Below are 60,948 nucleotides of genomic sequence, written 5' to 3'. Positions count from 1 at the left end.
GTGTGTGTGTGTGTGTGTTTGTTGTGTGTCACCTATTTCTTGGTATGGGGGTGTCATGCACTAATCATGTGATGTATATTACTGAGAAAATAATCTTGTGAATCTATACTCATCTAGTATACTTTAGTGGTGCATCTTATGATCAAGCACAATAAACTAGCTAGACATGGATTTCCTTTTATTTTTTCTCACAATCATGAGTAATAATGACTAGAAATAAACTAATTATTTTGCCTTGCAACTTGTTAAACACTGGAGTCACTTTATAAATATGCCTTTTAGTAATGGGAGTAGAGGCAATAATAAAAAATGAAAATGATTAAAAGTCTAATTAGTTCTCCCCTCCTTTGTTCTCATCACTTTTTTTGGAATGTACTTCATTTTCTAACAACTCAACCATGTTCTTGATAAAATAAATGGTAATGTATTAAAGTAAAGTGACATATACTTTATTATGTAGTGTTGAAACCACATTCTTTGAATAAAAGTAGTGGTGATAAACCTGAAAGTATATAACCACATGGTGATAAACCACGTGATTTGAATAAAAGTATAACCATATGGTGATAAACTAGAATACTATTTTGAGGAAACCAACACAACATTTATATTTTATTGCTATAAAGGTGCTTTTCACTATATAATCACCTCAAATAAGCAAAGTGACATATTGTTATGGCAATCCTAAGAGTAAGCTTTAGAAGTACCATTTCTAGTAGGAAGAGGTGAAGGTATCGAAAAAATTGCAAATAGAGGATGATTTGGGGCATCAATTTTGTAAGCAAACTACAACCATCCCATGAGGGAGGGAAAAGCTATACTATACTATGTACCTTATAACAATTGTCAGGAAACCAATCAAATATATTCATGACATTGACATTTTATTACTCTAAAGTGTTTTTCACTATATACACACCTTAAATGAGTGAAGGGATGTATTGTTTTGGAAATCCTATGAGTAATCTTTACTAGCACCATGTCAAATAGGCAAGGAAAGAGGAATCAGAAAATTTGCAAAAAAAGAAGAAGACGACTTTTGGGGTTATTTGGTTCCCAAACTATAATCATCCACGAGGGAGGGAAAATTTATAGTATAATTTTTGTTTTTGACATGGTAGTCACTCCATTTTTTCATTATTCACAACAATGAGAAAATATTATTTAGTATGGACATTGGGACTATGATTAATTGGTTGGACTGTTAAATAAAGGTGTGGAGGCTAAAGAGAGGCTTGTCAAAAAATAAGCATAGGCAAAGCTAATGGTGTAGTAGTGAGTTGTTTCAAAACATTATCATTATAAATAGCAAGTAATGTGACAAAACTATTTCTCACTAAACATTTCATCAACATGGCCATAAAACATCATGTATATGCCCTTTTTCCAACCAGACAACTTAAATTAAGGAGTTGTTTGAAAAACAGATAAACCATTAGCATGATCCACATTTTAGACTAATTGGTAGTCTAACCAAAAACAACTAAAACTTGAGAATAATTGTATCATGCCACATTATCAGGCATAAATTTTAAAGAAACTATTTATTGAAGGAGAAATGCTTTCCTAGGTGAGCAAAGGTATTTGTTGATGATCGCATTATACATGTCGTTAACCATGTTCTCCTTGAAAACATGCATAAACAAGAGTGTTTCAAGGGTTACAAAGCAAATGGAGAGCTCTAAACATTTATTGGAGAGTGGCTTCAAGAACAAATTGTCATTTGTAATTCTTGTTTTTACATATGGATATCTTAATATATGTCTTCATGTAGAAAAAAAGACATATGGATATCTTAATATATGTCTTCATGTAGAAAAAAAGGCACACACTATATGTTTATACATATGTATTTCATGATATACGTCTTCATGTAGAAAAAAAGGCACACACTATATGTTTATACATATGTATTTCATGATATACGTCTTCATGTAAAAAGCCATTGGAATGGAGGTGTGGTTGATGTATAACAAGGATAAGCAATCCATATGTACAAGCAATTCTTGCTTAAACATATGGATATAATGATAAAGGTCTTTATATACAAAAATTTACACACACAAGACGAGTAGTTTTATTGCTCAAGGAGGCATTCCTATGTGAGCACAAATTCTTTGAGTACTGTACTTATTAGGAAGTTTTCATTTGGTTCCATCCTACTCATGATCATCTTAATCGCATGTGGTGAGGAAATTGGTGGAACATTGGCTCGTACTACCAAGCTTTACTTGGTTGATTTCTAAGCACTAGGGTATATGGATTTCGTAGTTAAAAAATGATGGTGGATTTCCTTCCTTCTTTTTAGATTTCTAAGCACTAGGGTAGATGGATCTCATTATTTTTAAAAAAGATTTCTAACCACTAGGGTAGATGGATCTCATTCTTTTTTAAAAGATTTCTAAGCACTATGGTAGACGAATCTCGTTCTTTTAGGTAAAAAATGAAGTAGATGAGATTTGAGCTCATGGCGATAGTTATGGGAGTTAGTATATTTTCCTTTTCCTAAAACAACTTGCAAATTCTCCTTATTACAAATGGGTGTCTTGACTTGCAACTCACTTTCACAAGCTTGTTTTCTTCATGATCCAAAACAAGGAACATTTCACTATCTCGTCTTCAAGTCCACCATTACTAGTTACAACTAGGTATCACTCAACCCCCCAAGCAACCCTCATTGTCTCGCAAAAAGGGTAGTGTTCTCTCGTAAGTTATCATTTTAGGTCTCCTTTATCGTCCCCCACCACTAGGGCCTTTCTCATGGGCTCTCAAAGCCTCCAGTTGCTTAGCCCACCTTCATGGCAACTAGAAGCCTAACCTTGGCTTGCTTAGCTGCCTTCATGGTGGCTACTAGAAGCCTAACCTCATAGTAGTGTGGTCTCAAAGCTCTTGCCTGCTTAGCCCACCTTTATAGCTTTCTGTTGTAGTAATCTCGACCACACCTTTGAATTAAAATATTGTTCTCAACCCAAAAAAACACAAGCTCTTTCCAATGGGGGGCTCAAAGCTCTTGCCTACGTAGCCCACCTTTATGGCTTTCTTTTGTAGTAATCTCGACCACCCCTTTGAATGAAAATATGATTCTCAGCCAAGAAAAACACAAGCTCTTTCCAATGGGGGGCTCAAAACCCACTACACATTTTATGTAAAGAGAAAGAAGCCACACTCTTTACAGATCTATTCCAAAACTGTTGTGCCCTTCTCTTAGGAGGATGAATGGGTGCAAGCCCTTCTCTTAGGATGATGAATGGGTGCAAGCCCTTCTCTTAGGAGGATGAATGGGTGCAAGCCCTAGTTTGAGGGGGCCATCAAGCCTGTTTTGAGCTCTTACAAGAGGCAATCTAGTGAATGAACATAAATGTTATAAGTGCAAGACTGCTATGAAGAAAAATGAAATCAAGGCCAAGTTTGAGGGCCATAAAGGCTGAGCTCTAGCAAGAGGCAGTTCAAGCATGAATAAACACAAAGCTTGTAAGTGTAAGACTACCATGAAGAAAAATGAGATGAAGGACAAGTTTGAGGGCCATCGAGCCTCTTTTGAGTTCTTGTAAGAGGTAATCCACTGTTCAAGCACATGAATGAACAGAAAGCCTATAAGTGTAAGACTACCATAAAGAAATGCAATTAATAATCATGATAGTGGCCACCTTGAATCAATGAATAGTTACAAGTGTCTATGCAAGGCTAAGCTATATTGAAATTTAAAACATTAACTTTTCTTAATAAACATTGACTTTAATCATGATTGTCACTTCAAAAGAAGACAAAAAGACATAATTAAATCTATGAAATATACGACATTCAATTTATGTGGAATAATGATAGCCTTCTGAAATGCTATAAAATGAATAATAATATATCCTTCACAATTGGATATGTGGAAAGTATATATCCTGGCCTTCTTAAAGGCAACAAAAGGAATAACAATGTATCCTTTTCATAGTTGGATATGAAGAAGGTTGATCATTGCTTTGACTCTACCATAAAAAACTCACTCCTCAAATAGTCCTGCTAAAAGGCAAGGACCAAAAAAGACCCTCCTTCCCCTTTTTTATCGGAAAAAATTAGCACTTGTTTGGAAAAACAAGGGGAGAGTTCATAACTCTCTCTCTTTTGCTTTCAAGTAGGTATCACTTAGTCTCCCAAGTAGCTGTCAGGAACTTGCCACACAAAAGAGAATCAAAGTACCAAAATTGTACATAATAATAATCACGAATAAATATTCAACTCCAAACCAATAAACAGATTCAGACATATTAAACATATACATGGAAATAAACGTGGAAGATAAACCATAGACTTGAAAACTATACGCAAAATAAAACATCACCATCAATCAACAAGGATTGGGTTAAATCTCCCCCTCAAGCGTGTTGGCTTCTTGCATGACATGCATATTTAATCATGTATTCCTCAAAATAGCCCTTGAGACAATTGTGAAGCTTTTTGCCAAAAATAGGGCTCTTTTTACAAAAATAATCAATCCTTCTAGAGGATGTTCACACACATCTAGTGTGTACCAAAAACAATAGTGAATCTCTAGTTCACACGCACTACACCCGTGCACATCGGGATGCATAAATATACGAGTACAAATAAATGGCACTCGTTTGGTGACCCTTTCACACTCATGCTTGTGTGCGACACCTTGTTCAGTGATCCTCGCACAAGTACAATGCCTCATTCGCATCCTTGTACTCATCACCTATACCACTCAACAAGTCAACATGTTAGGTGAGGCAATCAAACACCAATATCAACAACACTAGCATGCGTACACATGGCATCACCCAATCACAGCATACATAGTATAGACCCGCAAAGCATATGCCAATCACACTTATAATGTAGTATTTAATATGACATCACTCATGATACTAATTGCAAGCATGGCACAATGGTCGGATGGGCATCCCCAATAGACCATAGAGGGCCAATAAGGTAACATCCCTCTTACTTGGGTTAGCAACATGTTAACTTGTTGAGTATAGGTGATGAGTACGAGGATGTCGAATGAGGCGTTGTACTTGTACGAGGCTCACTGAACGAGGTGTCGCACAGGCATGAGTGTGCAAGGGTCACCGAACAAGGTGTTACATGCGCGAGGGTCACCGAACGAGGTGTCGCACGAATTTTGTCATGTGCATGGGCGTTTACATCGCCTCGACATTTATGAGTTATACTTCATCATTGTTGCTTGGCCGTGTGCCATTTATTTGTACTCGTATATTTATGCACCCCCATGTGCATGGGTGTAGTGCGTGTGAACTAGAGGTTCACTATTATTTTTGGTACACACTAGATGTGTGTGAACATCCTCTAGAAGGATTGATTATTTTTGTAAAAAGAGCCCTATTTTTGGCAAAAGCTTCACGACTGGCTCAAGGGCTATTTTGAGGAATACATGATTAAATACTAATGTCGTGCAAGGAGCCAGCACGCTTGAGGGGGAGATTCAACCTAACCCTTGTTGATTGATGGTGATGTTTGATTTATTTTGCGCACAGTTTTCAAGTCTATGGTTTATTTCCATGTATATATTTAATATGTCTGAATCTGTTATTTGTTTGGAGTTGAATATTTAATTGTGATTATTCTGTGCAATTTTGGTACTTTGATTCTCTTTTGTGTGGCAAGTTCCTGACAGTGGTATCAAAGCCAACCACACTCAAAGAGAAGGCAATCAAACACCAATATCAACAACACTAGCATGCGTACACATGGCATCACCCAATCACAGCATACATAGCATAGACCCACAAAGCATATGCCAATCACACTTACAATGTAGTATTTAATATGACATCACTTACGATACTAATTGCAAGCATGGCACAATGGTCGGATGAGCGTCCCCAATAGACCGTAGAGGGCCAATAATGTAACAATAGCCCTCATTGTTTTGCGTTGCAAGGACTTCGGTGATATGTGTATAAAGGCAAAAACGGCCTTCTTGAAAGCAAAGGAGAGAGAGCTCTCTCATAATAAGTAGGTATCACTCAGTCTCCCAAGTAGCCTTCACTGTCTTGCATGGGTTGCAAGGACTTAGCTGATATGTGTGTAAAGGCTAAAACGGCCTTCTTAAAAACAAAGGGGCGAGCTCTCTCTCGTAAGCTATTGTTAAGGATCTTCTTTGCTGTCAATAGTCTTTCTTGTGGGCTTGCAAAGCCTCAACTTGCTTAGCCCACATTCATGGTTGCAAAGCCTTGGCTTGCTTATCCTGCTATGAGAGCTGCCCCTCTACATGGTAGTGTTGTGTTGCAGGTGGTGGTGGTGGTGGTGATGATTAGGAATGTGTGTGCTTTTAGGGGGAAAATATAAGTGCGTGACCATATAAAATTAAATAAACCAAAGTTTAGAACAATCAAGACTAGGGTTTTGGGCTTAACCGACACGTGGAGGTCGGCGCAAAATAAGTTTGAGGTCAGAACTGTTTGCTTGCTTTGTCGCTTCTTTTCGTCTACTGCAACCTCAAACCTAGCGGTAGCCCTAACCCTAACAGTTTAGCAGATTCTCAACCCTCACCCCAATCCTATCCCAAATTCTGCGTGTACGGATGTCTGGCACGATCGGTTCCGAGGTCGCCTATGGCGCGCCGTCTGACGATGGAGGACGGGTAAACTATGGCCCTGAAGGTGAGGGTACCGGAGGAAGAGGCTATGGCTCTTCCTACGGCGGTCGAGGTAAGCTATCTTGAACGCTAAAAGCTAGTGTATTTTCTCCACGATCTGTTGGTTTTGAAACTGCTCTGCCATGGCCGTTTAACAGGAGGCTATGGCGGCGGAGGAAACTCTGGAGGTCGTGATAGAAGGCCTGGAGGAGGAGGAGGAGGAGGAGGAGGAGGAGGTCGTGGCGGAGGCCAGCGAGATGGAGACTGGGTCTGCCCCAACACAAGGTCAGTCTTGGCTGAGTTCAATAGATCAGAGTAGCTCTTGAAGTCTTGGGATATGAGTTGATCATCTGTATCTTTCTTCTGATGCAACTTTGTCAAGTTTTAGTGTGCGTTGAGCCTTAGGGTTTGCCAGGTGAAGTTGTTGATGTGTTCCTTTTTTCTTTTTTAGTTGTGGAAATGTTAACTTCGCACGGAGAGTTGAATGCAACAAGTGTGGAACTGGAAAGCCTAGCAGTGGGACACAGCCAGTTGGCCAGAATAGTGGATACGGTGGTGGAGGGAACTGGGGTAATAGAAGCAGTGGTTATGGAGGGGGGGATAGCTATGGTGCTCAAAGCGGTAGTGGCGGATACAGGCAGGGGAACAGTTATGGAAACCAAGGCGTACCTGGTGGTTATGGATCGGCCGATGATTATGGAAATCAAGCTGCAGCTGTTGCTGGTGGTGGTGCAGGTGGTGGATATGGTTATGGTAGTGGTGGCAGCCAAGTTCCAGGTAACACTCCACAAGCTGGAAATGTTTACGGAGGTCAGGCAGCACCTCCCAGAGGAGATTATGGTAGCCATACCCGTGGGGACAGCAGGGGAAGTAGAGATTATGGTGGGGATGGCAGGCGAAGCAGAGGAGGGGATTATGGTGGTGGTCGCACCCAAGGGGACATCAGAGGACAAGGAGGTTATGATAGCCATGGGTCTGAAAAAAGGTCAGGCTACTCGGACTCTCGAGGGGACTATGGCGGAGATGATGTGCGGTCCGGAAGCCAATATGGTGGCGCTTCAGAGGCAGTTAAAGTCAAGCAATGTGATGCTAATTGTGGGGAAACATGTGATAATGCAAGAATATACATTTCAGGGCTTCCATTAGATGTCACGATAGAGGAATTAAAAGATCTGTTCGGTGGCATTGGTCAGGTAAGAAATCCCTTTTTTAATGCTTGTTTGGGATTCACTTTCGTCGTAGTTGTTCTAAGTTTGATTCAGCTAATTTGCTGCTACTTTTTCAGCATGCATTTTGTTTGTTGTCGGCCTATTCTGAATGAATTTGAGTGATGTGTATGTCACTGTTTCACAATGCATACCATCTTTTAGTATGGCAAGGCTAGCATGAAATGAGTGTACATGCTTAGTAGAAGATTGTGTATCTTTTGTGGTAGTAGTTTATGGTATGTGATGCCAAATCATCGGGTTCATGCTAGTAATATGGGTGCTTTTTTAGTGCTCTCAAGGTACAAGAGGGTTTATGAGTTAAATGGTCCTCATTAGGAATGTGAGTGATGTGTATGTCACCGTTTCACAATGCATACTGTCTTTTAGTATGGCAAGGCTAGCATGAAGCGAGTGTACATGATATTTAGAAGATTGTGCATCTTTTGCAGTAATAGTTTATGGTATGTGATGGTACCTACTTGTTTGGTTGGATGCCAAATCATCGGGTGCATGCTAGTAATATGGGTGCTTTTGCAGTGCTCTCAAGGTACAAGAGGGTTTACAATTTAAATGGTCCTCATTAAGAGATATAAAGATGTCCAACAGTGGCTAGAATGATAGCAAGCTTTGTGTTGTCATTTTCAACCAAGTTACTGGAATGCATAAAGTGAGCAAAAAGAGAGTTGCATCCTTCCTTTATGTTTTGAGACGAATCATGATGTTGTCTGCCCTTAAGTGGAGAGGAGTCTCTTAGGTTGCTAGAGATTGTCAGATTTCTCTTCTCATGAAATGCTAGGGGTTTATGTGCAAGCAAAAGCTTTCATAATGCCAATGTATATCATGGGGTAATGAGTGTGAATGGACAATGCGAAAAGTTATGAACTGTCAATGTTGATTACAATGAAGTTCCTACTTGCTAGCGGTACATAATTCAGATATAGTAGCAGCACGTTAAGTTGGTCTCTTTTCCAGCAAGGCACATGGGAGGCGTTGCATCCTGAGAAGCTTCAAATTGCTTTCATTACAAGATGCAAGGTGCTGATTGGATAGTGGAATTTTTGTGATGTGCTCTTCAGACTTCAACCAAGTGGATATATGTAGCATGTGGTGTTCAGAAAAGAACAGTGAATACACTTCAGTAGTATGCTTTGATCTGGCGGTGAGATGTTTTCTATTCCCCTTAGTGGAGAGGAGCCTTTCACAAAGTGCTGCGGGTTTTCATGCAGGCTTGGATTTTGGTACAGTTGGGAGCCCTTATAGTAGTTTATAATCGATAACAAGATTTCTCATATTGTTTGGTCTGACCAGGGTATGAGTAAGGCAATGGCACTGAGACATGAAATAAATGGATGCCTTTGCCATCTTTGAAGCATTAATGAATTTAGATTTTCAGAGTGTTTGTAAACTATCATATTTCCATGGAGCACCACAATGAGTTAAAATGAGTCTGCAAGGAAGATTTGGCTATTTTGGTCAACGTTCTTATGCGAGAAAATCATGCCTGGCATTGCATGATATAAAGTGATTTATGTACTTTTTATGAATTGACAAAGCCACAGGCAAGTTGAGAAGATCAAGGGAGTTTAAATAAAGGACATTCTTGTGCCCACATGCCTTTATGCCATTGTTATGGGAAACGGGGAAACAAAAACAGAAATGGGAATGGAAACCGATTTTTTAAAGAAGGTTGAAACAGAAACAGAAATGCCATGTCAGCATTTGAGACTATAGATGTAACTATTTAGCCCTCCTAGCTCTTTTCACATGATGGAACCCTTGCCTGGACATCAGACAGAGAGAAGAAGGCATGGGAACAGGGACCATGAAGTTTGCACATGGAAAAGCGCTAGTCTTGGTCAAAAAGTAGAGAATAACAAAAAGTCAAATTGGGTTGACAATGAGCCAAGGTAAGAGGAGATTCAGCCGGACCAAAAAGCTAAAAGCCACTTTTTCAAAAAGCAACTCTAGGGCCAAAAGGCAAGCCCTTGAAGCCAGAAAAGCAAAGCATAAAAGAACTTTGAAAAGCTGGACTTTTTCGAGTAATATTTTATTGTATAAAGTGAGAAAGAGAAAAGCAAAGAGAAAAAGGTAAAAGCAAAAGCAAAAGCAAAAGCAAAAGCATGGATAAGCTTTTGGCAAAAAGCAGGGTCTTCTTCATGTATAAAAAAGCTTGAACTCTTCTTGTAGCACGATGAGTAAGATCATTGAAGGCTCGAACTACCCGTGTACCTTGTATAGGAAGTTGGAACTCAAGGTTATTTGGATTTGGATTTAGACTTGGATATTGGACTTGGATTCATTGGACTTGAATTCATTGGATTTGGATATTAGATCTGGTACTAGCCCAGTGAGAGATTCTTGTGGGTCATTCATGTGGTGTGCCTGACATCAGAGATCTCGTGCATTGATATAGACTTCGACTCGGATATTCTACATCGGCATAGTTGTTTGCTTTGTATTCATTGTTATATTGATCCTGGCTTGCGAGCGTGTGGATTGTTCTTGAATAAATTCCTAAAATGGAGCACGGCTTGTTCTCCGCTTAGTGTGGTGTACTGTGCAAAGTCCCCTTCTGTCTCTCTCTTATCTTATATCTCTATATCTTTATCTCTTGGATACATGGTTGAATTTGTCACGGCACGCCCCGTTGGGCTTACAATAGAGGGGGAAAAAGAGATCATGAACAAGAGAGATGGGACTTTAATTATCATCTTTACTAAGCCTTCATAGTATAGTGAAGGCTTAGGTGGAGTTAGTCTTTTTAAGAAAGGGTCATACCATCCAAAAGAAACCCAAAAGAACTATATATAGGAATTCTTTTGGGGAAACAGGAGCTTCGAAACGTCTTAGAGTTTTGAAAATGCGTTTTGGTGTTTTCCATTGTGTTTCGGCATTTTGGTCCCAGATATGGCGTTTTGGGGCGTTTCCCACTTCTATAATTTATGTATTCTAGTGGGATCTCGGTGAGAAAAACTTTAAGGGGTTGAATGATTGAATGCTACATGATAAAGGTCTTTTTGAGTAAGCTGCATCATTTCCAGCTTTCGTTCGTAAATACGATCTAGTGATTGTGGGCAATCAAAGATGTGGTTAACTTGAGTATTGACGCATGCAAAATGAAGTGGTTGAGGTCATGGGATTATACTTAATGGCTCAATTTCTTTAAGGTACATTCTATTTAATGTTGATTAAAGCTCCAACTGAAACTTGGAGGACTTGCTAGATGCTTGCAAGTTCTTTTTCGCATTAAAAGAGGGGTCTTTGAAGAAGTGTCCACATCCATCAAAACTTGCACTATAGTTAGATGACCAGGTTGGAATGGTAGCTCTTTCAATGTAGCTTCTTGAGAGGATCCTCTTTAACATGATTTGTTTTGATAGGATTTTAGGAGATCAAATAAACATGCGTTAACAAGGTTCGTTAGACTCCACAGGAGATTAAAAACAAAAGAGTTCACACTCCTTGTTCCACAAGGGGGTGGCTCCCTTTTGAATATTTATAAGTAATGGCACTAGACAAGCCATTAGGACGTTCCCCACAAGTATGTTTCTTGACCAATTGGAGTGAACACCATTGCTACTAGAGAATCGTGCGATGGAGACAAGTCTTTGAAGATGCCGAGCCAAGTCCCACATCTAGAGTGTCGAAGCTTGAAGAGCTTACTTGAAGATATTAGGGAGGATGAAAGTGCTGCATGGTATGCGTGTGCACAGAGAGAGAGAGAGAGAGAGAGAGAGAGAGAGAGAGAGAGAGAGAGAGAGAGAGAGAGAGAGATGAAATGATATATTAATGTCTTCAGAAGGCCAAAATGACCTATGAGACCAAAAAGGTCACAACAATTGGTGGATCTGATACAATGTCTGTGTAAGAAAAGCTAAAAACAACTAAACAACTAACTGAAACTGAAACAACTATGAGGAAAAGTACGGTACTAGGAGCTCCTAATGGATAACATCTGGGAGGAAAACTCTAGCAAACAAAGGTAAGCATCACACACATCACTATTGAGAGAGAGAGAGAGAGAGAGAGAGAGAGAGAGAGAGAGAGAGAGAGACTATTGCACGACTCAATGATGGTTGATTAGATATGTCAAAGTTCACGAAGTACCATATGTACATGGCAGACAGCACAAACAACACACTTTCTCGTGACTTACGTAATGGAGGTTTATTTGATTTTTTCTAGCTCTACCTCATGGCAACCTCAGCTGGATTACCTTCATTGATGGTCTTTATCATCATGTGCATTTTGGAGCACCAAGGGGATCAACGAGCTATGGTAATACCTTGGTTTGAGGTCACCAGAGAAGTAGAAGCACGTAGAAAAATAGCATACTTTGATACTGAGATGGCAAAACTTAAGGAGGAGATACTTGCAGGAGCAACTAGCTACCTTGCAGCGAGTAGTTTAAACATGTGTTCTCGCGTGATACCGAGTTCACGCCAAAGCTTTATGCAGGTGACGAGGGAGCAACTCAGGAGTTTGAGGATTCGTGGCTAAATGGAGGGACTATCCACTTAGACTTTTATCATTCCCAGGTATAGAGAAAGTACAAATTGTACAACGGTTCCTCACAAGGCTGAGGGAAGGCCTTGATTTGGTGGAGGAATATTGTGTAAGCTGATATGAAAGGGTTGAATTTCTTCAATGGGACGATGAGGTCGATGTGATGTCCAGACTTGCAAATGACCAGATTTGCACATTTGAGCATGCGATGTAGAATCTGATACTTATTCAGTTCAGGGTTATAGTAGATGTTGGATGATCTTTCACTTGACGGACAATATAGTTGTTGCATGTCTTCTCGCATGACATTCTGAGCGTGGCCTTGTCTCAGTGTGACGAGAGATGCTATGGCCTTGGTATGTGGAGAGGTTCTTTGATAGGACCTGTTCATCAAGGGAGTTTGGATCTCTTGGTTGGGGCATGTACATTGGGCTGAGAAAGGTGGTTAGTGTGATTGAGAACTTCGCTTTGCTGGGATTTATTCCCTTACGACAAGTAATATGATTATGTTTTGGGTAGTTTTTGGGATTGTTGGTTTAGCGTTAAACAGGTGCACCTAAGGTAGTTGATGGAGAGCCATGTTGTGCATTTGGTAATAGAGAGAGAATACTCAAGAGAGATGTGTTGTACAATTCAATCATATTGATTGATGTGATAGTTGAAAGCTTCACCAAGTATAATGCTTTTATAGCCTTGGTGGCTTATCTACACGACATCATTGCTTATGTCAAAGCAGGTAGAATTAGAATGTCTAGATATTTATTCTTACCACACTCTAAGAGTGGGTTCACACGCACTGACTTACACACATAAGTGAGTGTTCACACAAACATACAAGAACAATAAGCCGTTTAGGAGCTGTTCTATCTTGTACCTAGCACTAATCCTTGGGGTTAGAAATGGATCCGAGCCGTGGGATTTATTAGATGTATTGGCTAAGGTTTAGATTTAATAAATCCAAGGTTATTGGCTGTAACCATCCTATGTGTCTAGTCTTATTCATGTGTGTGTATGTGTGTGTGAACACCTACTGAGGTGTGAACACCCCCCTTATATGTGGATAAGGTAAGTGTGCGACGTGTGTGTGTGTGTGTGTGTGTGTGTGTGAGACGTGTCCTATGTATGTCAAAAGATAAGGCTAGCCGCTATTGTAAAGCCTATAAAAAGCATTCCCAACCCTTGCCACTGGCTAAAACCTCAGGGTGAAACTTGCCCTAATGTGTGCGTCGGAATAATCAAAAGAGACACCCTCTTTAAAATCCATAAAGGCTTGTGTATGCTTTTTCCAAAAAGGTGTAGCTTTTTTATTTTTCTAGATATGTGTGTCCTCTAAAAAAACACCCCCCTATCCTTTTTTAAAACACGTGAAGTGCCTTTAAAAAAACGTAAAAATAAAATTAAAAATAGGGATTTTATGTAAAATAATAATAATCTTGTCCTTTCTTTATCACATTTGTTAAAAATATCCAGCACATGTATGCTTTTAAAAAACCCAAAGAGTCATAAGTGCCTAAAAAAACGTCTGATAAATAAAGAGTGCCGATGCTTTTTTTTTTCATGCACATGCTTTTTCTTCCCCTCTTCTTCTCTATATAGCCGCCCTGAACTCAATGTCACCCCTTGCTATACGGTTGACACATGGCTGACCGCACAATACGGCCTGTTTTGGCTGCACATGCAGGTTGGCTGTGCTTGGTTCTGTAGCTCTTGGATCGTGTGGTTGGTTCATGTGTGTATCTTGCCTAGGTAAGAGATGTAAAGCCTTATGTAATTATTTGGCCCTCCTATCTTTTTCACATGATGGAACCCGTGCTCGCACACTGGATAGGTAGATAAAAGCATGTTTTGGTCAAAAAGCAAGAAAAAGTAAAAAGTCAAACTAAGTTGACCGCAAGCCAATGGCTCCACTTATTAAGACCCTTATACTCGACACATCCTCTTACTCTTAGCCTTCTTTGTCCACTAGTAAAACGTGTTAGGAGTCATCTCCTGTCCAGTTTTATACACCAGGGCCTTTGTTGTGGGTGTGCCCGCCCTTATGAGGTGTTTTCCCATTTTTCCCCACTCTCCGCATTTTTCCCCTATTTTTTCCCATTTTTCTGAGGCTTGGGAGGGCTGCCAGAGGGTGCCAAGAGCAGTACAGTGCTGGCCGACTAGGTGTTTATCAGTCGTGGGCACTCTTGTTGCTGGCCGACTGTTTTTCATCAGTCGTGGGCACCAGTTTGCTGGCCGATTGCATTTATGCAGTCGTGGGACCTCTTTCTTCAGTTGTGGGCACTTTAGTGCTGGCCGACCTCCCTTCCAGGGAGGTATATATAGGTCCTCAGCCCCCATACCTCATTTGTATCATTTCTCGGGATCTTCTTGTGTATATCAGAGCAGAGTTACACGCCTACATCTCTCTCTCTCTCTCTCTCTCGTGCTGTTTTTCTGCCTGCGTTTTTGCTTTTGCTCGTGTTCCCAGATTTGGTCATCATCTCCGCTGCGTATTCTGACATGGTATCAGAGCCCTAGGCTCTAGATAGGTCTTGGGATTTGTGTGAGCAAGAGGGGGACTGTTTTGTGGCTGATTGGTGGACTGTTTTGGGTTGATCGGAAAGAGGAGAAGCAAGAGGAAGGTGGGCTGATTTGCTGGACAGCCACTTGCAGGTTTTAGTTCTTCTTTGTTCCCACCCATCCACCCTTTTCAGGTGACCGTCAGTTGGACGGGAGCAACTACGGCATATGGAAGGTGATGATGGAATCCGTTTTGGAGTCCTACGATCTCGCCGATTTCGTCGTCGTTGGTATTCCACGGCCGGAAGTAGAGGAAGGGGAGTTATCGTTGATCCGGAAGGACCGGGAGGCTCAGACACAAATGTGGGATCGTGTCAACGCCAGGGTCCGTTCGTTTATTTTCCTCAACTGCACACCGCAGGTAATCAATCATGTAAAGCATATGACGCTGGCCAGAGATATATGGCAGCATTTGGCCTCACTTTACAACAGGGTATCGCCCATGAAGAGGATTTCCTTGGAAGTACAGATGCGGGTTATGAGCCCTGCAAAGTCGTCGACGATGCGGGAGCATATTAACAAGCTGCAGGCTCTTTAGCAGGAGATTCTTCAGGCTGGGAAGGAGATATCGTCAGAGGACATGGCCATCACGTTGCTGTCACATTTGCCCTCTTCGTACTCAGCATTTTACTCGTCGTTGATTACCAGTGGGTGGCAGGCTCAGCACCATCACATGGGAGGAGCTTGTGCCCATGGTCCTGGACCAGGAGGAACGATTCACGAACCCTCCTTAGGGTGGAGGTTCGGAGGCCTTTACTAGCCAACGGTCGAAAGGCCGTAACTCGGGCAAAGGGAAGGCTTCATCGGAAAAGTCTTCTGAGAAGTAGTCCGACGCTGACCGCGAGAAACTGAAGGCAGAGAGGACCTGTAATGATTGTGGCGAGAAAGGCCACTACTGGAGGCAGTGTCCCAAGCGGAAGACCGAGAAGGGTGAAGACTCCTCAGCAGCAATCATGAAGACTCTGGCTTTTGTGCACCTGGAGGTGATGGACACCGATGCTTCATTTTCTTCAGGCAGGGAGGAGATTGGAGGACTCTCCGCAACGGATACTCGGGAGTGGATTCTCGATAGTGGTGCTTCCAGGCACATGACTCCTTCCCGTTCCGGTTTACAGGATCTCTGCAGGCTTTCTGGTCATATTCTTACTGGGGATACGTCCACTATCCCAGTTCACAGTGAGGGCAGGATGGAGATAGTTCCTGATGGTAGAGGGGGGAAGCATTCCTCCCAGGTGTTGTATGTTCCGGCACTTGGTTTTCATCTGTTGTCAGTGCATCAGGTTTGCAAGATTGGCGTACGGGTGGAGTTTGATGAGCATTTTGTTGCTCTCCGGGACAAAGCAACAGGCCAAGTGGTTTGGGAAGGCGGAGTGGAGAATGGAGTTTACAGGCTTCCAGCACTCTCTCTCCCAGGTCCTCAGGATTGTGATGAGTGGCAATCTGGTAATGGCTACTCAAGTGTGGATACGCTGCAGGTGCGGGCTTTCCGAGACCAGATGGTGGATAGCTTGCCAGTAGATGGCAGCAGTTGGCAGGAACTTTCCAGTACTGATGTTGGTAGTTCTTGTGTTCGTGAGTCAGAGGAAGCTGAACAGGTCACTTATGCTCTGATGTCTCGTAGTGTTCGGGACATAGAACTTCCAGTAGTTGAGGATGTTCTTTCCACGGGGACCTTTCGAAAAGCCATGCAGGTGACAGGTGCTTACTTGCAGAAGTAGGTGGTTTCTCCAGGCTTTGTGGTTCCGGATTCAGAGGGGGTGGTTGATAGGTTTCATCAGGTTTCCAGGACTTGTTTGTGCACCGTAACAGGTGTTGATCCTTGTGAGCAGTGTGATGTCTCTGTGGCTCAGAAGCTGTATGGTTCATTGATCTGGTTGATGGACACCGGATTGGACGGGAGCCTCCTGATGAGGCAGTTGAGCTCTTGGTTGCAGATGTCTCTTTGGGAGGCAGGATTGCGTTTCTTGTGGTTTCTACGGCATGCGAAGGATCATGGACTCTTGTACACAGGAGGGGGATTGTTGGATGGAGTCCGACTCCACGGTTGGAGTGACTCGGTTTGGGGAGGAGATTCGGACACGCGGGGATCTACTTATGGCCCAGGAGCAGTTTTACGGAGCAGCGGGAGGTTGCATAGCAGGCTTGGGCTTCCACTGGAGGAACCCATGGTCATCCAGAGGCACTTTGTTCGTGAACACATTGTTGCTGATGACATCTTGTTGGAGTTCTGTTCGACGGAGGACAGTACGGTGGACCTCTTCACGAAGTCGCTCTCAGGATTTGCTCAGGCGGCACCCCAGCTCCCTGTGGTTGGTTACACAGCCAGGAGCTGAGAGGGGGTGTTAGAAGTCATCTCCTGTCCAGTTTTATACACCAGGGCCTTTGTTGTGGGTGTGCCCGCCCTTATGAGGTGTTTTCCCATTTTTCCCCACTCTCCGCATTTTCCCCCTATTTTTTCCCATTTTTTTGAGGCTTGGGAGGGCTGCCAGAGGGTGCCAAGAGCAGTACAGTGCTGGCCGACTAGGTGTTTATCAGTCGTGGGCACTCTTGCTGCTGGCCGACTGTTTTTCATCAGTCGTGGGCACCAGTTTGCTGGCCGACTGCATTTATGCAGTCGTGGGACCTCTTTCTTCAGTCGTGGGCACTTTAGTGCTGGCCGACTGCCCTTCCAGGGAGGTATATATAGGTCCTCAGCCCCCATACCTCATTTGTATCATTTCTCGGGATCTTCTTGTGTATATCAGAGCAGAGTTACACGCCTACATCTCTCTCTCTCTTGTGCTGTTTTTCTGCCTGCGTTTTTGCTTTTGCTCGTGTTCCCAGATTTGGTCATCGTCTCCCTTGCGTATTCTGACAAAACGGGCCACTAATGATGTGATTGGTATCATGTACGTAACAAGATTATATAGAGTCCAAAAGATCTAGGCGATGAACTTACTCCTCTCCTTCTTTTGGAGTGTTCTCGACTTAATACTAGCATGTTTGTCTTTGATACGAATGTAAGACTCCTATCTAGTAGACACTTACGACGATGACATGAAAACATGAATACTGGCATCTAGCTCATTGCCCAACCAGTCATTCAGGCTGATCCTCAAGCAAGGAGGGTTGTAGAATCCGAGACATCGCTCCATGTGTCTTGGCATTCGATACCATGACTCCGGTGTACGCACAGAGTAGTCTCACGGGCCTTGAGTTCATGCCGAAGGAGCTCTCTCTGAAATTGACTAAAAAATGACTTATATAGGCCTTCTATAAACCAAGAGCTATATTTAGTCCATACCTCATAAATACTACTAATCTTCCATAAGGTGCTTAACCCACAATCTTGTTGGCAAGTTGGGTGAGGTGTGCCTAGTGTAAGAGTAAGCTCACAGCTAGTGGGGAGGAGAGAGAGAGAGAGAGAGAGAGAGAGAGAGAGACGATGACCAACAAGATTATTAGCACAAGGGCAAAGGGATTGAGGGAATATAAGAGTAATGGAAAGCATGAATTTGCTATAGAGATAGGTTCTTTTTATAGGAGAGACCTCCTTTACAAAGATGAAGCTTATGTTGCCACCACATAGGCCATATACCAAGTGTCCCTAATAGGTCACTTTACCACACCGCTATTGAAGGCCACCACATATGCCATATGCCAAGTGTCTCTAATAGGTGTCACTTTACCACCACATGCCATATGCTAAATTTGATGCATGTCCAGTATCTCTAATAGGTATCACTTTACCACACATCACTATTGAAGATTGTTTCTACACAAGAGACTTATACACACTAGTGATTGTTCCCACACATTGAAACCGCTTTATTTAAAGCACTAAATACAGTGCTAGTTTACACACCCACCTAGCACTTGGTTATTCCCAAATTAATCAGTATTAATATTTAACATTCCCTCCCCCTCCCATAGTGATAATGTGGCTAGAAGCCCAATCATCTTGGACTAGGATTACTTTTTCTTCTAGCTGTTGCTTCTTGCCATCGGAGATAGAGGTAGTAGAGTTTGCAAAATCTTCATCAGTCTTTAGCTTGGCAAGTCTCTTTTGATGCTCTTTGATGTAGCGCCCTGGCTTGTGGTAGTAATGACACTTTCCTTTCTTCTTCTTTCACCATGTGACGAGTCCACTTTGCCTTTGTCCCTAGAGAAGTAGGCTTGGTCTCCTCTGCTTGCTTTACCCCTAGATCTGCTTTTTCTTGTCTGTTCCTCATGGAGAAGTAATCCAACCAGCTCCTTAAGGGATATAGGATTGCCTCCTCCTCTCATAGAGAGAACTCTGATAGGACTTAGGGAGGGAGTTAAGGTGACCATTTTTTTTCAACTACCTCATCTATATTCAACAGCTGTTCTTGTAGGTTTGTAACCTTGGTAAGGTGATTTGCGATGGAATCACCTTCGTACGTGGTCAAGTTGTCGAGCTCATGTATCAAGTACATGACTGGTGCTTCATTACGGGATTGGAACATGGTCTCGAGGACTACCTAGGTAGCCCTTGTAGAGCTGTAGGATTGGACATGAGAAACAATGGATCGCTTGACTGAGAGAGCAATCATGGCCATTGCTTGAGTATCACGGACATCCCATTGTCTTTGATCTTTAGTGGGTTCAGGTGGTGATGCTAAAATGCTTGACACACTTGTGCCATAGTTTGAGTCCCCCTTGATGGTGCTGAGGAGGTGGTAGGATTTGGTGGTGTAGGACGAGGCTCTTTGCCATGACAATTTTTCATAGCCTCTTGGCTATTAGCAGACTCTTCATCATGAAGCTCCATAGTGATTAGTTGGGACCACCAAGTTGATCTTGAGTCGTCATGAACCCACAAAACTCGGAAAGATCAGTGGTAGTTGCTCTTTACGACTTCCTCACAGTATGGGATTTCCCAAAGCTGGATAGGGTGCAAGAAACAAAAAAAGCCCCCTTGAATGTGAGCTCTTGGGAAAGTAAGAGAGAGAGAGAGAGAGAGAGAGAGAGAGAGAGAGAGAGAGAGAGAGAGAGATAGACGAGAGTGTGCACACAAGGCACCAAGCTAGTCTTGAGTTGTCATGAACACACAAAACCCGGAAAGATCAGTGGTAGTTGCTCTTTGCGACTTCCTCACAGTATGGGATTTCCCAAAGCTGGATAGGGTGCAAGAAACAAAAAAAGCCCCCTTGAATGTGAGCTCTTGGGAAAGTAAGAGAGAGAGAGAGATAGACGGGAGTGTGCACACAAGCCACTTGAGCTTGAGTTGTCATGAACCCACAAAACCCGGAACGATCAGTGGTAGTTGCTCTTTGTGACTTCCTCACAGTATGGGATTTCCCAAAGCTGGATAGAGTGCAAGAAACAAAAAAAGCCCCCTTGAATGTGAGCTCTTGGGAAAGTAAGAGAGAGAGAGAGAGAGAGAGAGAGAGAGAGAGAGAGAGGAGGAGTGTGCACACAAAGCACTGGGATATGAGAGGGTGTGGGGTGCGATCGCCGAAGTATACTAGTAAAAAGGTGTATACTTGAATAAGTTAACATGAGTGCCTAGATGGTAATTGTGTCTAGATGGTAGGCACAATTACAGGAGTGCCTATGGATGCTTGAAGCTTCCACTTCACAAATCTTCCCCTCGGGAGACTGCCTCAAAGAGTTGATTTGTATGGCTCTGATACCAAATGTTGGCAAGATGGGTGAGGTGTGCCTAGTGCAAGAGCGAAAGCTCACAGCTAGTGGGGAGAAAAGAGAGAGAGATGACGACCAACAAGATTATTAGCACAAGGGCAAAGGGATTGAGGGAATACAAGAGTAATGGAAAGCATGAATTCATCATAGAGATGGATTCTTTTTAAAGGAGAGACCGACCTCCTTTACAAAGATGAAATATGCCATATGTCAAATATGATGCCAGGTGTTCCTAATAGGTGTCACTTTGCCACACATCACTACTTTATATAATATCCTTCTAAGAGGTTGTTCCCACACAATAGACTTCTAAACACGCACATTGGACCCGCTTTATTTAAAGCCTAAATACAATGCTGGTTTACACAACCACCTAGCATTTGTTTGTGAGAATATGTGAATGTATAGAGGAAAGAAATAGAGACCACACAAGAGAGTAAACAGCCAAGAGAGATCCAACACTTGAGCTGGAGATTGAAATATTGAATGTATTGAATTAAATATGAAGGTACAATGGCCATGCTTATATACATCTCATGTAGAGTAGTTGGCTAGTAGCACTGGATGACAAATGTCCACGACAGATAAAAATGCCTAAAATAGCCTAAGAAATATGGAAAAAATCCCTAAAAATATTAGACAAACGTCTAGATAAAAAGGGGATAAAATGGAGTAAAAGAGAGCGGGAGATGACATATCCAACACATCCTCTCAGCTCCAGCACGGGGTCTGATGCCCATACGTGTAAGGTGTCGATCAATAGTATCTCCGTATAATTGAAAATTTCCATGAAGAACTGTTCAGATAGAAATTTTGGTCTAATGGACCATTATTGTGATAAGGATTTGAATGTTGCAATCTGAGTGAAAAAAAGCGTTGATTTCCTCAGATGATTAGATCAACGGCTGTGCCTGATTTCGGCTAGGAAAAGCATTGATTTATTCAAATTAAGTCAGTGATAGTTTTCCTTCTATCTGGTTTAATCAAGTGAAGGATAGTTTAATCTCTTGAGCCTGTTAGAAAATTCGTTAAGAAAATAAAAAAGGTGGAATCGTCCCCGTTTTTCGAGCAAGGGAAATTTTTCCGGTTTCGGTTTTGGAATGACCACCAGATTAGTCTTGTGTCCGAATATTTAAGGGCGAGGCCCCGAGTGGGAAACCTTGCCCCATGCAATAAGAAGCTACTTTCGCTTCTAGCAGTCGGGAATCCGGTGCGGGGAGGGGATAGAGGGGTCTCACAATAGGCATCGAGAGGGCATGATTAGGTAGCCATTGAGAATCTTTGATGGGGTATCCTTTATACTTGACCATATATTGATGATAATAATTACCTTTCCTTGTTGTCTAAATGAAAAAATAAAAAATGTTAACACTACAAAAATATATTTAACAAAAATATGTCAAATTATTAGAAATTAATTTGATGCTAGAGTGATATGTGAATAGTAATTTGGAGCAAAAAGTTATCATTTTCTATTGGTTATGAGTGAAAAATAAGAGTGTGATTCTACAATCCTCTAAAGATATGTATTTTCATCACGATGACAAATATCTAGGTTTCATGAAGAGAAGCAATGTTGTCTTGAGAAGGACAATACTCTAGTGTAATGATGTCGTCAGCGGCCAGCTCATGAGCAAAGTGTGAGTGGACCTCAATATGTTTGGTCTTGCCATGGAAGGATGAAGTTCGAACTTCGAGCCAATGCCAAGGCACTCTGGGTGTCCATAAGAATATGGATCGGAGAATTCGAGAGTACATCAAGATTGCTGAACATCTGGAACAACAATAACAACTCACAGTAGGGTATCCAAATAAGCATGGTACTCAATCTCAGTAGAAGATAAACAAACTGTATTCTGCTTCTTGGATCTCTAGGAAATAAGACTGAAACCAAGAGCGAAGGAATAATCAGAAGTGGATTGTCAAGTATTCTGATCACCTGCCCAATCAGCGTTGTATCCATCAAGCTTAGTACCTTCTCTGAAAGAGAGACCATAGTCCAAGGTGCCGGATAAGTATCCAAGAACCCTCGGAGCGGCATGCCAATGAGAATGTTGAGGAGCGAAAGAAAACTAACTAAGAACACTGACACTGTAAGAAATTATGAGCCTGGTGTAAGTCAAATAAATAAGAGAATCAACAAACCTTTGGTATTGTGTACTGTCCTCCCACGGGAGAGCTTGGAGTTATGATCCATACGGACAAGAAATTGGACGGCACTTGGTCATCCCAAATATCTCGAGGAGGTGTTGCAAATATCTATATTGGCTAAGAAGCGCTCCATCAGAAGATTGATAGACCTCCATCCCAAGAAAGTAGCGGAGAAGTCCTAAATCAATCATCTCAAAGATGAGAGCTGAATTTGATCAGAGTTGTTCAATCTTGACAAGACGTGAGCCAGTGATCAATAAATCATCAATATATAAGACAATCAAGCAGAGCAAAGACATAGAGATTGCTGTCTCCAACGCATCTCTGTAGGAGAACGGTTGATGATGTAAACATCAATGCTCATAACATATCCTGGACAGTCCTGTTCTTGCATTCAACCACATCATTCTACTAGGAGTGTGAGGTGTGGAAAATCGACGGCTTATACTTTTTTGTGAGCAAAAATTATGGAAGGCTTTGAAGATGAATTCTCCTTCATTGTCGGAACGGACTTGTCGAACCTTCTATGTGGTCGTTGTCTCGATCAAAGTCACCCATTCTTGGAAGCGAGAGAAATCTTGAGATTTTTCTCTCAAGAGATAAACCCAAACTTTGCATGAGCAATAATCAGTGTAATAAGGATAAAGAGACCTTTGTATGAATGGTGCCGTGAATGTGGGTGGGGTGTGTGTGCGAGCATATATTGATACCAAGTTCTACACCCACTATTGGGCACTGATGACGTTAGTGGGGATGTTGTAGTATCTAGTCCATACTATGCATGATGGAGTTGATGGTTTATTGTCTTGTGGATGACTACCATGAGGTTCTAAATTGCACTTTCTTATAAGGTGAATTTGGGCATGTTCTTGGATTCATCTAGGTATATATACTTGTGTCAAATCCCCAAAGGATCTCCTCGTGGAACGCTCCTGGTACATGACTCAAAACCTGCAACAAACAAACAAACAAGAAGGGGGTGCAGGCATGACTCATCTCCCAACCATGAGAGTCGTGGGCAAGCCCACAAGACTTGGCTGTCCCCACCGAGCCACGAGATGAGCTAACTAGATGGACGTACTGACCAATCACTTCCTCGTGACGTCCCATACCGCCACGAAGCTACCCACGTGTGCCTCGAGACTGCTGCCGGCCTCGGCTGCATGAAGCAGGTGCACGTCTGCACCAGATCCAGGCTCCTGACCATAGAGCTCTCACAAATCACGCGAGACTCTATATGACTAATGACTAACCTTGGCCAACCTTTTATAGGCTCTTGGACGGTCATCGAGCGTCCACACTTGGGTGCCCGCCCGTCCATACTTGGATGCCCGCCCGTTAGTCTATCCCTAACTGAGCTCTGCCTAGCTCCACATTTATTACCTGGGATTTGCAAAGGATGCAACAACCCAGCCTGTCTCAAGCGTTCAGCTTTATTTGCTTGACAAACTTGACACTTGAGAACATAATATTCTATATATCCTTTCATCTTTGGCCAATAAAAAGTGTGTTTCACTAACGATAGTGTCTTGTGTACCCCTAGGTGTCCAGCAGAAAGGGCGTCGTGACACTCCTTAAGAATCTTGGACCTAATGTCCGGGATCTGTGGTACACAAATTTTGTCATTACAGAATAGTAAACCATTCCGAATCATCCACTGGCCTCCTGCAGCCTGAATGGTACGCTGCTCAGTCATTGAGTCTTGGTCAATCAATGAGCTCCCGTCTTGGATCTTCTGCCAAAATGGACCAAAATAACTATTAGTCCTGCAAAGCTCTCTCAATGCCTGAAATAAGCCGGTAGAAATCTCGGTGAACGACAAAGTATTCACCTCTAATTTGACTAAGCGCATCTGCAACACTATTCATGGACCCTTTTCGAACACGAATCTCAAAATCAAGATCTTGCATTAACTCAGCCCAACGAGCTTTCCTTCCTCTCAAATCATCCGCATCACACACATACTTGATTGACTGATGATCAGTCAATACCACAAACTTGGAGCCATATAAATAATGTCTCCAAACCTTGAGAGCGTGAATCACAGGATAAAGCTCCTTCTCAAGGGTTGGCCAACGAGATTGAGTGTCGTCTAGCTTTTTATTTTCAAAAGCAACAGGTCTACCATCTTGAAATAGAGCAGTCCCGATGGCATAGTCACTGGCATCAGTTTCAAGAACATAAGGCCGACTAGGATCGGGTAATGCTAAGATAGGTGCTTCCTTGACTTTATCTTTCAAAAGTCTAAAGGCCATATCCCGATCGTTATTCCAAGTGATAGGCTGATTTGACTTACGTCCACGACCTTTCAACAAGTCGGTCATCGGTAGTGTGAGCTGAGAGTACTCCCGCAGAGATTTCCGAAGAAAAACAACAAAACCGAGAAAAGAGCGAAGTTGTTTCACTGTTCGTGGTATAGGCCAATCCAGAACCTTCTGAACTCGGTCATAGTCAATGCTCAATCCATCTCTAGTGATCTTATGTCCCAAGTAAATGATGTGTGTCATAAAAAACTCACATTTACTTAATTTAGCATATAATCGATTCTGTCTTAAAATAGATAAGACAATTGTGAGGTGTCTAACGCGATCCTCAAGAGTACGACTATATATCAAAATATCATCCAGGAACACAACCACAAATGTTTCCAAATGTTTACGAAAAAGATCGTTCATCATTTGCTGGAAAGTGACTGGAACATTGATTAACCCAAAAGGTAATACGAGAAATTCGTAATGGCCATACCTAGTTCGAAAGGCCGTTCTTTCGACATGCCTTTCATGAATACGTATCTAGTGATAGCTAGTATGTAAATCTATCTTCGTGAAATATTTCGCTCCTGCTAACCGGTCAATCAGGTCATCTGATCTAGGGAGAGGATAACGGTTCATAATTGTCAGCTTGTTCAATCTCTTGTAATCTATACACATTCGCCAGGTGTTGTCCTTCTTTCTCCTAAGCAACACAGGTGCATCCCAAGGTGATTTACTTGGACGGATCTGGCCCATCCTCAAATAATCTTCGAGTTGTTTAGCCAACTCATCTTCCTCTGCTTGGCTCATCTTGTAAGGTGGAATACTGACAGGATGAGCACCAGGGATCAGGTCAATACGATGATCTACTGCTCTTTCAGGTGGTAAGCCCGATGGCAATTTCTTAGGGAATAGATCTTGAAACGAATCAAGTATCTTTTGTAATTCTTTGCTTTCAAATACACTTAATTCATTGACATCCATAGAAGGTATGAGAAATGAAGAAAGTGGAATCAATACACAATGGAAAGCGTTATATAAAGAAGAATCCATTATATTTCCAAAATCAACTGTATTTACAAGAGGTCCCTGAGAGAGATGTATACAATCACCTAAGATACTATATTGGGTGTTCCTATGTTGAAAAGAAAAAATATAACTAGACCAATCTATCTGGACTTGAAGAGTCTTAAACCACTCAATCCCTAATAACAAGTCTACATGTTCAAGATGCATATTATAGCATTCCAGAGTATCTTTGTAGCATGGTTGTCACGGTACGAAAATACGATATCGTACGATACGATACGGTATGGGAATTTTTGGTACAATATGAAATTTTCGGATACCGTACGATAAAATACGGTTTTTATTTTTTACACTTACAACCTATGGGCTTCAAGCTTGAATGTGAGGGAAGGTTGGGAGGGGAGGAGTCTACAGTGCTTAAGGAACCAGAACATGGATATTTGTCTCTCCCGGTTGGATCTCCCGATTGTCTCCAAAAAAGAACCTGGATGGGTAATGAAATACCAAAGGTCTCCCAGCGTAGCGTTTATGACTAAGTGACCGTCCTTGCACAAATACGAGGAGTGCATCTAGGGTGATAAGTTTTGGGACTTCTCTCTAGATCAAAATGGCCATGTCCAAATCTTCTCCCTCGTACATAACTTGAGAATCTAATTGTCTAGCCTACCTATACCAGGGATCCCCAAGTGATGTAGCAAGATTCTCTCATCCTACCAATCAAGTGTACACTACCAGTCTACCTCGCCAGATTTTTTAGGTCTCTCAACAACCCCATATGGAATACTGAGTAGACACGAAAGTTGCGAAGTATTGCGGGAATTTGGGATCTTCGTAAAGCAGGGTTTCTATATTTTTTTAAGCATTTGGATTTTTTTTTCAAGGAAAAAAAACATTTGGGGAAAAAAAACCTCGTACCGTACGATACCGTACGGTATCGTACCGTACGAACCGTACGGTACGAACACATTCGTACCGGTACGAGAAACAACTATGCTTTGTAGTCGTGAATCCGGATTGGTAGCATCTCCACCTTTCGATCCCATACTTGCCGACCCGCAAGTAGGCGTACCTCATAGGTATGATCGCTGGGTGTCGTATCAAGACTGAATTTTTGCACAAGTTTGTAGTTAGCAAAGTTGTGTGAGCTGTCAGGGTCTAGAAGAATGTGGATTCTATGGCCATTCACTTCTTCATAAACTCGGAGAAGATCATGTGGATTCTATGGCCATTCACTTCTTCATAAACTCGGAGAAGATCATGCAAGCCAAAAACTTTAGAGTTGAACAAACAATCAGAACATGTACTAGGGCGAGAAAGTACAGTAACTGACGTACCTGTCAAAGACAACTGGTTAGCTGCCTTTGGCTCGGGTCTCGCGTTGGTCTTTGCACCCTTTTGCTTCGGGCACTCGTTACGCATGTGTCCTTTTTCTTCGCAGATGAAACGTCTCTCCTTCTTGAGCTTCAAAGCTTTAAGGAGACGTTTCTTCTTCGCTAGTGTCGAACTTGAATTCTTTGAAGGTTGGTCTAAAGACTTTCCTTCAGTCATGTTAGCCATTGATGCGGAGAACTTCCTTTTGTGCTTGTTCCCTCCGCTTGGTAACGGGTTTAGACTTGGAAGAGACCATTGTATCATCATAGATACGAGCGGAATGAATAGCCTCGTCTAAAGTTTTGCATTTGTTATTTTTAACCTGTGAACGGTATGAGTCGGGCAAACCGGCTACAAAGAATCCCAAAAGAGTTGTGGAATCCATCTTTGTAGCTTTCATCGACAAGTCCCCAAATTTCTAGAGGTAGACCTCATAAGCGAGGTGCTGCGAGGTCATGGTCAAAGTTGTTTACCGGGCAACAACATCATAATCATCCTCTTTCTTGAGGAATTCTTTCTTGAAGGCATCTTCGAATTGTGTCCAAGTGGTTGGCTTAGGGTTGAGTTCCTTCCATCAAAGCAAAGCTTTGCCTAAGAGGAAACTTGCTGCTAGCTGGATCTTTTTCCCATCGTCATATGGATGGAACTGAAAATGGACTTGCCACTTATGTAGCCAAGTGTCCACTATCTCCTTGGTACGTTGCTTTTGCTCGCCTCCGAACTGTTCCGGAGTAATGTTGGGGCCTAAAGCAGAGGCCAAGGTATCCATACCGAAAAGAGTAGATAGGGTAGTGGTCAAAAGAGAGACGGAGTTCTGCAAAGCCTGTATCTGCGCGGCGATTTGTGCTTGACGTTCCGAAGAAGAAGCTTCAAGAGCAACTTTAAACTCTTGGAAATCTGATCGGCATCGGTATCTTCTGTAGCCGGCAGGCCTTCACGTTCGATAAGGGGCTCCAACTCGGATTCTTGGGTCGACATCTCGAAGAGGGCAAGGGGAGAGAAAATTCGATCTCGCACAAGAAAAGTGCTAGAGAACTTGAGAGCTTGAAAACTTGAGAGATGTGTGGCAAGAAGCCCACTTAAGGGCAATATATAGGCTTTCCCAAAAGCAATCTTGAGCTTTTGCTTTTGTGTTATATATATATTTATATCGATTCTTTGCGCCTTTGCCAAGCAAAACACTTAAGAATCATCGGTCTTCATAGCCCAGGGGAAACGAGCGAAGGCACCTGAGATCTACCATGAAACCTCGGCAAGGGGGAGGCACCGATAATTCGCCTCCCCCTTGCCGGGGTTTCATGGTAGATCTCAGGTGCCTTCGGTCGTTTTCCCTGGGCTATGAAGACCGATGATTCGCCTCCTTGAGCCGCCTCCTTGCGGGGGTTTCATGGTAGATCTCAGGTGCCTTCGGTCGTTTTCCCTGGGCTATGTATATATATATATATATATATATATGTGTGTATATATATATATGTATGTACATATATGTACATATATATGTATGTACATATATGTACATATATATGTGTACATATATATGTATATGTATATATATATATATATACATATATACATATACATATATATGTACATATATATATACATATATACATATACATATATATGTATATACATATACATATATATGTATATACATATATATGTACATATACATATATATATATTATGTTTTCTAAAAAAACACTCAAGCATTAACTGGGTCTTTAAACCCTTTACTAAGGTTTAATCCCAAAAAACGAAAGGAAAGCGTATGTTTTGTTTTTTTTTTCCCAAAAAAAAACAAAAGCTAAAATTGGACGCTGGTATGCTTTCGCGTTTTTTCCTTTGCCCACCTGAATTTAGCGCCATGCCGTCGCCTGCGTGGGCTTGAAGTCACTGCCGATTGCTGCATGTGCCTTCGGCTGCTTGCGCCTGCCTGCGCCTAGGCTTGGCCGCCTACCTGCTTGCGCTACTGCCCACGTCGACTGCACATGTGCGCTTGCGTCCGCCTGGCTGGCGTTGTCGCCTGCGCACTGGTGATGCCCGCCTTTATGGCCTGCGCCCACTGCTCGTGTGCAAGACCCGGCCAGTAGCACCTGACCCTGTGTATACAACAGTCGGCTACCCTCTCTCTCTTTCTCTTACAACAATAGCCGACTGGCTTTTTTTCTTTTTTTTCTCTCTCTCTCAACAGTTCATATGACTGCAAAAACGCATCTAGCCTTCTTCTTGCTAAACAAATCAACCCTACCCGACCACCTTCTCCATTCCATCATCACGGGTTTCTTTGATTAAAAAGCAACATACTAATCTGAAAAATAGTAGTATGCATAGACAAAAACAGCAAGCTTCTTGAACTCATACCTTTCTTCGACCTCATCTTCTCTACCTACCGACTTGCTCATTCACGAGGTATGCTCTGATACCACTGTCAAATCCCCAAAGGATCTCCTCGTGGAACGCTCCTGGTTCATGACTTAAAACCTACAACAAACAAACAAACAAGAAGGGGGTCAGGCATGACTCACCTCCCAACCACGACAGTCGTGGGCAAGCCCACAAGATTTGGCTATCCCCACCGAGCCACGAGCTGAGCTAACTAGATGGACGTACCGACCAATCCCTTCCTCGTGACGTCCCATACCGCCACGAAGCTACCCTCGCGGGCCTCGAGACTGCTGCTGGCCTCGGCTGCATGAAGCATGTGCACGTCCGCACTAGATCCAGGCTCCTGATCATAGAGCTCTCACAAATCACGCAAGACTCTATATGACTAATGACCATAGTAACATAAAAACCGGTTTTGCCCTCTCGAAACGGCATGAAACGTTTTTGGCACGAAATGTTTCATAACAAAACAAACCTGCCTATTGAAACGGCGTTTCACCCAAATGTAACGTGAGGTCAAAAAAACGGGTGAAAGTTTTTTTTTTGCAAATGCGATTTTTGCGTCGTTTTCGTCCTTGTTTACTGTCCATTTGCCACTTCATGCATCCGACACTTCTTCTCGGCCGCAACCTGTTGCTCCGCCTCTTCTCCTCGTCCGCTCCTCCTTTTCACTCCTTCACTTCTTCTCCTCCACGCCTTCTCTTCCTCTTCCCTTTTCCTCTTTCTCTCTTCTCCTCAACGGTCCACCCCTCCACTTCCCCCCTCCTCTTTGCTCCTCGTCTTTGTCTCCTTTTCTTGTCTTCCAACTTTCTCTTCCTTTCTTCTCACCTCCCTCTTCCCTTCCAACTTGTTTTCTCGCCCAAATTTTGAAAATACCCAAAAACCTACTCCCAAAATCATGAATTTCATACCCACTAGTCCCAAAAAAAGGCATCTTCATCTTTCTGTTGGCTATGTTATAAATTTGATGTGTATGTAAGAAGTGTTATTTCGAAACCTTTGCGTTTCGTCCAAAACAGACGAAACGAAACCTTCGAAACGACGAAATGGACGAAACGTTTCATGTTACTATGCTAATGACTAACGTTGGCCTCCCTTTTATAGGCTCTTGGTCGGTCATCGAGCGTCCACACTTGGGCGCTCGCCCGTCCGTCCGTCCGTACTTGGATGCCCGCCTGTTAGTCTATCCCTAACTCAGCTCGCCAATCAGCCTGCCTAGCTCCAAGCTTCCTTAAACCTCGAAGCTAGTCTTGTGTGTGTGTAGCACACGGTAGATACGCACTGTGCACATGACAACTTGGCTCCTCCTTAGGTAGTAGTCTGCATGGGACCACATAGGTCCATATCCAGAATATGAGAAGCACGATAAGTACCCTCGTGAGGAAAGGCATCTCGGTGTTGCTTGCCACAAAGACAAGCCACACAAGTGGAGTGGGAGGGTTTCAGTGGTGGAAGACCCCCCCGTGTAAAAGTCACGCAACAGCAGCACACACACCACCCTATGGCATTGAGCAAGGTTGGTGCCCATCTCCTAGCCATTGCTTCCTCCCAAAAACTTGTTCGGAGGAGATATCTATGACAAGGTGCCACCACACTCTATATATTGCTCTTCGACTTCCCATGCTCTTGCATATGGTATAATCCACTACAACTTCTAGTCATGCGATAACCCGAGAGTAGCTAAGAGAATTGCCACCTCCAACACCCTCCTTCAATTTGAACACCTTGATCAAACAGAAGTTAAGACCACCCAGGACCACACAAGCCGAGCTCTGATACCATGTCAGAGTCACATAGTAGCAACACGCACACCACCCCACGGCACCGAGCAACGTCGGTGGCTGGGCTCCGATCTCCGATCTCCCAACCATTGCTCCCCCCCAAAAACCCGGTCGGAGGAGATGTCTATGACAAGGTGCCACCACACCCTATATATGGCTCTTTGACTTCCCATGCTCTTGCATATGGGATAATCCACCACAACTTTTAGTCATGCGATGACTCAAGAGTAGCTACTAGAATTGCCACCTCCAACAACTCGACCATCTGCCGAGAAGATAGCAACTGCAGAGGAGTATAGTTCAAATGCTTGTAGCGAGCAAGCCACAAATCCGTATCCACACAAGCTACCAAGGCATGATAGCTATGAAGAAGTTGGAGCAGACTAGATTGGGACTCATTCAAAGAGCCTCCAAAGTCCTTTAGCTCGATAAAGACCACCTTCTTGGATACTTGTGGCACAATCTACAAGATGCTTGTGTTGATGATCTCAAGGACGAAACTGTCGAAGTAGACACTATATCCTTTCTCCGCAATCCGAAAAATGGAGAGGAGATTTTCGCAAAGCTTGGGAACATGAAGCACATCCCAAATGGTAGAAGGCTAGCCTGGGGAAGAGTTAAGTCGCACATTACCAACCGAAGAGGCCTCCAAGTTGGAAGCATCACCAATGGACACCGTCCAAGAGCTAGGACGAATGTCATGAAGAATGGTCTCGTTAGAAGTCATGTGAGTAGTACACCCACGATCAACCACCCAATCCGTAAGACGTGAGGTGGAAGGAATAGGAGAGTTAGAGGGAAGCTCCTTAATATCGATAAAGACAGTCTCCTTGATGGACGAGGAGTTTTGAGTTTGGTTGGTGGATGAAGAGGCTTGATTGGGGGATTTCTAAGCAGAGCCACCTTCTCTTCTTCTTGTGACAATAAGGTTGTGTGTGACCTTTGAGACCACAATAATGACAAGTAAGGTCCTTGTGAGAGGGATTGTTGGTAAATTTGTGGTCACTTTGTTGTTCGTGGAAACCTTGGACTACCATTTGCTTTTACCCTTAGCTTGAAGAAGGGTCTCAGAAGTACCCGCGCTGGTCTTCTTTCTCATGGGCCTATCCTTAAGCATGCTAACAATGGTATGTAGATCAGGAGAAGAAGGAAGAAGTGATATAGTATCACAAAAAACAGTGAAAGTCTCAGGCAATTTGGCGAGCAAAGAAACTTGAAACTATAAAGATTTTGGGATCAGAAAAAACATAAATGATATAGAGTCATGATCCAAACTCCGGACTTTATATTATTGTAACTTGTTTACATTATACATGTATGTTCAATGATGTACCATGTAACATGTTACATAAGTAAGGACTAGGGAGTGTGGAGTAAGCAAATGCCAAAACCATACGACATACGTGTATGAGTTTGGAACTATGAAATAAGTATGGTTCAAACCTTGGAGAAATTCCATACGTGGGATTTCATACTTGATTCTTAAATTAAAGGGTAGACATGCCATTTTCAAAGAAGTGAACCATGAGAGACTTAAAATATGTGAAAACCATGATAGATGGTCTATCATGGTTTTCACAAATTGACCATGTTTCATCCGTCATGACTTTCACACATTGACAATTAATCTCTATGTCTAGAAAAGATGCAAAACATTCTCTTTTTTGGCTCGAGTATGAAAAGTTTTTCCATACGTGACCATACGCATACGGGTATGGAAGTATGGAATATTTTCCATACGAGAGTGAAAAAAACGACTATGATTAGGAGAGGTGAGAGAGGGTTGGGGGAAAAAACGACAAAATACAAATTAGGAAAGGAGAGGAAGGGCTGGGGAAAAAAAAGTGACAATACTAATTAGGAGAGGAGAGGGAGGGCTGGGGAAAACAAAACGACATAATACAAATTAGGAGAGGAGAGGAAGGGCTGGGGGGGGGGGGGAGCAAAAAAACGCTGATTGTGCAATGAAGTAGAACTCCAAAACGTACCCGCTAAAGGAGCAGAGGTGGAAAAAAAACGCAGGCTGAAAACTCCTCTTGTTGATCTGCAAGAAGAACAAGAGAGGGTGGGGGAAAAAAAACGACAAAAAACAAATTAGGAGAGGAGAGGAGGGCTGGGAAAAAAAACGCAGCAGAAAAACGCTGATTTGTGTGATGAAGTAGATCTACAAAACGTAGCCGCTAAGGGAGCAGAGGTGAAAAATAAATGCAGGTTGAAAACTCTTCTTGCTGATATGTGGAAGCACAAGAGAGGGCTGGGGGAAAAACACGACATAATACAAATTCGGAGAGGAGAGGGAGGGCTGGGAAAAAAAATGACAATATACAAATTAGGACAGGAGAGGGAGGGCTGGGAAAGAAAAAATGCAGAAGAAAAACGTTGATTTGTGCGACAAAGTAGATCTCCAAAGCGTAGCCGCCAAGGGAGTAGAGGTGAAGAAAAAAAACGCAGGCTGAAAACTCTTCTTGCTAATCTCTGGAAGCACTAGAGAAGGCTGGGGTAAAATAAACGACAGAATACAAATTAGGAGAGGAGAGGGTGGGTTGGGGAAAAAAACAGAGCAGAATAACGTTGATTTATGTGATGAAGTAGATCTCCAAAACGTAGCCGCCAAGCGAGCAGAGGTGAAAAAAAATGCAGGCTGAAAACCCTTCTTGCTGATCTGTGGAAGCACAAGAGCTCAAAAACCATGTGAGAATATGTGAATGTGAAGTGGAATTAGATAAATATCTGGATAAAAGGGTATAAAATGGAGTAAAAGAGAGTTGTAGATGACATGTCTGACATTGTTTATTCCCATATTAATCACTATCAATATTTAACTTGAAGTTAGAGACTTGTTAACCGTGCTAGGGATTAGGGGCGTAAAAACTTGAAGACCAAGCCAAAGAGGTTGGGGATCGAGCTGGTGTATACGAAGCAAAGTAAAATATCTTACCTAATAGACGATTGATGTTGAGATCTATGTCCAGGTGGCACTCACAGCTGTGATGCACGTGACATCCCTTTTTGTGAAACTTGGAGCACCGAGGTACTCCATACACCTTTGCTCCAATTCGTTACGGTCGAATATGGTCTGTTTGAGGCTTTTTTGGCAGGTCCAGAGGTCTTGGTCAAATACCAAAAGTTCGTACAGCTTTGGGGTACAATATGGAACCTGTTTTATGGTTATTTTGGACCTGAAAATGAATGGCCGACTTGCCATGTAAAGAAGGTTAAAGGTCATTGTAGGACGGATATCTCAGAGATTTTCTTAGGCATCTCTCAGGTGTTGGCAAAAACCCTCGTATAGAGACAGCCCGAGGCAGCTCTAGGCACGAATGCAAGCATTAGAGAGACGAAGATGTGGATTCAGCAACTCTTTTGTATGCACGGTAGGTCCGCATACAGGAACCGGATATAAGTCTAGATCCAAGAACCATTGTATGTATTCATGTTTTGGAATATAGTAGATTAGGGTTACATCTCTTGTTCTGTGTGTCTGATATACACTGGGATTAGTGTTAATCTCTCTTGTTTATTGTTAATGAATAGTGTTAAGCTCTGCGTGTATGTGTCATTTGACTTCTTATGAACCTGTCTTTTTTAACCATGCCACGGGATGTAACAAATGGCCAAAGTTTTTAAAATTTAGTAAAATCTGAGCAATGCAATGTTCAGTCAACTGAGAAAGGATTGTTCAGTGCCTTATCCAACCGGATGTGCGATGGTCTTTGGGCGCCCCATAGTGTCGGCACCCCTATAAAAGGTTTGCATGAGAGAGACCAGGGATTGCGTTTTTTGGGTCAGATGGTTTGTTTGGACATAGAACTGTCGTTTGCCCTTCACTTCTGGAGAAACTGGGAAGAGCTGGCTTGTGATAAAGACACTACCAATTGTACTAGAATTACAAGGATAAGAAGTGGACATTGTTGGATTTCAAGACCAGTCTTAGGCAATCCCCAAAAACAGGCGCTTGGTGCCTTTCTGAGGGCATTAACTGTGCTAGCAGATGAGGCCTAGAGGTCTATGATTATTAAATTGGACGTTGATTATACACGTCCTGGTAACTCTTGGCAATTGATGGCATGTGTACCAGGGTCCAAGTTCAGCGTGCGCCCCATTGCTTAGTTTGTCCACAGGCCTGGTAGTGAGAGTTATGACTTTAGCTGACTCTTGCTATATGCCAAGTACTAATGTATGTAGAAAGTAGAGTATAGTTAAATCTTGATCTGGGACATACACAGGTAATATAAATTTTTCCTCTTTACATTTTTAAAAGCAAAGGATGCATGGGAGGTGCAGAATTTCGTAGGATTTTTGTTTTTGTTAAACTAATGGAAGGCTTTTTATGGATGATCTCTGCTGATGACCTCACAGATTTCTGCATCCTGCTTGATCTTTGTATCCTGCTTCTGGATAAGGCAAGTGTAGGTGATTCAGGTTGGTAGAAACCCCAAACCCTTAATTTCTAAATGGGTAAAGTTTGCAAATGCTTTGGGGACTTCTTGAGGGCTAAGTGTCCACATAAGGTATTTGTGAAGCTTTTTCTTACCACATTTTTGATTGCATGCCTACCTGGTTCAGTCATATGTGTTGCACTTGCAGGAGTTTGGCATGTTATCTTTGATTGCCTGTGTGCGTTCGCCCAATGCTGATGCTACGGTTTGTTCTCAGAAGTGTGGAATGTTCATCCCAATGTAGGTGAGTGCTAAAAGGTAGGTGTGCAGTCAGATTCCCCCCTGTATACATTGCATTCTACCAAGAAGACACATGGAGGAGATAGATCCTGTGATTTTTTAAATCAGCATTTGCTGTGAATGCTTAGTTCTTACCTTGTTACCTTTCAATAGACTTCGAAGTTACATGAAAAGTGCACTGGATGAAGGACAAGGTTCACGGTGTTGATTTCTGGTTTTGGTTGCTTCATGTGAAAGCTGGTCTGAATGCTTAAAGTCATTGATTTGTGTATCCAATTTCTACCCTGTTAGTTTTTTGTCATAAAGAGTACACAAGGAATTTGTCTTCAGTTAGCAAAGGTAAACGTTTTCATATGGACTGTGGCCAATTTACTTGTGCAATGGTTTGAGGAAGTGTCTTGATACTGGATGCCTATTGGTGCTCATCTGAAGCGAGTCAATCGCAGGTTGCAAGGATCAAGCAGAAACGTGGGTACAAAGATCAGTGGCCATGGAACATCAAGCTCTATGTGGATGATGCAGGGCAAAACAAAGGAGATGCAGTTCTGTCATATGAAGACCCCTCTGCAGCACATTCTGCTGGAGGATTTTTTAATGGTACACATCTTCTCTTTTATCGGGGAGGTTGATGGACAAGCCTAGAATAGCTGCTTTGTTTTGAGCCCCCCCCTTCACTCTGTGGCATTGTTTGGGCAGATCATGTATTGAGGGGCCACCAGATCAAGGTTACTATGGCAGAAAAATCTGCACCAAGGCCAAGTGGTGGAGGTGGATATGGTCAGGGGTAAGACATGCTCGCTCTGCCTGCACGTGTTTGTCTGGGGGATTGGTTGTGGTTGTGGTTATGCGCACGCAACGCTGCCATTGCCGGTAACTGATGTGACAGGCACACAATGTTCTGATCTCATAGGACTGTTTGGCAAAGAGATCAAAGATGAGGCAACCGTTGTTTTGGTTGCCTTTTTATCGCTCTTTAGATTGCAGAGTAACGGTGGAGTGTTTTTCTTGTGTACAGACATGGAGGGGATCGTGGAGGTGGTCATGGTGGTCCAGATCGACGCTTTGGGGGTGGACATCGCTCTCGACCTTATTGAACTTCTTAGGCACTTCAGTTTAATAATTTTTTTGGAGCTACTGGAGTGTAGGTTTTCTGGAGGACATCTGTGAATGGCAGAGTTGTATGGATAACAATGCTTAGGTCGTGACCAGCGGGTATTCACATCTATGGGGAATTGTAGACTTTGTTTTTTAAACCAGAAAACCTGCCTCTGTTTTCTCTTAGTGTGTTACTCTGCCTATATGGTTTGAGTAGTTAGTCAGGTACTCGAATGGATTGTAGTAGTAAATATTCTATCTTAAGGTTTTACCTGTGTAAGAGGGTTCTGGAGCCTTTGAAACAATCTCGAGGGCTGCAGGTCTCACTGTTGATTTCTAACACAAATCATATGAGTTAAGGTTGGGATGGGCAGCATGGTATCTGCCAGCCAGATAGCTGGATTGTTGGTCTTGTTTTAAAGTATCAGTGTTTTTCTTTCCATGCAGTGTACCAGTGTGTTCTTTCCATGCAGTATCAACATACCCAAGTTATGTTGTTTTTTTCAAGGGGAATGTTCGACACTCAACATTAATATTAAATCAACCGATGAAAACACAAAACACAGAAACAAATCAAACAGAGCGAACTATAATCAACAGTAGATAGTTTCTCAATTAATTCCAGTAGTTTGCAACATATATAATATATGCCATATCACCACTCCCACAAAATCTAACCCACCAGCATTTCCAACCCCAACATTCTTGACCCCATCAGGATGCTGCATTGGATCCACCTCTAGAAGATCCCGAAAAACTCAAACTTGGCTTGGATCCAATTGTAGTTAAAATCAGCACCTTTGGATCAGGACTCACTGACATCATGCACCAAAGCTAGCCACAGCATTATTGGAGCCTATCCTGTTGAACCACTTTCACACAACGAACATATCCCCTCTTTTCCTCCTGTAGAAAAAGCCTTTGGCAATGAGCGTTGACCTCAAAGAAACTACGGTGACAAGCTTCACTCTTAAAAACCAACAAGCAAAAGCTTTGTTGACGGAAACTTGGGGATGGCCTCGCACTTGTCTATTCTGTTAGTCCCAGGCTGGGGCCTTAATGGCAATGTCGAGAGTAGAGGGAATAAAAGGCATCCTTGCTGAGCACTACAGCTAAGAGGAATGGCATCTATTTGCATCTACTGTCAACATTGCTCCCAATAACAACATCTAGACCTTTTATTTGCATCTACTCGACATTGCCCCCAGTAACAGCTCTTAACCTCGTTGATAAAGTGCTCACCTAAACCCAAAATTGGAAGCACTAAACTAAGATCATAAAGTCCCAGTTCATTCTATCACAGTCCTTGTCTTTATCCAATTCAGAGAAAAGGTCAAGAAAAAACCCAATTCATTTTATCCCAAGCCTTGTCTAGATCCACTTTCGAGAAAATGCCTTCTTGGCCTTGGGAATCAAGCCCGATTTGGCCCTCCATTAAGTGAATTGAATCCAAAATATGATTTTGTGAGAAATGTGAAGAAGCAAATGGGTTTTTCTAGAAGTGTTTTTTTCCTTTGTCTAACAATTTGATAATCTAAAAGTTCAGCCTAAGGAGCAGCCTTCCTCGACTTATGCTTGCTACACCATTTCTATAATGGTCTCCTAAGCCCAAAGGAACCATTCGGTTTTTAATTTTTATGGTCCAGGCAACTTTTCAAGTACCATTTTGTTCAAGGCATAAGACCATGCAAACTTCTATATTAATTGTTCTGGTCCGTAATTTGTATGGTCCGTATACCTTTTCAAGTTCCATTTCCCCTAAAGGTACAAGACCTAATTACGAGATGGCAAGTGGATGAATGTGCTATCAGGCTTTGTTTTTTTTTTCCTTTGCCATACCTACATTACTCAAGCAAGGTACCAGACATGCCCTTACCACCACCCGTGCGCTCCTAGTTCCCAGAGTAACCCCAATGAGTTATTTGACTCAATGTACCAGGCATGCACCATATGCCCCTAGTTTCGAGAGTAATCCCAATGAGCCATTTGACTCTTGGTGAAATTGCAAAGGAAGAATAGGAATGCATTTATGTGGAGCAACCAGTTGAGTCTCAAAGCCATCTAACAAGCTATAGCGCTCAACCTAGGGGAAAAGGCAATAACTAAGAGGCAACCATTGCAATGCTTTCATTACCAAGGACGTCACTAAGTAACAGGATTGAGCAAAAACAAAAGTTTGTAAACACACCACCTAATCTGCCCCCACACTAACGTGGATGTGGGATTGAGCATAAGGACTACCGTGTAAATATATTTTCAAAGGTTAAAGTATTAGGGATCATCCTTAGGGTTTAGATAAAAAGAATTAATTGTTAATGTACACTAAATTAAGAGTACCAATTTGTGCTCTAATTTTTGTGCATCAAGGTGTGCACATAGTCTTTCCTGATGGCTTAACTTTTCACTAAAATTAAAAATATATATGTTCACATGGTATAATTCCATAGAGTTGGCCAAAAATGGATGAGTGATAAAGTTCTCAAGTCTAGAGAGAGACTCCTTTAGGATTTGGCAACCTCTAGAATATATGTGCAACATATGGTACAATATAGTTTTGCATTTTTTTTCTAAGAAGACTATTAGGGTAAAAATTACGCTAATAGCTCCCCTTCAAAATTAAGAAGATTGTTAAGTTAGAACTTTTAAAATAATACAAAGATTAATATGTAGAGAGAGAGAGAGAGTGGATTCCTAGAGAGAGAAAGTTTAATTTTGATGACTTGCAATTCCATAGGATTAAGATTAAGGAAGGTTTATGGATAGAAAAGTTCACATGAATAAAGCCAAATTTTGGAAAGGATAGGGAAAGAGAAGGACTTGGGATTAATGTCTTATAGGAGTCTAAAGAGAGAATGTGGAGGTTCTTTATAATCCCGCATAAAATTTCCCAAAGCAACTTAGATAAAGAATGTTGGCTTACTAGAATTGTCTTTTAAAGCTAGGTACAACTTGTAAAGAGAAATAAGTAATCAAATTTCTCCAAGGAGATAGTATTAGGACCTTAGAATAAGAGAGACCAAGGAGTTCAACTTTGGTCTCAACAGGTAAGGTTTAGAATCACCTAAGAATATGCTTACAAATGGCTTTAAAAAATTAATGGAAGGGTCAAAAGGGAAAAAGACCCAAGTAAATATGACCTTAGAGACCTTATGGCTTAAAGGATGAATTAAACTATTGCTCAAAAATTGTGAAGTTATAGACAAGGATATTGGATTAGGAGACACATTTAGAGATTTGATAGAGGACCGAGATTGTCTCATCAAAACTTTGCGATAATTTACCCTATTCGCAATGTATATGTGATGCATGTCTGCTTGATCCTCTTTTAAGATTGTTTGGATATTGCTTGTTAAATACTTAGTGAAATTATTGAAATACTTAGTGGAACTTGTGAGGGTACCTCACAAGTTGACATGATGTCAGGTGAATGTCATCCAAGTGGTGAGTCCATTGTGAAGACGATCGTCCGAGACCTTGACCCATCTCAGTGGATATGGGTGTGCTCATGGCACATCGGTGTGAGAACAGAGGAAGATTCAATGTGTACTATGCTAGGAAGGTCTGGGCTGGGCACACGCATGTCTGATCACAAGACTCTAGTGTGAATGTAACTTGGAGTGCTCATGCCTTGGGAAGGATATGGCTATCAAAAGACTCTAGTGTGAACGTAACCTGGAGTTCTCATTCCTTGGGAAGGATATGGCCATTAGAAGAAGCAACTCTGATTGATCTCAGGTGCGAGACTTGTGGGATTATGGTAGCACAAGTTGGAGTGCTCAAACTCAATGGTGTATATCTTCTTAGTTTGAGGAGCAAAGGCATGGTGCAAGGAGATATTTCTAGATTCGTGTGATATTACTTTTATGTACAAGTTGGATGATATTCCAGAGTTTTCAGTATGATTCTCAGTACATCTGTTTCAATACTTTTAATGTATAAAAGCTTAAGTTTAAATATAAAAAGAAATGTTTATCGTGGAGTGTGTGCGTGAACAATATTTTCATTGCTTCAGTTGGGTGTGTGAGTAATGAATCAGGAATATAAATTATGGATGTATGAGTTCACATCGACTCCATAGGCCTAGTGGGGTAGGGTAGCAAGCTACACCCCCAGGGGATTGAATGGGGTCTAGGCTGTGCCTATTGATACACCACACCGGGAAGCGGTGGCAAAGTGGACCCAAGTAAATAGGTTCTTTCCAAATGAAACCCAAATTCTATATGAAAAAGCTTAGAAAAATGAAGAAAACTGGGAAATTAGACTCTAGGAAACGATGGAGTCAGTTCAGAGAGAAGTAGAGGTTCAAAGAGTAAGATTTTGGAGAGTGTTATATGCATTGTACAAAACCACAAATCATCTCTTAAAGCCATGAATCATCTCTTACTTACGAGACCATGAATGGACCCTGCAGGAGGATTCATAACGCATCTCCTAGTGTAGGGTATTTCCAACGAATAGGAGATGTATGTTGCTAGTTAGCTAAACACTGGGTCAGTGGGGGTATGACACCCCCAAGTGGGAATCTCTACCCAATACATGTATACATCATTGTTGCCAGATTTGGGTAAACGTATTGTATAGTATATAGGGGGTAGGGGTCCTCACAACGTCCTTGCGACTGGTTTTCTACATCGACTGGTTTTCAACACCCATGAAAAACGTTTTTATGCTAATAAAATCTTCTCAAAACATGGTGTGATTATACGGATTACATGGCCAAGAATAGAGGGTTGACCAAATAGATAACCTTATCTAAAAGTGCAAGTTTTTCATGTCAAGAAATACTTGAGATGTTCACGGCTATGAAAACGAGTTTTTTGCGTTACAATTTTTCATGGTGTAAAAAAATAAGGTTGATTTTTTCACAATGCGATAACAAGTTCTTCAGGCCAATTTTTTCATGACAATATAAGTATTTTCTGGCCGTGAAAACTAGAGTTTTTTCTATTGTGAAAAACCTAGCTAAGGTGAAAAAGGGGGTACAAAAAGCCAAGGAGAAGTGGGGAGAAGCCTTGGAGAAGCAAGATAAGTGGGGATAAGGGGAGAAGTGGGGAGAAGTCTTCAAGAAGCGAGAAAATACTCTCCACAAACCTAGAAGATGTTGAGAGGAAACAAATTAAGGCTTAAGGCACCCCCTTAAGATGGACTTATGTGGAGACAAGTCCATTTGACGGGGAGAATTCTCCAAAGTGGGGCAGGTGTGTTTTACACACACACACACACACACACACACACACACACACACACACACACACATGGTTTCATTTTCCTGACCTACACACTTTTTTCTTTCAAAAAAGTGGAGAGGCTTGTGTTTTGTGTTTTATACACACACACATACATGGATTCACTTGCTTGACCTACCTTAAGGCGCTTTACCATCTTACTTGCTCGAACAATGGCCAGTTATATAAAGCAACCTTACCATGTGATTAATGTTAAATAAGTCTGACTTAGTATACATTCATACTTAGTGTACATACACATTAAGTCCTTACACTTAGTGTATATACACACTGTGTAAGGACTTAGTGTACATACTTACTTAAGGCTAGCAATAAAAATCGAAACATTTTTTAGTTTGGCTAGTCTAGTGTAAAAACTAATTACTTATATATAAGTCATTTTTTACGATAAGCAATACGCAATCATTCTCTTACAATAGTTTACTTGTGAGCTCCCCTTCTTCCCTCTTTTAGTATGCTACGATTTATGCGAGATAGATGATTGCTTGAATTATAGGTTTACTTGTAGGTTTTCCTCTTCCATTCTTTCTCCACCTTTTGTGAGAGAGATCATCTGTTTTTGCCTTCATCTAGGCATTGAGAGGAATCCACTCTGAAAACATGATCATTGAGCTCCATTAGTTTGAATTGGAGTGGGATAGTCAGTTTTTATTCATGTATTTCATTTTTTTTGCCACATCTAAATTAATTTAGTCATTAATATTAGCAGTAATTTTTTGAAGCAATGAGTTGATAATCGTGGCATTAGAGTATCACTATGTATCACTATAATGTTAAAAAACAAAAAAAGCATCTAAAAATACCATGAAAGATCTGAAAATTGCTTTTGCTCCTCACATGAATTTTTGGATTGCCGATAGTTTTTGGATCGTCCAACATCCAGATTGTCAATCCAAAAATTGGATTGTTGGACCAGAGTTAAAAGTGGGTAGTGGAGAGCTATGTGTGGTAATGAACTTTAATTCCATGCACTTAAGCTGACAAAAGGGGGTTGTTACATAGAAAATATCCTCTTGTAGTAAGAGGGAATAAAGTAAATTTTCATAATTTGTTCATGTATTGAATTGGTAGCTTAGAAGCATGCAAATCCATCAAAAATAATAAAGAAATCTTAATTACTTACAATAAAATATCAAGATTAGGATCATTAATCACATCCCATCAAGTCCAAAAAATCATAAAAACCTCTAAAAACTAGGCCAAACCCACTCTCAGGTACTCCCTTACCATTTTAAACACCATTCTAAGTATATCTTCTATGTATTCATGTGGCAAGGAAATGTAAGGAGGTGGCTACACAAAACCCCCTGTTTTTTAGTATGAGGTCTCTTACCCTAGGGGTTAGGCTGTATGATTTCCAATGACACTCATCCTCATCAGCTTAGCTTTGAACTACAGGCTTGCTAGTTGAGAACACATTCTGTGAATGCTGTGTGGATCCGTTTGTGATGAGGTAATCCCAAACATTGACTCTTTACACTTCCTCGTGTTCCCTGTTTCACATCTAAATGGAGAATAACTAAAACTTGGTTCCATCGTACAGGTGCTTCTATGATGGGCTCCTATGGAGAGCGAGACTCCTGCTTATGTTGTGTGCTACTGGGTGTATTTTGGAACACTTGCTCTTGGTGGTACATCAAAAGAGACATGACTCTATTTGGCTAACTGTGGTTCTTGGGTTGGTTGTCAATTGCTACGGTTGAGTGTGTGTGGCTCAGACGGCTTGGCTGACTTGGGTGTTGGACAGGAGTCTGCCACCTCTATCTACCTTGACAGTCAGAGCGCATTGGCAGTTGCGAGAAACCCAGTTTTTCATGCTCGCACAAAGCACATTGAGGTGCATTATCACTATGTCAAGGAGAGACTCTCAGCAGGAGAGATCAGCTTGGCCTATGTGCCAACACAGGACAACCTCGCCGATCTTTTCACAAAGGCGCTTCCTCGTGAGAAGTTCGAAGCTTTCCGCAAAGCTTTGGGCTTGCTCCCCTTTGTGGACTGATCTACTTCGGGCATGGCACTTCCCTATACATGAGTGCCAGCTCTCGTTCACACCATCACTTCCCAGGGGAGATTTGTTGCCATATATATAGGCAGTGATGTGTGTGAACACACTTAGGACCGTCGGGGCACTTTTTCCCTCTTTAGGAGGTTTTTTCCCCCGGCTTGTATATACGCCCATCATTCTAGGGCTAACTTATCTTTTGTACATTGACATAATCTAATATATTGTGTGTTGTGTGCATTCTTGCTTCTTCTTCTCCAAGCTTTGTGTGCTTTCCTGCAACCCTAATTCCAACAGCATCAAAATGTCCATTGTGTTTTGGTGCAGGCTCGAAAATGATTTTAGATACCATTTTTTCTTCTAGTCCTAAGCTCACATCTACAAGTTCACATGTCCAAGTTCATGCCTCTATACTCACGTCTGCATACTCACATATGCAGGATCACATCTATGAGTTCACATCTGCAAGTTCATGCAGCTAGGTTCATGTATGTAAGTTCGCGTGTCTAGCCTCTAGACTCTAGACTCATGTGTCCAGGTTCACTACATTTACATATGGAGGCTCCCATGTCCAGGTTCACATCTCTAGACTCACATTTGTAGACACGTCTTTTTTGTATGAACTTGGCTCCACGTACTTCCCTTATATAAATTAAATATACAAAGGACAAAAATCTAGGAACTGGGCCTATGTGATAGGATTGGTGTACACTTATCAGGTAATAAGTGTAACTTAATTCTTCAATAATTATAAAGGATAAGAAATTTCTTGGGAATTTATAGCTATACAAATTGTATGACAAGAAAATCTTCCAAGGACATGAGTAGGTGTGTCCATACGAGTCTTTATGGTAGTAATAATTGGTCCATATAAAGTAAGGTATATATACCTACCTCTAGACTCATGTCTACATGATCACATGTCCAGACTTATGGCTTATGTGTCTAGGCACATAGCTCACTTGTCTAAGCGGATGATGACCGAGTTTGATGGAATTGAAGATTCCATTCAGTACTTAAAAAAGTTTGATCAAATTTGTGAGGCCAAGGAAAGGATTCATTATCCTACTAAGATCTGCTATTTGGACTTTGCATTCAAGGAAAAGAAGGCCACTGGTGTAGATCTCTAAATCCTCTTGAAAAGGCCATCTACAAGGTCTTCAGACACACCTTTATTGTGGGATTCTCGCTCATTGGAGCTAGATGGAGTCCCATTACCCACCTACTACCCTTGGATCCATGACCACGTAGCATGGGCAGGTTGCCTCCACACGCGGGTGTCAAAATTCTATTACCGAGCCCAAGGGGGTAATCACATAGAAAAAGAACTAGCATGGCACAAAATTCATAACATAAATATCATTCATCTTGACATACAAAGCAAATACAACAAAGAGCCCAACACACTATCCTTTTCACTTCATGTCGCTTGGCTATGGAGTTGACCAAGCTAGGAAGAAATGTCACCAAGGGTCGTTTTGCTAGCCCCCACACCCAAGGCCACTAATCTTAGCCTCACCCCCATGCCGAGCCGAAGGACTCGCTACCGAAGGGTTAGTTAGTAGGCCCTATTATAATTATTTTATATTAACCATTGCATAAAAACATCATTGATCCTCTCATAATACAAGAGAGGGAAACCATACCTTGTGCTATGCACACATATGATCCATCCTCTCTCTTTCCCAAATCATAATTATAAATAACCATTGTTTCACTTAAATAAGATGAAACCCTAACCCTAATTAACCATGCAAATCTCTATAAACAACCATTTCTTTACTTAAATAAGATGAAGCCCGTATCCTAATCAACCATGCAAATCTCTAAACATGACACAATTAAAAAAAATTCATAACAAAAGTTTTTCTACTCTATTTAAGAGATTAGGGAAGGTAATTTATATCTAATTCTCTTACAACACATAAAAGGGATGCTTAATCTAATTGAAAACTAAGAAAACATAAAGAAAGGAAGAATTCCCACGAGAGAAATTCATACAAATAGCCTATCTCTAGCACGGAATGGATTAGAGAGAATAGCCTAATCACACCTAATCACACGATTTTATTTCTCTACTTTCTCTAATCATTAAACCTAATTACTAAAAACAATTAATGGAATTCCCAAAACTTAATTTATGTGAGAAAGAGCTCTCTAATTATAGAAATGAGAGCAGAGAGAGAGAGAGAGAGAGAGAGAGAGAGAGAGAGAGAGAGAGAGAGAGAGAGAGAGAGAGAGAGAGACTAGAGAAAACTCGAAGAAAGGGCCTCTCAGGGGCACTACACAACACTCCACAATATATTAGCAACATAAAGCCCTAAGGAATGAATAATTAAGATTAATTATTGAAAATTCAAAGAAAAACCAAAAATTACTTACAAAATACTTGGCTTGACCTTGGGAGAACAAGAACTAGCCTTTCAGGTCCAAAAATTGCTCCAATATCACTCGAGAGTGGAGGGGATAGTGGTAGGAGACACTAGGTAGCAAGAGGGAGAGAAAAGTATGACAAAACTCAACTCATAACCCCTATGAAGTAGGTGCATTTTTCATCTTAGAAGAAGTAGGGAGAAAAAGTCTCCAATCTACCCAATCAACACAAGGAAAGGGAATGGTGAGAGGTAAGGTGAGACGCATCGGAGGGAGGTATGGTGGGACTCATGGTGACAGGGGGATGGGAAAGAAAGCCCCTTAAGCAAATTTCCCAAGCAGGCCCCTGACTTCAAGTCTATTGTGGTGAAGAACTTAGCACCATACAACCTATCAAAAAGCTCATCGATGTGAGAAATAGGGTATTTATTCTTGATGGTACATTGATTAAGACCTCAATAATCCATACAAAGTCTTAAGGTACCATCTCTTTTCTTCTAAAAGAGAATGGGTGCTCCCCAAGGCGATACACTAGGTTGAATAAATTTTTGATTAATAAACTGAGATAGTTTCTCCTTTAACTCAATTTCCTCTGGGACTAACATCTTATATAAGCCCTTCTCTGGATAGGCTAAGAGCCAGCATGCACTCTAGCTGTAACTATATAAGCTCCTTTGGGAATAACTCGCATATTCACTAAGCAAATTGTGGTTCCATTTTGGAGACTTGTCTTCAGCTTTATTTAATTTTATAGTATAAAACACTAATCCTTTTCAAAGACCTTTGACTAAATGGATAGCTTTAACTACATGTAATTTGGCCTTACCATGAACCCCATTTCCTTGTACTCTATTGAATGATGCATCAAGGAAAGACACATGTACCCACTTACAATGAATTTCAGCATCATTTCTACTGAGCCAATCCATACCCAAAATACATACCATGGCAGATTTCCAAAGGAACAACCTTGAAAGATTGAGAGGTAGAGTGGCCATCAAGAAGAAATGGAATTTCATCCTCATTTGACTTAGAGAACTCAAGGAGGTGACCATTGGCCATTTCTACCTTCAATTATTTCTTGATCCTTAGCCTTAATACCAAGCATCTTCAGACATTAAGGAGAAATAAATGAATGCAAACTATCTGAATCAATCAAAAGGCTAAAAGTTATACCTTTGAGGATTGTTGATATCTTGATGTTGCCTATTTGGCCCTTGGGACTCCACAATTACATCATGAACATGAGCCTCTTCTTCTTCTTGATCTTTAAGAGTGATAGCATGAGCTACACTCCCACTAGATTGATTTTTTTGATGGTTGGGGGCGAGAGTTAATTGAAGGATCCCGATGACTATTCGTCGAGTAGAAGGGGAGGGGGGGCAAAGTCAAGGGTATCCCACATTAATGAGCTCTGTAATTCTTATCAAAACACTTAAAGCACCGATTCTCCTCCTTGGCCCTTTGAAAAAGTTTAGGAGCTCAGTGATTCTTATTAAAACACTTAAAGCATCGATTCTCCTTCTTGGCCCTTTGAAAAAGTTTAGGAGTAAGATTCAAAAAGAAGGGTGGGGTATTCTGCTACTCAAGCCGAAGGGCCTTGAAGCCTTGGCCAGCATTGAGTTTCCCGCTTCTAAGAGGAGGAGGAGGAGGAGAACACTTTCTATTCAAAGGGTAAGGCTAACTTGAGGCTTGATTAGACCCAACAAGCCAACCTTGGCTCTCGAGGACTTTTTCTTTGCTAGGAGGAGGAGGATACTTTCTATTTAGAAGTTTCTATTCAAAGGGTAAGGCTAGCTTGAGGTGTGACTGGCCCCAACAAGCGTACCTTAGCTTTGAAGGCCTCTTCTTTACTTTGGCTTGGAGAACATCAAAGATGGAGGTTGGTTGAAGAACTTCAACTTCAGAATTAAGAGGATGACTCAAGCCATTGATAGACAACTTTAGTCGTTATGCCTCGTTTAAAGGAGTTGCATATTTAGAAAGTTGGATAAATTTTGAATAATACATCGAGAGGTTTAACACTTCTTTGACATTCTAAGAAGGTATCCATCTTCTTTACTTTAAAGTCGACGGGGAAGTTACCTCTCTTTAAGAATAGCTTTGATCTATTCCTAGGTAAGATTATTTTCATTTATAATCTGGTTTGCCAAGCGTACTTCCATCAAGGCCACAAAGCTTCATAGCTTCAGATGAGCTATGATTAGCTTACTAGTTTTATTATAACTAGCCATGGAAAAATAATCCTCCATAGAGTCTATCCATTCTCCTAGAGTCTCTCCTACTTTTGGGGCTCTAGCCATGGCAAAATAATCCTCGATAGAGTCTATCCACTCTCCTAGAGTCTCTCCTACTTTTGGAACTTTGTTTGAGAATGTCCCACATTGCTCTACATAAGAGATCTCGGAGGTCATCGCTCGTGAATAACCCCTTGGAATACTCCAGTGACTTGATAAGGCATGATTTTGAGAAAAAAAGAGAGTACAAAACTCTAACTAACTAGTTAGTCTTAAAAGGAACAACTTCACACAAGCAAAAACTTTATAAATGAGAAATATTTACACCACTCAAAAAGCTTGAAAAGCTTATTTATATACAAGGGTTTCCATTCTTGTAAATACCCTCAAAGAAAACATCGGTTGGCTTTCTAGCCATGATTTCTTGACAGATAACAACCAATATATCCTTAGTTTGTCTTTCTTTTTCCAATTTATCACTATGTCCACGGGTTTGCCCTTATCCCACTAGTTGCCAGCCCTTGGGTCCATGACCACTTAGCATGCACACGTTGCCTCTACTTGGGTCCTAGAATTCCTTTACAGAGCCCAAGGGGGTAATCACATAGAAAAAGAACTAGCATGGCATAAAATTCAAAACACAGATATCATTGATTTTCATTCATTCTTAACATATAAGAGTATACAGTAAGCAGGTATAATCAAACAACAATGAAAGTACACTATAATTTGTATAATATGCTCCTGCTAGACTCGTCCAAGAGCCTAGCATAAATATTATAATTTTTATATTATGCTCATGCTAGGCTCTTCCAAGAGCTTCTTCATCATAAATCCTATAAAAAGGAAAGCACTAGCAGGAGGACAACACACTACCCTTTTTCTTCTTTTTACTTCACCTCACTTGGCTATGGGGTCCATCGAGCCAAGGACAAATGTCACCAAGGGTCAAGGTCGCTAATCTTGACCTCACCCATGCCTAGCGGAAGGACCCGAGTTTGGGTTAGTTAGGCCCTTGGCTCACCATTCTCCACGACGAGTGCAAACTCTCTCACTACCCTCGTCCACCCTATCTGCCAACTTTGAATTTCTAACCTTTCTTTATTAGCAATCATATTATTATTTTATCTTAACCATTGTGTAAGAACATCATTGAAGCACTTTGGAGGCTACTTAAACATTTTTTTATTCTTTGATAAGTGAATTCCCATAGTAGTTTATGTGTTGATTTATATCTCCCTTAACACGCCCACTCAACACGTTGCATTCAAAAGAGTAAACTATGGTGTTTAATTAACATTCTTAATTGCCAATGCTTATTAATTAGATATAAACAAAAAATAAAAAGACCTAGGTTAAGAAAAGACAATTCTCTTTCCTCACACACTGCAATCCTCTTTATCAAGGAAAAAAATGAAATCTCTCTTTAATCCTCTATGTTCTCACAAAACCCCTAATTCTCTCATAATACAAGAGAGAGAAACCATGCCTTATACAATGTCCAATTATACACATAATCCATCCTTTGTCTTTCCCAAATCACAATTATAAATGACTATTTCTTTACTTAAATAATACAAAACCCTATCAACCATGTAAATCTCTAAACACAACACAATAAAAATAATTTTCACAATAGAAGATTCTCTACTCTATTTGAGAGATTAGAGAAGATAGTTTATCCCTAATTCTCTTAAAAATCATAAAAGAGATGCTTAATCTAATTTAAAACTAAGAAAACATAAAGAAAGGAAGAATTCCTAAGAGAGAAATTCACACAAACAGCCTACTATCTCTAGCAAGGAATGGATTAGAGAATAGCCTAATCATGCGATTCTATTTCTCTACTCCCTCTAATCACTAATTATAATTAATGGAATTTCCAAAACTTAATTTACAAGAAAGACAGAGAACTCTAACTACAAAAATGAGAGTAAATGAGAGAGAGAGAGAGAGAGAGAGAGAGAGAGAGAGAGAGAGAGAGAGAGAAAGAAGTGGAAAACTCTAAGAAAAAGCCTCCCGAGACACTATATGGCACTCCATAACACATTAGCAACATATTTAAGGCCTAGGAAATGATAAATTAACATTAAATGCTAAAAAAATCAGAGAAAAATAAAAAAAGCTTATAAACACTTGGCTTGACTTTGGGAGAGTTGGAATCTGCCCTCTAGCTCCAAAAATTGCTCCAATATCACCTGAGAGTAGAGGGGGTAGTGTTAGGAGGCACTTGTTAGCAAGAGGAAGAGAAAAATATGACAAAAATCAACTCATAAACCCTTGTGAAGTAGGCTTATTTTTTAGGTTGGAAGTAGGGAGAAGAAGCATCCAGTCAGCCCAAATGCAACATTAATATGGTGGGTGTGGTCACACAAGGAAAGGGAATGATGAGAGGTAATGTGAGAAGCATCCAGTCTCATTCTAGAGGGAAAAGGGATGGGAAAGCAAGCCCCTTGAGCATGTTTCCCAAGCAAGCCTCTTATTATTAATGTCCAAGTAATTAAGGTTATAATATGGACATACCTAGGTGTCCAAATGGCCACTTACAAGAGACCAAAATTTAATCTTTTAATTTGTTTCTAATTTTCTAAAATAATATTTTATTTTGATTTATTACTAATGCACCATGCCCAACTGGAAATCAAGATTTCTTAGCTGGCCCTTGAGCAAGTGGTTAAGTACACCACTAACCTTGTCTAAGCCTCTTTAAGACCTTATTCCAAAGTCAATCATAGAACTAGTAAAGGCCATAGTAAAACCCATGACCATTCTTAAGAAGCCTAAAAAGAGCCAATTCCGGAGCCTCCACCTCTAAAACTAATCCAACTTGATTCCACATTGCTATATGAAGTGAATGAGGGCTCCGTGCGGCAAGGTGAAAGTTATCCTTCCATGGGTCATCATTGTCACCATAATATTTTCTCTAATGTGATGTCATATGACTTCATTGTCGACCCCATTAGAGGAACTGCCTCCTATAGGGAAGGATCAGCGCACATCCCTACACATTGGCAAGACCAAGCCCACCTCCATGAGCTAAGTGAGCACAAATATCGCATGACGGACATAGCAGGCCTCACAACCTTCTTATCCTTGGAAGTCTGATTTCCAATAAGTTCTCTTTTACAAGGAAATTCTCAACTTTGGAGAGACTTATCAAACTGGATGGCTGAGAAGAATCTAAGAGCCCACACACCTAAATATGAAGAGGAGGAGGAGGATGAGCCGTGCCACATTAAGCACTCTTTTTCCTTATCCAAGATAAAAAAATAGCAAAAAGTGCCCGTGAACAAGATGGGACACTATTTCAAAAGTGATGAAATGAACGCCATGTTACCTGTCGTTTATAAAGGTGTGACAATCTTTGTAATATTGGATGGTGGTACTGGTATCAACATACCAAGGATTGCTAGGAGACTGGGGATGACCACATTATAGGAATGAGCCTCATGGTCAACATACCAAGTATTGCTAGGAGACTTGGGAAAACCACATTACAGGCATGAGCCTCATGGTCAAGCTTGTAGACAAGAACATAGCTAAACATTTGGGCACCCTTGAAAATATAAAGTTTAAGACCATTGGGCTAAGCTTCCACCACACATTTGTGTTGATGGACTTTTAGAGAAGAGGGTCACACACAATGCTCCCCTCAGAAGGCTTTACATGAAAGATACAAGGCTAGTTCTTCATGATTGGGAAACCAATCATATTTACATATAGAAAGGAAAACAATCCTTGAAAATAAACTTGAAAATAGGGAAGACTCATCCCATGGGTTCGGGATATTCTCGTCGCAAATGAATCTAACACCATCATGGACCACATCAATTGATAATCACCAAGGATTGTTGGGAGGCCTAGGGGGAAGCCTACTACTCATAGGCACGAGCCCAATGGTCAAGCTTGCCAACGGGAACACAGCTAAACCTTTGGGCATCCTTCTGGATACAAAGATTAAGGCCTTCGTGCTGCTAAGCTTCCACTACACATTCGTAGTGATGGATTTTTAAAGAAGAGAGCCATACACCATGATCCTTGAAAGACCTTACATGAAAGATGCAATTTTGTTTCATGATTGAAAAAAACAAATCACATTTCAATACAAAAAAGTAACCATTCCTTGAAAATAGATGCAAAAATAGGGAAGACTCATCCCATGGGCTGGGGCATTCTGGCCGATGAGTCTAGACAATTGCTTGGACCACGTTAATTGATATCTAGTGAGCTTGTAATAAGATATTGGATGGTGAAGAGGATATACATATGAGCCACGGCTCCTAAACCAACTCTAATGATTGGATTCACATTTTGGCAACTATGACACTCTTCCACAGAATCTTGGGACAAGATTTGCACAATTAGACGGTGCTAAAATCACATCCATGTTTGTGCTCAACATATTTAAAACAAACCATCGGTGGAACCTGTTTGCCTTAAGCTAGAGTTTTCCCAAGAAAGATTACTTACTACATGGCCCACCTTGACACTGGGGCTAGCTGCAACGTGTTATCTTGGTAGACGTGGACCTCACTAGGCCGCCTACCCTTTGTGAAGTCCCTGGTGTGAATAGCCCTACATACGAACACTTTTTACCCTGTGCTGGGGGCAGGGATTTTTTCCCCTTGTGAGGCCACATCAGCCCTAGGGCTAGGGCTATATTGTACTCCACTCATTTCATCATTATTATCGAGTACTTTCCAGCATCGAGCTTCTTCTCTCTCGCTCTCTAATCTTCTGTGTCACTGTGTGAGCATGTGTGTCTATGTGAGTTTGTATATCATCTTCTCCCTCATCCAACATTGGTATCAGGGCCTTGTTTATGAGATGATGGCATTGGTTTCAGTGCCAATAGCTCTCTATCGCACGCATTAGTTTCAGTGTCAAAAACAACAGCTCTCTGTCGTGGTTCATTCATTTTTGCAGCGCCGTACATTTGGGTAAGCTCTCGCATTTTCAAATCTAAGGTTTCTACCTTATTCTGTACATTACTGGTGTCGTTAGTTGTCGCCCGCTGTACATCCTAGGTACGCCCCTTACACAGATCTAGGGTTTCTGCCTCCTCTGTACATTGGTCAACTTTTCTTTCTACTGTTGTAAATTTTGGGCAACCCCACACACACAACTTTCAAAAGCTTTCTACATTGGATTTCAGTATCCGTTGAGCTCTGTTGTTGTTGCTGGTATCTGAGTACTGGCTTTTAGTTTTTGACATTAGACTTCAATTATACGTCTGTAAATTCTCCTTGTTCAGTCATTGAGCGATGTCAATCAGCTTGACCGAGTCAGCAGTTAAGCCTTTGGCTTTCCTCACTCAACATTTTCACATTTAGCATTCAGCTTAAGCTTAAGTTATGCTCGATCAGCCATCAAGATATGTCCGTCGATTTTTCTTGGTCAGCAAATCAACCCTCGGCTTCTAGCTTTCGGCATTGGACTTCCTCGTCCCCATCAGCTGCATCAGTCGGCTTTTTCCTGGTGAATCATTCAACTTCAAGCATTCTGCATTAAAGCATTCAACTTTAGCATCAAGCATTTGGTGTCAGCTATTCAGCCATTCGACTTCAGGTCCTCAGCTTTCAACGTGCTTGGTTGCCTACATTTAGCTTTTCAGCATTTGTTTGCATTTTCCACATCAGTGGCTCGGCTTTTAGGCTTCTGCTTTTTGCATTCAGTAGTAGTTGGTCGGGTTTACTCGGTTCGGTGTTCCACCAACACTCTATTCGGCATTTGACTCGGTTTCTACCTTCAACAGTCAGCTTTCAGTGTTTAGCCACGGCGTTTACTCCATTGGCCGGGTTTATCCATTAGCAGAGTTAGTTTTTAGCTTTGACATTTGGATTTTGGACTTCTGTTCGGCATTTGGCTTTTTTCTTTTGTCTGCTGATTCAGTTAGCTAATTTCGTGTCCGTTCATCAGCCTGGTTTAGCAATTGTCTACAGTCAGCTGATTCTGACCTGATGACTCCGCCTTTGGCTTCTAACCTATGAGTCACGTAAGCTTCTGACCTGCTGCTATTGCCATGTCAGATTTCGTCCTGTGAGTTTCACGTTAGCCTCCAACCTGCTGACTTGTTGACTCTGTGTAACAGATTTCGCACCTACTAATTCCGACCACCAATTCCGCCTGCAACTTCCAACTTGCAGATTGCTGATTTGGTGAGTTTGCACATGTATTGAGAAGATATTTGAGATACTTTGAGTCACTTAAAGCTACTTCTTGTGTTAGATAATACTTCAATTTGCACATTCCTTTGCTGTGTAAGATGTCAGGAAACACCAGTGATTTGTTTGGCATGTTGTCCATTGAGTGATGGCACTAACTATCCTTTGTGGGCATATATGATGAGGCATGTATTGGTGATAGAGAACTTGTGACTGTATGTATCTGGTTCAGATTTAAGGCATGCTGACCCTGCATCTACTATCAGCACATCCATGTGTGTCCATTGTAGGAACCAATGAGTTTGATTCCAAGTGGCATTGTTCCGCCTTTGTGGGCATATATGATGAGACATGTAGTGGTGATAAAGAACTTATGGGTGTATGTATCTGGTGTAGATTGTAAGGCTTGTTGGCCTTGCATCTACTATCAGCACATCTAGTGTATTCATTGTCCGAACCAGTGAGTCTGATTCCAGTGGCATTGTTCCGCCTACACCCGTTACTTCTATAACAGAACAGCTCAGATGGGATGCTAAAGATGTGCAAGTGCATGCCTGATTGCTCTCTCCTGCAAAACAGTAAGTCATTCCTCACATCCGTTCATGTACTTCTGCTAAAAGTGCATGGGATATACTTGCCTCTCTATATCAGATCCACAATGAAGCTCAAGTTGCCTATCTTAGGAAAAAGCTTGATTGGAGCATCTGATCTAGGGCTCCTCATGCTAAACCTAAGAGTAAGGCACCAACCCATTTAGATTCTTCTGATCCCAAAGGGGAGAAATTTGAGAAGAAGAGATGCAACTATTTTCGAAAACTTGGTCATGTCATTGAGGACTGCTAGAAGCAAAAAAAGAATGAGGAGAAAAAGAAGAAGCAAGGTCTTGCTGCCACCACGTATGCCACAACAGTTGACAATGTAGAAGAAGCTAATTTGACATGATGGCTTTGCTCTCACAGTCACATGCAATGATTTGCCTCCTTTGCCTTCAACAAATGCTGATTGGTACCATTAGTCTGAATTAAGATTGGCAGTTGTTGGTGCTATGCCTGACATTGATCCTGGTGATGATCATTCCTCAACTGACTATGCTTTCTAGCAATTGTAGTAGAGTTGTCTCTATGGCAGTTGCATTTGAGGGGGGACATATGCTATGTATTGCTATTGGTGATGTCTTGGTCACTTATGCATTTGAGGGGGGACATATGCCATGTATTGCTATTGGTGATGTCTTGGTCACTTATGCATTTGACCTCTCAGTTGTGCTATCTTGGAGACATTCTTGTTTGCAATGATGTTTACTTGTTGAGATGTATTACTTTCTTTCCCACCCCCATGTTCAAGTTGCCTCCCCTCTGCAGTTTATCTACATGGATGCTAATGGAGTCAAACTACTGTTACATTATCTTCAGCTTGGTTGCCTTGTCACTTCAAGGTTTCTCTACATCAATCTGTGTGGGATTCCATATCTTTTTTATTTTTCGATACTAAGAGGTTTCTTTGCTGCCCCCAACAATTGACAAATTGTTATATCAGCATTTTTGGTCGGGTTTACTAAATCAGCCCATTTCCATTAATGATTCCACCTTGTCGACTTGTCCATTGACACAGGTTATGTTCTAGATGTATTGGCATATTCAGTGGACCTTGACAACTTATACATTGTTGTTGTCCACAGTGTTCACATCCTCTGCTTACTACTGACTCCCCTAAGCCTGTTTTGGCTTTAAATCAATCTTCTGTTGCTTTGCTGACCAACAATCAGATTCAGCCGTCCTTTTTTCCCATATTGCTCTACTGCCATTGGTCATGCATTATTTGAAGAGAATGTAGCCATTGTGTTTTCCTGGCTGCTGACAGTAGTCAGACACGCACTGCCTCTGGAAAATGGTAATTGTATTTGGTGTCTTCTGTGTCACTTTGTAATGCTTGATGCTTGTGGAATGGAACAAAAGGCTTGCAAATCTTACCCCAATCTCCAAAGGAAAATAGAGTTGGGCAACAACCTCGAATGCCAGTTTGAGCTTAGCAACCCAACCAAGCTATTTAGCTTACAAAGTCAAGAAAACCTACACCACAAGCCTCTATAACCATGGCATTAAATGCTACACCAAATATAGAGTGGAGACCAAAATCCATGCCTCCGATGCCAACCCCAAAGCTAAATTGAAATGAAGAACAGTGTCGTCTTATGTGCTGACACCACCTTCAAAGACGGTTGGAGCAGCCGGTATAAACACTAAGCAACAAGAGGCAATACCTTGACCATGTGCAGTGACCTTACCCATGTTTATTCCCATCAATGAAGGGCCACCCATGGTGCCAAACCCTAAGGAGTAATGTGCACACACTTCCGGGGCACTACTAAGCAACCCCAAGGCTCAAAAAGATCACCACGACCCCACAACACCCATGTGTACCACGTCATAGCACCAACTCGTCAACTGGAACTAGAAAGACAAAGCTCAATCAAGTGTGCTAGGAAAGCCAGTGGAAGTGATGTCAAGTGTGCTAGGAAAGCCAGTGGAAGTGATGTCAAGGCTTTCGTCTCGTGAATGGGCAAGCGACTCTCTGCTTTTACTTAGCAAGGTCACATAGTAAGCCGAAACCTTAAAACCCCGTTGTGTGTACATATGTTATGTATCACTTCCTGTTAAATGTACACACATATACTCGGGAATAATAATAAACTTGAAACCTAAAACAAAACTAAAAATGACCAAAAAATATACACGTACTTATGAGCACATAGCACATATACACACCCACACTCATCCGGCATGTGCACCCACCACACATCCACACATGCACACTCAACCCCCTCTCCCTCTTAAATACTACCCCTACTTAGGCCCTTTTACCTTTTCTCCCTCTTAGACGGTCTAAAATTCTTCACCTAAATTTTTGAAGCACCCCCTCCCTTGGAGAAAATGCCCCCCCTCCCCCCACACACACTTGAGATTCAAAAAATACATAAATAAATAAATAAATCTTTTAAAAAATGACATGTCATCACATAGGCTCACATCGTTGCGTCATCACCCAAAAAAAGCTTTAAAAATATTTTTATTATTTATTACTTGTTTCCAAATAATAATAATAATATGAGAAAGAGAACAAGAGAAAAGAAGAGAGAAGAAAGAAAAATATAGAAAGAGAAAGAGAAAGAGAAAAGAAGAGAGAGAGAGAGAGAGAGAGAGAGAGAGAGAGAGAGAGAGAGAGAGAGAGAGAGAGAGAGAGAGAGAGCAAGAGAAAAGAAGAAGAGAAGAGAAGAGAGAAAGACAGAGAGAGGGAGAGGGAGAAAGAGGGTCCAAAAACCTCCCCCATGAGAAGAGAACTGAGTAGAGAACCTACCCGAGGTGAAGGGCCAGCAAAAGCCTAAGAATCAACTGGGTCCTAAATTCTAGACAACCCAACCTTGTTGACACTCACCTCATCAACCATCCTCGCTACACATCAACACTTAATCCCCTATCTTCAACCATATGTAAAAGTCAAAGAAAGTAGACAAATAAGTGTCAAAGAAAGCGGTGTATTGGAGTTTTCACCATAAGAAGCTTCTACGTGGGTTGACCTTTTACCTAATACCCATGCACGTACCACCTGGAATATATACACAGGCTCTACATATATAATAGATACATAGGCACTATTCTTTCATGACCCTGTGTTGAACCTCATCACCAATAGTTGTCCAAATACATTTTTAGAGGGGCGATCATGGCGGGCACAAGCCTGGCGCATGGTGTGACCGATCACATGGACCTTCCTCGAATTTGCAAGAGCCATTTGTGGTCTTGTATTCAATTATACCACCCATTGATCCACACTACCTCTATCTCAAGTGCTCCACCACACAAAATCCATCAAGCCATAGAGATCGCTCGGCTCCATTGTAGCAGTGGACATAGCGCCATGCACAAATTCTGTGGCCATGCCACAACCTATGTAATAATTTTGACTCCCCAAAAAAATAGATGTTAAGTAAATGTTGAAGAAAGCAGCAAAGAGAATCAAAGAAATCATTGAATTGGATAAGTCTTCGTGTTGGAGAAGTGCACACTTACGGGCACACCTTTTGCCCATTGCCCATGTACATCTCACCTTCATATTTCACTACTACTTCTCGCATCTCATGACATGCACAAACGCCCGCACCTGCAACTCACCTCGTCAATGCCAACCCTTGATGTACATCTCGAAAAAGGATACCATAGTGTGAGCATAAGCCTAGCCCATGGTACAACCCATCTCTTGGAGAACCTTTGACCTTATCAAGCCTCCATACATGTATCCTCTACTTCAACTCCAATTCAACACCAACAAAACCTCACCTTGGTCAAGCCTATTTGCAACACGAAGAAGCCCAATCTCTAGGCCTCATTCTATGAGCATGGGTATAGTATCATGTTGCCACCAAAAAGGTTCAGATCGCCATTTACCTATGTAAATCATTCTAGGGTGGTCCTGGTACTCATTTCACCAATTCATTCTGCCAATTATAGGTTGTAGATCACTTCCACCAATCACTACCTAATTTTGAAGAATCCATCCCAGCTATTTTCACAAATAGAAGGAAGAACTTTTACATCATCTATATACCTTCCACGCCACCTCAACAAGCTCTCATTTGGTTGTGGGATCAATTTCGAATCATATCTTTTAACCTCGCATGCCAACTTCATGGCGTATCCTAGATTATCCACACCTTCCCACCCCAACAGAAACTTCACCCTTGACTTGGGTGACACGAGGATACATTCACCAAAACGTAGTTATCATTAGAAAGGGGGTCATGTTGACCACTCGGTAGGTTAACATGGTTTCACCCGCCCAACCTACTGCCGTAAGGTGCTTTGCCATCTATAATGCTCATACGGGCACTTATCTTTTGTAATAGCATTGGAAAATATAAAAATTTGTCTTATCTTATTTTTGACGATAAGCGATACATAATCATTCCCTTGCAATAGTTTGCTCATGATCTCCCCTTCTTCCCTCTTCTTGCTTGCTTATATGCTATTGGATTCATGCACGCTAGATAGATGCTTTCTTAAATAGGTTTTCTTGTAGGTTTTCATCTTCCATTAGCTTCTTCTTTCCTCGCCTTTTGTGAGAGAGAACCATCATGAAGGATCATCTCTTTTTACCTTCATCTAGGCATTGAGAGCTCTACCTTCATTGCATTGGTAAAGGAGTATTGTGGTGGCAACAGAGTGATGACGTGACAGTGGGATGAGCTAACATACCCACATAGGGAAGTTGTAGTTTTTGTGGCTCTAAGGCAAGACCCAATGACACATGATTTGGTAAGGCTAAGGTAAATTTCTTACTTGAACACACACACACACACACACACACACACAAATATACACGTCAAATTCATGCACAAAGTATTCACAAAAAAATCTCCATATTTTGGAGTTACACCACTTTTAGAAATGTATGCATGTTTAAGAACACAGCTGGGATGGGTGACCTCTCGTCTTCTCCTAGAGATATTTTCTCCACATAGTTTTAAACATTTTGGCCATACACATACATTGGAATTTTTCAAAAAGGAAAGATGAGTAACTTGGCCATGCTTAGGCCTAACTTAGGGACTCCATAACGCACACAAGTGCACCTAGGATCTCTCTTTGTATGCATATATG

The 60,948-nt window shown here is 41.5% G+C and overlaps 1 protein-coding gene across 2 annotated transcripts; it reads left to right on the top strand.

Annotated features, from left to right (window-relative positions):
* Nucleotides 1-6,442: 6,442 nt before the first annotated feature.
* Nucleotides 6,443-37,719, top strand: LOC147622021 (transcription initiation factor TFIID subunit 15b-like). 2 transcript variants are annotated; one of them, XR_015269634.1, is made up of 6 exons: nt 6,443-6,683; nt 6,769-6,895; nt 7,062-7,803; nt 36,624-36,774; nt 36,874-37,047; nt 37,193-37,319. XR_015269634.1 is itself a non-coding variant. In XM_086823079.1 (6 exons), the coding sequence occupies exons 1-6, from the start codon at nt 6,557-6,559 to the stop codon at nt 37,269-37,271; spliced, it is 1,314 nt and encodes a 437-aa protein (XP_086679205.1). In that variant the 5' UTR covers nt 6,444-6,556; the 3' UTR covers nt 37,272-37,719. The 2 variants fall into 2 exon arrangements, 1 of the variants encoding a protein (XP_086679205.1); XM_086823079.1 differs by having other exon boundaries at nt 6,444-6,683; nt 36,874-36,961; nt 37,193-37,719.
* Nucleotides 37,720-60,948: the final 23,229 nt, after the last annotated feature.

Source organism: Cibotium barometz, chromosome 29 (genome assembly GCF_041138505.1).
Source record: "Cibotium barometz isolate CiBa-2024 chromosome 29, ASM4113850v1, whole genome shotgun sequence".
NCBI lineage: Eukaryota > Viridiplantae > Streptophyta > Polypodiopsida > Cyatheales > Cibotiaceae > Cibotium > Cibotium barometz.
The sequence above is the reverse complement of the archived record's forward strand: the minus strand, read 5'-3'. Positions and strand labels throughout refer to the sequence as shown.

Bases quoted from the DNA above. Each gene is read 5' to 3' on its own strand.
- LOC147622021 (XM_086823079.1), top strand. From the start codon at position 6,557: ATGTCTGGCACGATCGGTTCCGAGGTCGCCTATGGCGCGCCGTCTGAC. The intron at 6,684-6,768 runs GTAAGCTATCTT...GCCGTTTAACAG, and splicing joins CTCTTCCTACGGCGGTCGAG to GAGGCTATGGCGGCGGAGGA. The intron at 6,896-7,061 runs GTCAGTCTTGGC...TTTCTTTTTTAG, and splicing joins TGGGTCTGCCCCAACACAAG to TTGTGGAAATGTTAACTTCG.